Raw genomic sequence first — 70,215 nt, 5'->3', positions numbered from 1 at the left:
ATGTGTTTTGGGGGGGTGGTAGAGGGACGCCCAGACATGAGGGAACCATGAGCCCTCCTCTCGCACGGCCCCGGAGGCAGAGGCTGGAGGCGGAGAGTAGCCGAGAACCACAGAAAGCAGGGACCAGCCAGGGAGGGGACGGGGGGGGACACGGCTGGGACGCTCCTTCCGGGGTGTCCCGGCCCTGGGCTGGGCCCCGGCCCCTGGAACCCTGGAGAATTCCTCCCGATTCTCCGTGTCACTCTGTGCTGCTCACTGAACACGCCTCGCTCACCAGAAAGACGGGTCCGTAGGTGCCCAGTGCCCACCCCACGAGCAGGCTTTCATCCGTCTGAAAAGTCCCAGCTGTCCTCTGTCCCCAGCGGTGTCAGTGTGGCCACAGCGCCGTGCTGGGGACGAGGTGCTGGGTGTGCTCGGCCTCGCCGCGAAGGTCACCGTGAAGGTCGCCGCGTCGCTCCCCCGGTGCCTGGCAGGCCCCTTTCCTGTCCTGCAAAGAGCCGGTGACAGGGGGAGGTGGCACACGCCAGCGAGCAGGGGCACCCGGCCCTGGTGGGGCGGCTCCGCTGGCTGGCATCGTCTCTTACACAGAGGGTGGCGGGTTCGACTCCCGGTCAGGACACATGCCTGGGTTTTGGGTTTGATCCCTGGTCTGGGCGGGAGCAACTGATGATGTTTCTCTCTCACACCTCTCTCTTCCTCTCTCTTTAAAATCAATAAAAACCTATCCTCAGGTGAGGATTCAAAAAATAAAAATGAAGAAATCATGTCCCCTGGGCAGGGCAGCGGGCCACGTGGGCGGGACGGGCTGGGGAAGACACGCCCTGTAAGGAACCCTCTGCAGGGCCAGGCCCAGGGCAGGGAGGCAGGGAGGGAGCCGGTCTCCCCAAGGCCACCCTGTGGCCAGACGCCTGGGGAGGCTCCCGCGTCTGCTCTGGGGAGCCCGAGACACCGAGCTTCCTGCTGTGACCGGTCCCAGCTGGGTCTTCCCTCCTCGGGGCCGGGTCAGCCGAGGTGGCCGGTGAGGCCCCCACTTGACGACTTCTCTTTAAACCGACCCTCACAGCCCTGCTCCTTCCCGCAAGGTCTTGTCACATAAATTTTCATTTAGTGCGACTGCACTTCATCCAGGGACCCGTCAGGCCTGTTTTGAAAACGGATTAGGAGGTCAGATGTCCTGCTTTGGTGGCGGCGTGGACAACAGCTTGGCTGGATGCCAGATGCTGGAGAGACAGACGGCCCTGACCGTGGGCCGAGTCCTGCGGGTCTCAAGGCCACCTCCCGCTGGGCCCCCGGGCCAGACGTGGCTATCGTCCTCGGTGTAGGCGAGCTGCATGGTCCTTACCGTCCCGGGATGGTGCCGGCGTGTGGAGGAGGCAGGTGGGACCCCGGAGCCCACCCTCTTCGGTGCAGGTGAAGCGTGTGGAGGAGGCAGGTGGGACCCCGGAGCCCACCCTCTTCGGTGCAGGTGAAGCGTGTGGAGGGAGGCAGGTGGGACCTCGGAGCCCACCCTCTTCGGTGCAAGTGAAGCGTGACCCTCATGTTACACACGTGCCCCATTTCCACGCTTTCTCTCTCACACGACCTCACCCGTCTCAGCCCCCCGGGAACAAAATCAAATGGGAAGAGCACCCCTTTCACAGACCGGGAGACAGGCTTCACGGAGTTGGGGGCTCCCAAGGCCCATGACGGGGCGGAGCTGCCCCCAGCCACCTGGCTCCCAGGAAATGCTCCCCTCACCAGGGACAGTTTTCCGTCCAATGTGCAGCCCAGGGGGATGGCACAGCCACAGCCTAGAGCCCAGGCCCCGGGCGGTGCTCTTAGCCCAGGACACAATTACCAGAGAGGGTGCTGAGGCTGCTGGGGTGCTGGCTCCCCCACCGGCTCTGTGCCCTCGGGGGTTTGCCTCGGGGTGGGGCCTGGCCGCTGCTGGGGCGCTGGCTCCCCCACCGCCCCTGTGCCCTCGGGGGTTTGCCTCGGGGTGGGGCCTGGACGCTGCTGGGGCGCTGGCTCCCCCACCGGCTCTGTGCCCTCGGGGGTTTGCCTCGGGGTTGGCCTGGATGCTGCCGGGGCGCTGGCTCCCCCCACAGGCTCTGTGCCCTCGGGGGTTTGCCTCGGGGTGGGGCCTGGCCGCTGCTGGGGCGCTGGCTCCCCCACCGGCTCTGTGCCCTCGGGGGTTTGCCTCGGGGTTGGCCTGGACGCTGCCGGGGCGCTGGCAGGCCCAGAACCTCCAGTGGGGAGCAGGAAGCAAAGGGCAGTGTGGCCGGTCCTCCGTGCTCCCCCTGCCGCGAGCTCACGCCCACGCCCACGCCCTTCCACGAGGGAGCACAAGGCCACGTGTGGAGAGGACCCACCCTGAGACCCTGCAGTGGGAAAACGGAGGCCGCAGGAGGCGCCTGCCCCGAGGAAGCCAGGAGGGCCTCTCGGAGGAGGTGTCCCGAGCCCGCGGGGAGGCGAGCGGCCGGGCTGTGCCGGGGGCCCTGTTTGTGGGCAGAACTGCCCCGAAAGCCATTTCAGCCTGGACGCCGCGGGGCGGGAGGACGTGGGTCCCCGGACTCGGCCGACGTGAGCACGAAGAGAAGTCTGGTCGGCGTGTCTCAGGGTCCACGGGGGTCGCGTCCCCTCTGGTCGAGGCTGAGCCTCTAGTCACTCAGGTTCTGGGCGGAGACGGGGCACACACAAGTGAAACTCGGGACTAGCCGCCTTCCTCGGAAAGTCACAGCTCAGGCCGACCTCGGACATGCGCGTGGCCCCGGGGTCCTTCCAGGGGACGGTGCCGAGTGGCGAGAAGGTCGCGGAGCGAGCGGGTCCTGGGCGTGCGGCTGGGCGAAGCTGGGGCGGGGTGGAGGCAGAGGCCGCGGCCCAGGACGGTCAGCAAGCGAACCCCGTTCCCCTGCGGCCGAAGCGCCCGGAGAACCCAGCGCACCCCTCAGCGGCGCCCAGGAGCAGACACGCCTGAGGTGTCAGAGGGCGTCTGAGCAAGACCGTGATCACGGTCTACACGGGGAGCAGGGTGTTCGGATGGGGCTGCACTTCCAACCCTCCGCCCCTGCGGTCACAGCCCCAGGGTGAGGGCGGAAGCCTCCTGGGTGGCCCCGAAAGCGTCACTACACGGAGCCAGGCTCCGATCGCCAGTCACCGAGGACCCGTGACCACCCCCGCCAGTGCCAGGACTCAGGACCCAGACGCAGGCGGGGTCACGTCCTTCCCTGCGGGAGCCCCAGAAGACCCTGGGGGCCAAAATCAAGTGACAGGTGCTGGTGGCTGATGGGGGCTGGGCCCTCCAGGAGCGTCCCTTGGCAGAGGCAGGGCCCTAACGGTCACCCCAGGAACTTCAGGACACGCCCCGCTGGTCACCCATCCATCAGTCAGGCTCTGCTGGCCTCTGGGTCCTCACTTTACATGGGGGCTGTTTCAGTCCCCTCCCCCGGGTCCCTGGGAAGGGTCAGCTACCAGCAGGGCGCTTGGCACCACCCCAGGCTCAGAGGGCCGGACTGGGGCTCCCAGGCGCTCCCCGAGCCGACGCTTCGCCCCCCACCGCCTCCCCTTCCCAGGAATTTCCTGGCTTCGATGGCAGATGCCGGGGATAAGAAAACGAGCCCTTGGACTAACCTGCAGCTGAGTCACCTCGGCGGGGGGCTTGAGCGGCTCCCAGCTGAAGTAATTGATGGGGGGAGAGAGGAGCCCGAAGCCAGACCCCCAAGTGCAGCAGCACCAACGATTTACAACACATTATTCTGGCCGTAAAGAGCCCTCAGGGCCTTCCACGGGCAGGTCAGCTGGCACGGGCGCCCGGCCCGGCCCCCTCCGTGTTTGCTGAGAAAATAGCTCAGCCTCCATCTGCTCTGACACTTAGTACCTGAAACCACGCAGAAGGGGTGAGGAGTGGGCGGCGGCTCCTCCCCGGCCCCAGACTGAGTCTGGCTCCCTCTCCTCGGGGGCAGGACCCGTGACAGCTCGTGGGGGCCTGAGAGGCCTCCCCCACCGCCAGCCCCCCCTTCCCCTCTCTCGGCGCCTCCCACAGCCTGCTCTCTGCCCCCAAGGTACTCACTCCACTACTGACGGTGCACCTCCTGCGAACCTACCTTGTCCCGTGCTTGGGACCCGCCCGAGCGGAGGCCGGCGGACCGAGATGCCGGCCTGGGAATTCACTCTGGGGGCCCAGGGCGGCGGGTACGGAGGGAGCATCAGTGAGCCCCGGGGTGTTTCCAGGTGGTGAGTGCGAGGGACGGAGGCGAGTAGAGTGGGGGCCTCGCGGGAAGGTGACATCTGGGGGCAGACCCGAGGCCGGAGGAGTCATGAGCATGGACGACAGGGCTGGACTCCCGGGGCTGTTCGCGCCCACGCGCTGGGGGAGGCAGTGCTGGCTCGGGGAGAGTTGGGCTTGGCAGGCGGGACCACGAGAGGCCTGTGTGTGTGAGCCGCTCCGGCACTAATGGCCGCAAACCGGCGGCGTCAGCACCAGGCACTTACTACCTCCCGGCTCTGCAGGCCAGAGGGTCCCAGTCAGGGTGTCGGCAGGGCGGTGACCCCGCGGGGCCTGGGGGCACAGCAGTCCCGCTCCACAGCCCCTGCTCGGCAGCGGGTCCACGGCCGCCTTCACAGCCTCGTCTCCACGCGGCCGCTCTCGGGCCTGCCCTGCCTCTGCCCTCCCTACCAGACCCTTCCAGTGGACTCAGGGCCCGCCAGTTAGCTGAGCACGATCTCATCTCGGGATTCTTCACGGTCACACCTGCAAGGCCCTCTGCCCCAGGTGGCCGCCTCCACGCGGACCAGGGTTCACGCAAGGACACCGCTCTGGGTGAACGGGGCTGGGCAGCTGGGTGTCCTGGTGCGGGGACGGGGCAGGACGTGGGCCTGGATTCTCAGAGGGAGCGGGCCGAGAGGGAGTCCAAACTACGCCAAGGCCCTTTGGGGTCACCCTAACTGAGCCGGGGCGGGGGTGGGGGGGGTCCCGGTGTCATAGAAATGCAGGACGGTTTTATATTAGAAAGTCTGTCTAGTTCATTCCATTTAGTCAAAGAAGAAAAGATGTAATAAAGGTTTTGTTCACAGTGTATAGAAAAAGCCAAGAAGAAAAACAAGCAGAAATGGGCGAAACCTCTGCGGATAGAGTCTCAGTACTTTGCCGGGAGCTACAGGGACCCAGAAAGGACAGGCGGCACGGCGTGCCCCGAAGTGGAAAGACTCCATGTGGAACACATAAGCATTCCCCCGAATTAACCGTAGGGTTTCTCCTGTTTGAACCTAGGTCCCTGTGGGCTTGGGGAGAAAGAGAGAAGACATCTGATAACAGCTCAAAGAAGGGCTCAGGTCATATCAAGCAGGGGTGTTATTTAAGGAATGTGTGGGAGCAGGCACGTCAGATCTCTGGGGATCCCTCTGGCCACGCAGGCAGGATGCAGAGCCGGCCAGGAGGCGCCCACGGTCCTCCCCCTTCGGACGAGCCTGCTCTTGCCTGTGCCTCCACCTCTAGGCCGAGTGTCCAGTCCCCCCACAGCCTGTGCGGACTCTGCTGTTGTCTTACTCTTGGTGGGGGGGACAGGCGTTAGGGACAATCGTGCACAGCGGGAGGACCTTGTTGTCCGAGCTGAGGAGGGCATCTCCATCAGGGGGCAAGGGAAACCGGGTCATCAGATGTGATGCCGGTGAGGATGAGGGTTTGTGGAGACCTGTGGCGGGGCCATCGCTGGACGCCGAGGACTCCTCTGGGCGCCCCTGGTCCCCTCCGCACAGGACTGGACGTGACTCTGGGCTGAGAAGTTGGCTCACTTGGTCCTTTCCTTCCACCATGGCCAGGCTTTGGGTCTGAGGTCCTCACACTTTCCACCTCCTGAATTTGGAAAAACTATGTACTTCTCTGAAATTTACGATTTACATCTAAAAACTTCAATCATGTGTTAAAAAGTGGCAAAGCCTTTCTATATTATAAAAATAGATTTAAAAGCTACACTGTTGCCTCTTTCTTTTTAAATGCATCCATTAGAATGTACATAGAGTCTGAATGCCTCCTGCTAATACCAACTCCAAACACACACTGGCCCTGCCTGAAGGGTACTCTGCCAGATCCCTTTTCGTCTTTCAGTCATCCCCGTACCCCCACCGTGTCTGAATGCAGGCCATCCCCATGCATGGAAGTCTCACCCTATCATGGTTTTGTTTCCTATTATTCCTACCAAAAACAATGATAGTCACATATATTGAACTTAAAATTTTTATTCCAATGACTATGAAGCTCTAAGTAGTAAAGCTTTTTCTTCTGGATTAAAATAACCTTGCAGGTAGTATTAGTTCCTAATAATCACAATTATATACATGTCACCAAGATTGATAATTATTAAGCATAACGAGCAATATTTTATGAAGACTCTGCTCTTTTTTTCTGTGTAAAATAAAGGAGGTTCTATGTTGCCCAAATTAGTTGGTCTAACAGCTGAAATAATCTTTTATCTTGTTTTTGTGTTTTTAATCCTCACCCAAGGATGTTTGTTGATTTTAGAGAGAGGAGAAAGAGGAAAGAGAGGGAGAGAGAAAAGCGTCGATGTGAGACAGAAACATCGCTCGGTTGCCTGCTGTATGCGTCCCCACTGGGGATCAAATCCCCAACCTAGGTATGTGCCCTGACCAGCAATCGAACCCGAAACCTTTTAGTGTACAGGACGACGCTCCAATCCATGAGCCTTTTATCTTTTTTTAACATGAGATAGAAATGTTTATTTTCTAACATGGATAAAATGAAGATGAAGTGAAGTCAGAATCAATATTTAATTATATGCTGTGAAAAGTATGTTTTAACTATCTGGTTAAGGAATGAACACCCCTCTAAACGTCATATGGAGTGTTTATCCGTGGGCATTCCCAACCTGTATTAGTCAGCTCTGCTAAGAGAGGCCCTACATAACCCCGCGCCCAGGATTCCCAAGGCCACGGTGCTCTCACCTCTCGATCACGTGCCGTGTGTGTCCCCATAGCCCGGGACCCGGCTGAAGGAGTCTCTTTTCTTGACAGCCCATCCTCTCGGCGGAGGACGTAGAACTGGGGGGCCTCATATCCCATTGGCCAAAGCAAGTCACCAGGTCTGCCTGCCAGCAAGGAGGGTGGGCGGTTACCACGGTAAGTAACCTGCAACAATGTATCTCCACAGCCTGTAACCTGCAACAATGTATCTCCACAGCCTGCATCCTGGGAAAGCGCAGTTCTGTGCAAAGAATCCCTGTGTCTCATCCACACCCCACCAGCTGTTCAGAGCGATTTTTCTTCACCAGCTCGTGACACATCCTAGATGTTTTTGCCTAAATACAGCTACTTTAGTATCCAGTAGTCTTAGTGGGGTTCCTTGGCTTTGACCAGCTTCTTCCTCAGGAAGAATGTAGTATCTGATGCTGACGGAGGGATGAAAAGCAAGGTTGGTAGTAAACAAAAGTCATGCCTGCCACCCCGTTCGGGGGACTGAGCACATCCTGTTCATGGTCACCCTCCACAGAAGCGTGTGTCCCGCTGGGAGATGCCTGGTGCCCGAGGGGCTGATGGTTCCTCAGGGAGTGATTAAAGCTCTGGTTTGCAGGGAGGGAGCTCAGGCCCTTTCCAGGCAAAGCTTTTCTGTCCGGTGGTCGCTGCTCTGGGTGGCTCTGCCCCTACTGTTGTGCAGGGTCTTAGTCTCGGCTTCGAGCTGGGCTCTTGGAAGATGCACCAAACCTTCAGCCGCTGCTGGTGGAGGGGCCCCTTCTCCAGGCAGCTTCCTGCCCCCGCCCTGGCCAGCCCTGCCCTTTGCCACCCAGCCCTGTGCTCTGGCCCTAGAATAGGACCCATCTGCTCTGGAGTTTCCCTGGCAGGTGCCTGCCCACTGGGAAATCCAGGCCCTTTCCCAGGTCCGGTTTCAATAGGTCAGACCCTGCCCCCAGGTCACCCAGACCACACCCACCAAGTCCGGGTGGGAGAAGGTGTCAGTGAGGGGAGGGGAGCTGATCCCTGGAGAGTGACGGGAGAGAGGAGAGTCTCAGCTCAGAAGATGCGAGACAGCATTTGGCAAAACCCAGCGCCTGTTTATGATGATAAATAAAACTCCCAGAAAATGAGGAACAGCAGAGACCTTTTCAACTCAATAAATTACATCCACTAAAAATCTACGGCTAACATAACGTACAGTTAGAATGAAATGCTTTCTCTCTGCCACCAGGAACAAGGCAGGGACGGGGGCTCAGGCTCCACTCAACGCTGGGCAACAATGTAGCAGAAGCAATGGATCTCCTGCAGACTAGGGAAGAAGAACCACTGAAGGTGACCAGATGGTCTGTACAGAAAACCCTGAAACATCTACAAAACCTGCCACACTCTCGGGCGGCTTGTCGAGATGGCAGAGTAGCAAATCCATGGTCCCAAGTCGGTAGTGTTTCTGTACATGAACAGGAATGGAGTGAACATTGAAATTTAAAAAGTATTATTTGTAACAGCTTAAAAATAGGAAACACTGCCCTGGCCTGTTTTGTTCAGCGGTTAGAGCGTTGGCCTGCGGTCCAGAGAGACCCGGGTTCAGTTCCCGCTAAGGGCACGTAGCTCGGTTGCAGTTTGTCCCCGGCCCTGGTTGGTTGTGCGGGTGGCAGCCACTCGATGTGTCCCTTTCACGTCGATGTTTCTCTCTGTTCCTCTCTCTCCCTCCCACTCTATCTGAACAAAAAATGGAAAAATGTCCTCAGGTGAGGATGATAAAAAAAAAAATAGGAAACACTGAAATCAGTTTAACAAAAAAGTACAAGACTGGTGCACTGAAAACACGAAACGTAGAGAAATTAAAGAAGATTCGTCGTAATGGAATGTTCCATCATGCTCGTCCATCAGAAGATTCAATTCTGTTGAGGTGTTAGTTCTCTCAATGAACATTCGGGCAGCTTTCGTGGTGGGTACACTTAAAGGCTGACTTTATATTTCTATAAAAAGTACAAAGGAACCCAGCTGGTGTGGCTCAGTGGGATGAGCACCGTCCCATGGACTGGGAGGTCCTGGTTCAATTCCTGGTCAGGGCACATGCCCGGGTTGTGGGTTCAGTTCCCAGGAGGGGGCGTGCAGGAGGCACTAATCGATGTTTCTATCTCTCTCTCTCTTCCTCTCTCTCAAAAAATCAATGAAAATATACTAAAAAAAAAAAAAAAGTACAAAGGACCCACAATAGCCCAAGAAAAAAGGAAAAAGAAGTGAAGAGGACGAGGCTGAAGGACGGACACCACCTGATTCCCACGGAGATCCAGTCTGTGCCACTGAGCTGGCAGCCCCGGGTCTAGGGGACAGCCCCCGGGTCTAGAGGACAGCCCCCGGGTCTAGAGGACAGTCCCCGGGTCTAGAGGACAGTCCCCGGGTCTAGGGGACAGCCCCCGGGTCTAGGGGACAGTCCCCGGGCCTAGGGGACAGTCCCCGGGTCTAGGGGACAGTCCCCGGGCCTAGGGGACAGCCCCCGGGTCTAGGGGACAGCCCCCGGGTCTAGAGGACAGTCCCCGGGTCTAGGGGACAGCCCCCGGGTCTAGAGGGCAGTCCCCGGGTCTAGGGGACAGTCCCCGGGTCTAGGGGACAGGCTAGAGAATCCAGAGAGGCTCAGCAGATGTGGCCACTGGATTTTCAACAAGGAGCCGGACGCACTCGTTGGAAGAAAGGCCCGTCACCGGGATGGTGGTGGAACAACCGGACACTGTGTGACACCAGGAGCCCCACGCTACCTCGCACCATAGGCAGTTTCCAGTGCGGACAGCTGGTTTGTGTGTTTGTGGATTTTCATCCTTTTTTTCATGGGAAGCAGGGAAAGTCCCTCTTGCAGGTAACCCTGGGTTTTACCCCCTGTCCCAGATAAACAGCGGAGGGCCAGAGAGGCCCATGAGCTTGTCCAGAGTGGGGGCTCCTCCGTGAAGGAAGCACACACGTGCCCCAGGGGAGGGTCTGCTCTCCGAGTCAGGCAGGTGGGCTCAGGGCCAGGGGAGGCAGGACGGAGGTGGGCAGATCTGGAACTTTGGCCTCGGGCACCTGCAGCTTGGGGCCATTTCATCGGGTCCCTCTGACCCAGCACCCTCAGACCATGCTCCCCAGTAACTCCAGTAAAGAGCTCTTGAGAACCAGGTGGTGGGCCTGCACCCCCACCCGCATGGAGCCCTCGAGCCCACCCCCACCTGCAGACCTGGGGCCCCCAGAAACCGGATCAGGGGAAGCTGTGCCCCTCGGAGGAGACATCTGTCCAACCTGAGAGGAGATGAGGGAGAGAATGTTCTAGAAAGAGCTCAGTGCCTTCCTCCTCGTGGGAATGTAGGGCCAGTTCTGGATTTTGATGTTTTAAAGAAGGTACTTTTTTATTGCGTTCGTTGAACATCACAGTCAGCTGCCACAAAAGAAACAAAGTTTGTACTAAACAGGAATGTCTTTTATGACAGGACAAGGGCCCAGAGACGTGGCCGCTGGGGTTTCAGCTGCTGGGCTGACCTGAGAGGAAAGAAAAACAGTGAGTCGGGCGGCGCGGGTGCGGGTGCGGGTGCAGGGCGGAGGACGGGGCGGCGTGGGTGCAGGGCGGGCGCGGGTGCGGGCGCGAGTGTGGGCGCGGAGGGTGGGGCCCTTACGCTGAGATGGGTCTGCGGGGGGCCTCTATCTGGTCGGATGCCCCGTGGGCGGTCAGCCCTGCCATTGCCCTCTGCAGGGGCCCCAAAGGGGATGATGCACCTCGATCGCCACGGAAATCACCCTGAGCCCCACGCAGACACAGAAGGACGTGGCTTCCCTCAAACCTGGCTGCAGGCTGCCACGTAGTGGGAGGAGGGAGGGGCAGGGGCATGGAGGAGGTTGGCTCACGTGGCCCAGGAAGTGGCTGCTGAGTGGCCGATGCTGAGTCATCTGCCAGGTCTTCCGGGCAGCATGGCCTGGAAGGTGCTCTGCCCCTGCCTCCGGCCAGAGGGTCTTTCCAGCTTCTGGGCACCGACCCTTCCCGGGTGGCGGCTCTGCAGAGCGCTCCTGCTGGGCATGGCCTGGGCGGTGGTCCAGGGACTCGGAGTTAAACCTGTGCATGTTTAGTTGACAGTGAAGGGCAGGCTCAGAACGTCACCGTCATGGAGCCCCTCCCCTGTCCTGTCTCCGTGTGGACATAAATCGTCGCTCCACTGGGAAGCAGTTCTGCGACTGTCACCGAATGCAGGGCGTAGGCCGGGGCCAGTCAGTGCGTCTCGCCACCGGGGAGGGCCGGTGTCTGCACCGTCGCCATTCTGCTGGCTCGAGGTGTGGGCACCGATAGGTGCCAGTGTCCTGGGGCCGCCCGGCGACGGATAGAAACGTGTTCTCTCGTAGTTCTGGAAGTCCAGAGTCGGACACCAGGCGTTTCAGGGGCACACTCTCTGAAGCCTCAGGGGACGGTTCCCCCTGGTCTCTCCCAGCATCTGGTGGCCCCAGGAGCCCCTGTTCTGTGGCCATCCCTCCCATCTGTCTCTGTCTTCACACGACCTCGCCCTGGTCGCCGGGTCTCTCCTCTTAGACTGAAGCCACTCATTGGGTCTGGGGCTCAGCCCACATCCAGGACCATCTCCTCTCAAGCTTCTTCCCTTAACTACATCCACAACACCTGCTTCCAAATGAGGGCGTGTTCCGGCTGCGGGGTGTGCTCGCAGCAGAGAGGGGGCATCCTTACCGGTACCCCAGTGTTCTGACGAGGAAACTGAGGCTCGGTGTTGGCCCGGGAGAGCCGGCCAGGAGGTGGCGGGGCCAGGCTTCAACGCCAGGCCCTGTGGGACCCGCGCCCTCTCGTGCTTCTGACCTTCAACCTGAGGCATTTCCTCCCGGCGCAGCGGGGCCCTCTCCGCGTCGCACGCGCCGGGTGAGGGGAGCACGTGTGGGCGGCCCAGCTCGTGCCCGGTCGCCACGCTGCCCCACCATCTGCACAGCTCTCAGAGGGCCGCCCCCACGCCCCCGCCCTGCCACTCTCCACACACTTGCACCACTGACCCTCAGGGGCACACTCACGTTCTAACGCCCAGCATCTGTCCCCCGTTGCTGTCTGGAGCCCAGTTCTGTGGCACGGTCTCCGCCACCACCCCGGCCCACGGAGGACAGCCACCCCGAGCTCCCAGCGATGCCGGCACCTCGCCAGGTGCACGAGGCTGTGGTCAGGGCAGCGTGCGGGCCCCACCCACGCAGCACGCCCTGTGGGGTTGCCGGCCACCTGCTTCCTCCAGCCTTTTGATCGGCCTCCCAGCAGCTGGCAGTGCGGTTCTGGCCGCCCTGCTTCACGCGTGGACCAGGTCTCTGCGCCTGCTGAGCGCGTCCCGCCACCGCGCTGACCCGCAGAGCTGCCCCTGCCGCCGCTGCCTCCGGGCTCAGGTCCTGTGCACCTGCGGGTGGGTCCCTGGCCCCAGTGCAGAGACAGTGTGACCCACTTCACTTCTCGTCCTGGTGACCCGGGTGGGGGCACTGCTGTCCAGGAGGAGAGGCCTCTGTGTCCCCTCAGGCAGAGGAGGGGCCCGCCGGCAGGAACAGTGTCCTCCTCTTGCACCTGGACTTGGCTCTGGGCCCACACTGCACTGTCAGGGCGCAGACCTGGGTGACAGTGGAGGGGTGGCCCAGGTCCAGGCCCGCAGTGTGTCCCGGGAGGAGAGTGGCAGGACAGGATGGCACTCAGGCACAGTGGTGCCTTGGTGGGCGTAGCTGTGTGAACGGGGGCGGGTTTGGGGACAGGAGAGGATCCAGAGCCCTGTCTCTGCCCTGTGGACAGTCCCACGGACTCTAAAGGCAGACGACTGACAATTGCTGGATGTTTGGGGAGAATGGACCAGGAGAAAACGGCTCCCCACGCTGAGTGCACACAGCTCACACACATCGGCAAGCAGAGCCCCGGGCTCCCCGCCCCCCTCTGGCCACAGCAGAAGAACGTGCACTGGGGACAAAGTAACCCAGGCCCCCCGCTTCCTGGTGACCGATTGACGGGGGGATGAAGAATACAGTAAGACACTCAAGTTGGAATGTGACGAAAAACTACTCATAAAAATAGGAGGGTCCTGACCAGGTTGGCTCAGCAGTTAGAGCGTCAGCCCGCAGACCAAAGGGTCTCGGGTTCGATTCTGGTCCAGGGCACGTGCCTGGGTTGTGGGTTTGGTCCCTGGCCCCTGTTTGGGGTCATGCAGGAGACAACGCATCGATGTGTCTTTCTCACCGATGTTTCTGTCTCTCTCTCCCCTGCCTCCTCTCTGTCTAAAAGTCAATGGAAAAATATCTTCGAGTAGGATTAGCAACAAAAATAGCAGCGTGGCCGCAGAGCACTGGGGGGGGGAGGGGGTCTCGGGGTTCAAAGTGCCTCCTTATCAAAAAGAAGAAGAACAGGACGAACATGGCCGATCTGAGTGTACAGTCTGGGAGGCCGGAGGACACTGGAGAGGAAAGTAACAGAAGTGCAGCCAGATCGCACCAGCAGAACACCCGCCCCGCGTGGCCAGCAGCGAAGAGGCAGGTGCCTGTGAACAGGGCTGACGGTCACCGAAGCCAGGTCACCAGAACGAAAGGAATCACACGCTGCTTGGGGTGAACTGTGCCCTGTCCCAGCCTCGGCACTGTTGGCTCCTGAGCCAGGTCATTCTTTGTTGGGGTCTGTCCTGTGCACTGTACCCCCTGGCTTCTACTACTGGTAACGCCCCCACGGGATGTGATGGCCAAAAACGTCTCCAGGTGTTGCCAAGTGTGCCCGGGGGAAGGCCCTGACGCAGAACCACAGCTCTAGGAAGAAACCAGATCAGAAGCCCACAGAGTCTCGTACGGGCCGCGCCATCTGATGGAGCCGATCCCACCGAGGAACAAATCATTTTTATAGCACACTGCTTGTTTCTGGCCATCCTCGGAGATGCGGATCGTGTGATAAGGAAGACTGGACAAGATGTGAGGCTCAGGATGATTATTTCCGGGGCATGGCAGTTAGCCGGGATGCAGAGAGAGCAGGGATGGGCTGCTAAATGACCGTTTCTTGTTCAAGCCAAGTTGGAAGAGACTCCAGGCTTGGAGAGCCAGTAACGGGAAGGGATGGTTTCTGGTTAAGTAACGAGAACAGACTCTCTGGTGGCACAGCACCCTCTAACTGGGTTACCTTTTGGAGAAAAGGTTAAAGCATGTCGTCCACATGTGGCCGGAGTGAGCGGCTCCCCTATTTCTCAGGTGAGCGCACGGGGGTGCCCGTGGCGGGAGTCTGCCCTTGCACCGGCACAGTGACCCGCTGTGTCAACCTCAGTGCTCAGCCCGGCAGTCGAGCGGACACGTGGGGGGCTGGCTGCAGAAGCCCTTCTCAAGACAGCTGGCAAACCGGACCCTTCTAAGCACCAGCCCTTGGCGACAGGTAGGCCGTTTTGGATAGAAATCCAAGGTCACGTGGAGTCTTTCTCAGAGAGACCCCACAGAGGGGGCAGGTCCTTAGTGACGCCTGCCTGGCCCCTGTGGCCCGCTGGGTCACTGTAAGACTCTTGCCTTCCAGTATTCCAACCTCTTCATCTCCTGCGCTGGCCGCAGGACACGGAGTGACACTTGTGTGTAAACGCTGCCTCCGCCCTGGTGGGGGACCCGCGCGCCCGGTGTACCAGGGCAGGCCTGGCCCTGAGGACGCGGTGGTCCTCCCCGTGAGGGCTCCAGCGCGGGGGTAGGACTTCAGCACCGGTCCATGCCTACACGTGGGCGTGCGGGCAGCTGTGGGCAAATACGAGCGTGGAGCCCGAGCTCAGACAGGCTTCCTGGCGGGGGGGCACCATGCTAGTCGCGGAGGTAGAGAGAGTGGCCAGGTAGGCTGAGGGCAGCCAGGCGAGACTGGGTGTGCTGAGCACATGCAGCCGGGAGGGGCCAGGCTGAGACTGGAGGCTGGACCCTGTGGTCACACGTGCCAAACTGGGGCCATGGGAGGCCAAGGTGGCCCGAGCACCCCCAGCCAGGACGGCCTGACTCCCCGCTTTTTGACCTCATGCCATCAAGTGAGGTCACAGATTACCTTCCAGATGCCACACAGCTGGGTTAGAGGGACCACAGTACGTAGGGGCGTCCCAGCTTGGGACACCGAGTGGCTCGTGGGAGGGGATCCCGGCTATGGATGAGCACCTGGGAGAGACAACAGGTCCCGAGGAACCCCTGGCACAGCACATGCGTCTGAAGAACAGACTCGTTCAGGGGCCGAAGGAGTGGAGATGGCGGAAGCCGAAAACCACCTGACGCGAAGACAGAGGCCACGCTCTCCGCCGCCGTAGGGGTTGGCGCTGTCACTGGGCAGACTCCAGGCGCGCAGAGGAGGAGGGTGACAGTGGACCAGGGTTGTTCCCTGGGCTGGCGACCATGGACAAGGGGTTGTTTCCTGGGCTGGTGGCTGTGACAAGGGTGTGCTCTGGGCTGGTGGCTGTGACAAGTGGTTGTGTTGTGGGCTGGTGGCTGTGACAAGGGTGTGCTCTGGGCTGGTGGCTGTGACAAGGGGTGTGCTCTGGGCTGGTGGCTGTGACAAGGGGTGTGCTCTGGGCTGGTGGCTGTGACAAGTGGTTGTGTTGTGGGCTGGTGGCTGTGACAAGGGTGTGCTCTGGGCTGGTGACTGTGACAAGTGGTTGTGTTGTGGGCTGGTGGCTGTGACAAGGGTGTGCTCTGGGCTGGTGGCTGTGACAAGTGGTTGTGTTGTGGGCTGGTGGCTGTGACAAGCGGTTGTGTTGTGGGCTGGTGGCTGTGACAAGCGGTTGTGTTGTGGGCTGGTGGCTGTGACAAGGGTGTGCTCTGGGCTGGTGGCTGTGACAAGTGGTTGTGTTGTGGGCTGGTGTCTGTGACAAGGGAGTGCTCTGGGCTGGTGGCTGTGACAAGTGGTTGTGTTGTGGGCTGGTGGCTGTGACAAGGGTGTGCTCTGGGCTGGTGGCTGTGACAAGGGTGTGCTCTGGGCCGGTGGCTGTGACAAGTGGTTGTGTTGTGGGCTGGTGGCTATGACAAGGGTGTGCTCTGGGCTGGTGGCTGTGACAAGTGGTTGTGTTGTGGGCTGGTGGCTGTGACAAGCGGTTGTGTTGTGGGCTGGTGGCTGTGACAAGCGGTTGTGTTGTGGGCTGGTGGCTGTGACAAGCGGTTGTGTTGTGGGCTGGTGGCTGTGACAAGGGTGTGCTCTGGGCTGGTGGCTGTGACAAGGGTGTGCTCTGGGCTGGTGACTGTGACAAGGGTGTGCTCTGGGCTGGTGACTGTGACAAGTGGTTGTGTTGTGGGCTGGTGGCTGTGACAAGGGTGTGCTCTGGGCTGGTGGCTGTGACAAGGGTGTGCTCTGGGCTGGTGACTGTGACAAGGGTGTGCTCTGGGCTGGTGGCTGTGACAAGGGTGTGCTCTGGGCTGGTGGCTGTGACAAGGGTGTGCTCTGGGCTGGTGGCTGTGACAAGGGTGTGCTCTGGGCTGGTGGCTGTGACAAGGGTGTGTTCCGGGCTGGTGACTGTGACAAGCGGTTGTGTTGTGGGCTGGTGACTGTGACAAGCGGTTGTGTTGTGGGCTGGTGACTGTGACAAGCGGTTGTGTTGTGGGCTGGTGGCTGTGACAAGGGTGTGTTCCGGGCTGGCTCCTGCATGCTGTGGGTCAGAGACCCTGGACGGCACAGGAGTGTGTGGATTCGCAGGCTGCGTCCAGGGGAGGCGTGTGCCCGGGTCCTCTGGGGCCCTCATTCCGTGAGAACCGTTTTATTGAGACGAATGGTATGCAGGGGGTTGAGAAATCACACTGGTTGGGAAACATGAAAACCTCCCAGAACAGAATGCCGAGGAGGAAGGCGAAGGCTGAGCACGTGGGAAACTGCAACCCAGCTTCAAACAAGCCAGGAGGAGGCCGGCGACTGTCCGAGTGCCAGTGCGCGGGCCTCGGCCAGATGGTGGCCTCGCTTCAAGTGCGAGAGGCTCTGATTAATTTCTCTCGGCTTCACCAGAGTTACACCAGCAACTCCCAGAGCACCGGTTACGGAGGAGAGGCGGACAGTGACTCATGCTGGCCAGAGCCCAGCTGACAAGGCCTCCCAGCCCCGAGCGCATCTGCAGCCCTGCCTGGGCTCACCCGACCACGGCAGCTCCGGCTGAGGTCAGGCAGACAGCACAGACAGGCTGATTCACGGGTGCGTGTGTGTGCGTGCGTGTGCACACACGTGCGCCGGCTCTGGGTGTGTGTTCCCCAGAAACGCTGGCAGGGACATCTGGCAGGCGCGCTTCCTGGTGGGGTCACGCCGTGGGAGATGGGCGGACCACTGGACGCTCTGGGCTTTCGGTTCCCAGGAAAACAGCGGAAGCCTGTGCCGGGGGATCTGCTGGGCTCCCGACTCGGCCACCGCCACGGCGGGAGGGCTCCTCGTCCAGCTGGACCGGTCCTGCGAGGCCTTGCTGGCTGACCGGACGTTTGCTTGAAAGCTTGGGTGGTGGAGGACAGTCATTCAGTCCCGAACTGTGGTGGGGATGTGGACACCCTGATGCAGAGATGGGGAGTAAGAGAACAGGACACCGACCTGTATTTTCTCCCCAGGTGGCTTCAGGTCTTCAGGTCCTGCCGGGCCTGGACACTGGCTACGGAGCTGATGGCCCCTGGGCTGGGCCACTGAAGACCTGCAGCTTGAGGTTCCTTTGAGGGTGCACACCTCCACGGTCCCGTTCAGAGCTGGGCGGACACACATCATATTGTGTCATAAAGCTCAGAGCGTGCAGTTTGCTGGTGAGCACAGAGCTCAGGGCCCTCCACGTGGGTGACGGGAAACGGATCGTACTCACACGAGGCCCCTTGTCTCCATCTGAGGATGTGCGGGGCACCTGCAGGGCAGAGAAGGCCCCGCTCGTCCAGGCAGGAGTCTCCTCCGCTCCACATCTGTGATCTGTGAATGACGAAAGGGTGGCCAGCCCTCGGAGCTGGGGTGTGTGTGTGTGTGTGTGTGTGTGTGTGTTGATAATTGAGGCAGGGCCTGGCCGGTGTGGCTCAGTGGTTGGAACATGGGCTCACAGACTGAAGAAGGGTCATGGGCTCGCTTCCCAGTCAAGGGCATGTACCCGAGTTGCAGGTTCCGTCCCCAGCCTTGGTCAGGGCACGTGGGAGGCAACCAGTCGATGTGTCTCTTTCACGTCGATGGTTTTCTCTCTCCACCACCACCCCCCCTTCATTCTCTCTAAAAATCAATGGAAAAAATATCCTCAGCTGAGGATTAACAACAACAAAAACAAAAATCGAGGCAGGAAAGCAAGGGGGTCAAGATCAAGGAGTTTCTGAGTCTCACTCGTCTGTCATGCAACTCTGGGCTCGTAACGTCACCTGTGTGGACTCAGCTTCTCTACCCGTGGACGGGGTCCGCCCAAGGGCCAATGCGGAGACCGGCGGAGACGGAGTCACCCAAGGGCCAATGCGGAGACCGGCGGAGACGGAGTCACCCAAGGGCCAATGCGGAGACCGGCGGAGACGGAGTCACCCAAGGGCCAATGCGGAGACCGGCGGAGACGGGGTCACCCAAGGGCCAATGCGGAGACCGGCGGAGACGGGGTCACCCAAGGGCCAATGCGGAGACCGGCGGAGACGGAGTCACCCAAGGGCCAATGCGGAGACCGGCGGAGACGGAGTCACCCAAGGGCCAATGCGGAGACCGGCGGAGACGGGGTCACCCAAGGGCCAATGCGGAGACCGGCGGGAGTGGCACAGCCCGTGCACGGGGCGCACTCGGTCACGACAGCAGCTTGTGAGAAGGTGTGAGAAGGGCCGAGGCCGCCTGATACTGGGGACAAGGACCAAGACGGAGCACACACAGGGATCCCCACCGAGGCAGCGCCGGTGCACACGGGGCCCGGGGGGACGCGGGGGACAGGCGCGACCTGCACGCTGTGTTCCTCCGGGACCCGCTGAGCCCCCTGTGCCGTGCCTCTGCGCTCTGCTGAGCTGGGAGGAATCAGACAGGCACCCGGGGGACTCGGCAACGGGACCACATCGTTCCTGTTTACGAGGGTGCGCCCACAGCGGCGCAGGACGCTGTGTGTGGGAAAGTGCACAGGAACCGGGAGGCCCGCAGGCTGTCTCGAGCCCTTGGTGGTAGAGCCGTCCACGTGGGTCAGCAGTGCGGCTGGCACAGCGAGCCCTCATGCACTGGCCACGCGTCCGCCAGTCTCACACTGTGCTGAGTAGCCCACCGTGCTGGGGCCTGAGAGCCCGGAGGGATCAAGGCAGACGTGGTAGGACCATGCGGTGTAGCTGCAGTGGGTGGACAGACAAGTAAGACGGAAGAGCAACGTCAGGCTCCAACACCTGGTCCTTCCAGGCCACTGAAAGGGGCAGAGTGAGCCCTGGCCGGTTTGGCTCAGCGGTTGGAGCATTGGTCTGCGGACCAGAGAGTCCAGGGTTCGGTGCCCACTAGGGCACGTACCAAAAAAAAAAGGAACATAGTGATAAGCATTGCTACAACAACATAATCACAGGCCCTGAGGCAGACACTCTATGACATCATAATCACAGTCCCTGACACAGGCTCTCTGACATCATAATCACAGACCCCCTCACAGGACACTCTATGACATCATAATCACAGTCCCTGACATGAATACTCTATGACATCATAATCACAGTCCCGACGGACATTCTATGACATAATCACAGTCCCTGACACGGACACTCTATGACATCATAATCACACTCTATGACATCATAATCACAGTCCCGACACAGACACTCTATGACATCATAATCACAGTCCCTGACACGGACACTCTATGACATAATAACCACAGTCTCTGATACGAACACTCTATGACATCATAATCACAGTCCCTGACACGGACACTCTATGACATCATAATCACAGTCCCTGACATGAACACTCTATGACATCATAACCACAGTCCCTGACACGGACACTATGACATCATAACCACAGTCCCTGACACGGACACCACTATGACTTCAATAGGCTGTGCTTTCAACATAGAAAGAACCCGTTTGGAAAGTTTTTAAATTTTGAAGTCTCATCTCTCACTTAGGAAGGGGACATTCAGAGGAGGTCAGTGACCAGCGAAGGTCATGCCCCCTTAAAGGTGCAGCTGCAACCATACTCGAGGGCCCCGAGCTTGTCGGTGTTGGTACCGCTCTTCCCACAAGAGCGCACCACACACGGGCACCTCTTCACGTGGGAGAGTGTCCTCTTCATACCTTTGTGTACTTTTAGTTACACTTTTTATTTGGAGTTCATCATTGGTTCATCTGCGGTTGTAGGAAGCAGACACACACAACCCAAAAAGAGTCTCAAGAACATGCCAAGTGGAGGAAGCCAGACGGGACGAGGTGCGGCCACGGGAGTCCGCTCCGTGAAGTTCTAGGGCAGGAAACACTCCGGCTGTGTCCCCTCACAGCCACGACCGCCTCCTCGGTGGGGGTGGGGGCTCATCTGACCAGGAAAGAATTTTCAATGTCTGCATCTTGACTGGGTGTTTGCACAGTGTAAGCACTTGCTAAAACTCATCAGCTCGATACAAGGCAACATTTGTGCACTTCACTGCATATAAAGTATACTTCAATAAATAAAGCAATAACTTTAAAAAAATTACTGCAGTGATAGAACGGTCCGATGTGTCCTTTACTCAGTTTCCACCGAAGGTAACATTTTGCAAAACTGTAGTACAGCCTCAGCCAGGAATGGAGGCTGATACAGTTGAAAAACACGACAGGTTCTTATCCCGTCGCCAAGAGAGTCCCGCTTATGGTCTCTTTACAGCCACTGTCATTCCCCACTGTCTCCTCTTCCCAGTCCCCTGCAACTGCTTATTCTGTTCTGCACTTTTAGAGTGTCGCCATCTCCAGACGTGATGTAAACAGAATGTACAGCACGTAAGCCTTGGGGACTGGCCCCTTGGGTCGCCGGAGCTTGGGAGAGTGGCCAGGCTGCTGCGTGTCCGGGCTCATTCCTTCCACGGCGGAGACCTGTTCCACAGCGTGGACGTGCCACCGCGGGCTCGCGCACCTTCGGAGGACATCTGCGCTGTTCCGGGGGGGCTGTAGCAAACAGCTGCCGTCCACGTCTGTGCGCGGGTCTGGCGTGTGCACCTGGGTTTTCATTTTCTGGGTAAAAGCCGGGCGTGGACTTGCCGGGTCACACCGGAGTTGTATGCTTAGTGTTTCAAGGAGCCTTCAAACTGTTTTCCCGAGTGGCTGCACCACGTCCGTTCCCACCGGCAACATACAAACGAGCCACCTCCACGTCCTCACGAGCGCTTAGTGTGTCAGAGCCTTATTTTAGCTTTCCGCAGAGGCGCGGGGCTCGCTCATTTCGGTTTTAATGTGCATTTCTCTAGGGGCCGATGAAGCTGAACATTTCCCCACGTGCTTCTTTGTGACCTGCACCTCCTCTCGGACGAAATGTCTGTGATGTGTTCTGCCCATTTTCTAATTGAATTGATGGACAGATTTCCTGTTGGGTTCTGAGAGCTCTGTATATATTCCAGGCCCCACCCCTCTGTCATACGTGAGATTTGCATATGTCTTCTGCCAGGATGTAATTCGTTTTTCTACCTCTTAGTCTCTCACAGCAAAAGTCATTAAGTGTTGATGAAGGTCAAGTTTTCCTCTTACGGTTTGTGTTTTTTGGAGTCTAGTCTAAGACATTTTTGCCAGGCTCTCGATCTGAAAATTTCTCTCTTCCCCTAAAAGCTTATAGTTGTAGGTTTTATGTTCAAGCCTGGGATCCATTTTGAGTTACTATTTTATAAGGAAGGTCACTTAGGGTGAGGTTCGCTGTTTGCCTTTCGACGTCCAGCGGTTCCAGCGCTGTTCGGCCAGGAAGCCCATCTTTCCTCCTTTGAATTGCTTTTGCATTTTTATCTAAAATTAGTTGGGCCTGTTTGTGTGCATCAATTTCTGCTCCATGGATCTGTGTCTATCCCTTTGCCAACGTCACCCAATCTAGAGTACTGTAGCTACAGGTTTTGAAATTGGGTGGATGGCTTCCTTCCACTTTATTCTTTTGCAAATTGTTTTAGCTATTGGTTACTTTGCCTTTCCATATACGTTTTGGAATACTTTTGTCTGTATCTACAAAAAACCTTTCTGGGGTTTTCACAGCAGGTGCGTGTAATCTGTGTATCAATTTGGGGAGAACTGATATCTCTACCATGTCGACTCTTCCAATCCATGAACATGGTATGTCGCTCTATTTACATAATGACATTTTGGTCAAGGACAGGCAGTATATACAATAGTGGTCCCATCTGATAATCACGAAGCTGAAAAATTCCTATTGCCTAGGGTTGTAGCTGTCATAATGGTACAGCACAACACGTTACACAAATACTTATCATTCTGTTACAATTGCCCACAGTGTTCAGTACAGTAGCATGTTGTTCCTATTTATAGCCCAGGGGCTGTAGGAGAAAGAATTTGTCACCCCAAAATGTGTATGTTTGGCATAAGGCTCATTTTAGGCTGGTTATTTTTAAGAAACAGCAGACACAATAGAAGCTCTGGAAACCAAGTAGAACTTACTCTTTGTAAAAGATACTTACATTTGTAACAGAAACCCTCTGTCAGGGTGTCTCCCTCCTGGTACCAGGAAGAGGGGGGTGACCTTATCCCAAGAAACTCTTATCCGTGCAGAAGACAAGGGTATAAATATGCACAACATATTTACTGTTTACTGCGCTCCTCCTGGTCACCTCCCATACACGACTCCCCACCCCCAACATCTTCTTTTGTCTTCAGCTGAAGATGATATTTAAGGTGGTGGCTTCAGCCATTTGGGAGAGTTACTCAGTTTTCCTGGGTCTCTCCCATGTATACAGACGGTACATGCTGTTAACTTCTGCTTGTATTTCTTCTGTAAATGTCTTTTATTACAGGGATGCCTCAGCCACAAACCCGGAAGGGTAGAGGGAAAATTATTTTCTCCCCCTACAGAGCATAGGCTGTACCACACAACCGGGGAGCGGCATGGCTGTGCCATCTAGGTTTGTGTGAGTGCCCTCCGGTGTTCGCACAATGACGGAGCCACCGAGGGTGCGTCCTCCGACGGCGGCTCTGCCACTGCGCAGCGCACGGCTGCAGTAGATACCCTTCCGTGCGGGTCACCGGCTCTGAGTAGTTTCAGCATACACGTCCGATGCGTGTCTGTTAGATTTACACCTAATGATTTCATTTTTTTGAAGTAATGATAGATGGTATTGCACTTTTAATTTTGGTGCTTACGTGCTCATTACTAGTATGTGTGAGTACAGCTGCTGTATGGTCATCTCCGCGCCTCTGCGGGGCTCCTTGGCCACCCACCCACGCTGAGTCCTGGACATTCTGCTCCGTATCTCCCCTGGTTCAGGGCCCAGATGTCACCCCACCCCACCCCTGCATCTCCCACGCCAATCAGATCAGTCTCGATGCTTCCCAGCCCCCTTGGAGACTCTGCTTGGCTCAACTTGTCTTCAGACCCAGGCCACCCAGGCCATGGGCCCTTGGCAGCCTAGTTGGCTGCGGCTGGCTCAGCCTCCACCCAGTGCAGCCGCGGTGGAGGGACGGGGCAGCTATGCAGAAGGACCGCTGTTTACAGGAGGAGCTGCGGACAGGAAGACACTGTCAACACGAAGGATGAAAATGAAGGCAGGGAGTTCTCATTTTTATTAATTCTTACAACTCCCCGAATGGGCAGTGGGAGGAACCGGCTCTGCTGGGTCAGCGGGACCATCAACGAACAGAATGTGAAACTTTTTCCGATTTGATCAGCTTCGCCTTCTTAACATCTGAATTGTTGAGTCGGTTCCCAGCGTCGTAAAGGGCCAGGTTTTGTTCGTCTTGGCACCAAAAGGCCGTGCTTTCAAGATCTGAACAACGCCGGAGAAGCCACAAGTTAAAGAGGTAAGACTGAAAGTAACATGCTGCTTGGTGGGAAGCCTGTTAAAAACAAACAGACCGTCAACGGGAATAAACACTCGGCTGTGTGCTGAGCGAGTACTTGACTCCGCTTCCGATCAGAACACACGAGGCTGTGCGTCCACACGGACACGTGACCGAGGCTTGGCTCACGGTGCCCAGCGCGTCCGGAGCCAGCTGTCCCCGCCCTCCTGAGAGAGGCTGTGTCAGCGGCAATGTCACATTGGGCTTTGGGGCCGCCTCCCCGAGGGGTGTTTATCCTACTTGTCAGAGCACATCCCGGCCGTATGATGTGCACGGGACACTCGAATTCAGGGACCTGGAGGCCGGCTTAGCTCCCGACACTGAGATTTCCTCCAGTCTCCAGGCATCGAGAAGCATCGCCCCAGGCCCAGCAGCGACAGCCAACATCCAGGAGCCCTTCGCAGCCTTCGCGGTGACCTGCTCCGTGTTGTCCACCTGTGTCCTCCGAGAGCTCTGCGCCTTACCGTCGGGGTCCGTGCTCCCTTCTCCGCAGCCAGGGACACGGAGAAACAAGTTGCTTGTGGGTATCATTTGTTGCGCTGTGTTTTGTCAAATCAGAAAGTTGGCTCTTTCTTCTTCCAACAACGGGGACAAGAAGGCCCACAGGCCGTTCAGCCCGAGCAGGTGCGAGGTGACCCTCATGCTCGCCTGGATCCCCAGCGCCTTGCACCTGGCAATAGCTTCTGTTTTCCTGGGGGTCCTGGTTTCTGTTACGATGGGGGTTATTACGAAGCCAATATAGCAAAAAGGTCTCTTCCCCCCTCATAAAATTCTGCAAGCAGGGCAATTCTTAGCGAACAATCTAGTTCTAGCTTGGCGGGGGTTCTTCGGGGTGCTGGGCTGTTCCCGAAGGCAGGGGGAGGGACCTGGGAAGGGGAGAAGCAGAGAGGGAGGGGGCAGAGGTGTCTCTGTGTCTCTGCTGGCCCTACCTCTCCCCAGCTGACACCTCACTCTGAGCCCCTTGGGGACCTAGGACACTGGCGTAGCTTCTGCTAACAGCTGCCTGTCTTCACACAGAAACCGATGAACCCCTCGGGGGTGGGGTGTGTGCAGAGAAGTCTTTTCCATGAATCTCTTTACCGAATGGGTGGGCATAGGCTCGTGTGAGGGCAACGGGCCCGGGGTCCCTCCTGCTTGGTCCCTATGCCCTTAAATCAGCCACATGGCTAAAAGCCAACCAACCAACCCAGCCGATGAGCAAACCAAGCCCTCGGCACCATGGGGTCACACCGGGAGGTCCCCTGCAGGCTGGGAGGTGCCGTCAGGAGGGAGTTGGGTCATGTCGCATGTGCAGGGAACCATCACACAGCCCGGTCATGGGACTCTGTATGTAATGCTTTTACATCGATTATCTGGTCCATTGTCACGAAGCCCACGAGGAAGGTAGAGCTGGTTTATCCCCATTTTATAGCTGAGGAAACTGAGACTAAGTTGCCAATAGTGACTCTGCCCTGGGCGCCCAGGGTCCGGGCCGGCACGTGAAATACAGCCATGGGACAACCAGAGCGGAGAAGGAAAGCCCCGTGCTCCCAGACCCAAGGCCACCACGCCCTGCAGGCCACGCCGTGTGTGGCACTCAGAGGGGAGGCCGTGGGGAGGTGGTCCCCGCCCCGCATCCCTCCGTGACCAGCACTGGGTGAGTCAGAGTCTCGGCTCCGAAGCGAAGGGGCTCGGACACCCTGGCCCCGGCCGCTGGGCCCTGATGGAAGCGTCGCGAGGTCCTTCTCTCCTGGGTCAGCAAGTCCACTGCCCCAAGGCTGGGGAGCTCCTGCTGCCTCCCCAGAGGGGCTGCTCCGGGCTCCGTCTGCCTCTTCACCTGTGCCACCTGCATGTCCCCAGCAGGTTACCGGCTGCACGGTGGCGCTGGGCAAAGACCCAGACACTGGGCGGAGCAGGCAGACCAAGGCCAGGACTCGGGAGCCAGGCGAAGGGCGCAGCTGGGCGCCGGCTCGGCCGGGGGTCGCGGAGCTCCGGGCACTCGGAGCCCAGCGAGAGGCTGCGGAACGGGTCCCTGTCCCCCCACGGTGGACGCCGTCACCGAGGCCCTGCCAAGCATCTCTCTGGGCATCGGCGCGGCCGGGGAGGTGCGCCTGGAGCCAGTCTGCTTTCTCTGGGTGACAGCGCCGCAGCCAAACCCGGAGAGCTTCCCGCCCAGGCCCGTCCTGAGTCCCAGTCTGTCTTCTCCGTGAATTGCGTCTGGCGCCCCCCTCGCCTAGGAGGTTCCGTGAGCAGACTAGACCCCAGGACGGGTGGCTACGCGGTCCCAGCCTGGCCGGGGCTCCCGTTCCCCCACGCAAAGGAACAGTGTGACCCCGAGGAAAGGGCACACCTTGCACAATAAAACCTAGAATGGTGGCATTTGGGCCCTTAAAATCTCCGCCTCCTTCTTCCTGCTCCGAAATGGGGTTGGGGAGTTTCCACAGACCAATCTCAGAGCCCCCTCCTCCTGTTCCCCGCAGGTGCCTCCACCCCTGCGCCCCCCATCCGGGGCCCTCTGCCCCCGTCCCCCACCGTCACGGTGCCTTTTCTATGACTCGGTCCACCTCCTGGACTGTGATCTTGACCTTGTTCGTCCCAGAGACCCAGGTTGAAACGGCCATGCTTCTGGAAAGTTCTCCCAGCTGCGTGTGTGCTGCTCCTCCCAGGTGCACTCGCTGGCCCACAGCTCCCGTGTCCAGTGAGGAAACCGCGGCCGTCGAGGGAGGAGCCTGCAGCCGGGACGCCAGGGAGCACAGAGCCGACACCACACGCACAGCAGGACAGCTCCCCTCGCGAGCGGGGCCCTGCGGGAGCGGGCTCCCCGCGTGTGTTTGTGTCTCGGGGGGCACAGGGTCCAGGGCAAGGAGTGTCCCAGGCTGTTCTCTCCACAGGCTTCGGCTTTGGGGCCCCCTGCCCGAGGCCTCCCTGAACTCCACCCGACTCTCCCACATGGGGCGGGGTGTCCTCACCCGCCTGGGTCCCCTTGCCTCTTGTCCCCACGTGGTTGGCCTCGGCCAAGCCGTCTGCCGTGGGCGTGAGCGTGGGCAGCTCACGGGGCCTGGTCCTTGCAGTGAGGACACAGGCCCAGCTCGGGGACGAGGAGCATGCATTTTGCAGTTTGGAAATCAGGGAACAGTGCTTTCTGGCCGCCCCATCTGTAAGTTTCACAGGGGGCGCCGGTTTTCTGTGACCTGGTTTTGTTATTCTCTGTGTCTCTGCAGCCAGAGGCAGCGTGAGCGCCGGGCTCTGCGAGGCCCCGCAGGACAGCACAGGGCAGGGCCGACCTCTCCCTCCAGGACCGCAGCGGCCCAGCCGGTCTCCCCGAGGCCCGCAGTGGTTCCCGTGTGTGCACGGGGGCTGGGCTTGTGCTGCAGGGACCGGCCCCCGCAGGTGCAGAGGAGCCGTCCAGGGGGCGCCAGCCCTGGGGAAGCCGTGCTGCTCATCGGGGTCCCTCCTGGGAGCAGCCAGGCGAGGGGGGCTGTGGCAGCCTTTCTGCAGTGTTGGCACTTCGTTGGGCCAGGCAGGAGGAGGACCAGGGTTGAGGGGGTCACAGGTCCAGAGTCCCGGACCCTGTCTGGGAGCTGGTGGGGTCTGTGTGGCCCTAGCCCTTCACGGCTCCGTCCTGCAGGCCCTGGTGAGAGGCGGCCCCCCACACCTGTGCTTCAGGTGACTGGGTGGTGACCTGGTGACCTAACTCCCCAGCCGGAAGTCCTCAACCTGGGGCCAGCACAACCCTACTGGTGCCCACGGATGCAGTCAGGAGGCCAGCTGGTGGACTCCCTCCCCAGCCCCGGACCGCCGGAGCGACCCAGCCATGGGCTCCTTCTTGGCCCTTGGCAGACGGTGGCCCTGCTGGGTTTCTGGGCCAGGGCTCCGTCCTGGACACACCTGGACATACAGGTGCGCCCCGACCTCATGCAGCTGTGTGTGCTGGCGCTGAGGGCTGGACACAGAGCAGGCAGAGCACCCGGAGAGGTGGGAGGCAGTCACATCGGGGAGGCAGGAGTCCCGCCTGGGCTGAAGGCAGTGGGGAGCTGGCACTGGCCAGCGCTGACCCCTGGCTGCAGGACGGGACACGGGGCGAGTGTGATCTGAGGAACAGGAATGTCCTGGGAGCATAATCTCTAGTGGCTGAGGCAGGGGGATGCAGCGGGGGGCGGGGGAGCAGAGAAGGTGGGGGCGGGGGAGGGGCTGAGGCCACCCTCACCTGGAGGGTGAACACTCTCAGCCACACTAGAGAGGAAGTTTCTAGAAAGCTCTCATTATGGGCGGCATAAAAGATCTCACGTCATTTCTTGTCCCCCTTACAGTGACACGGCAGTCACTTCCCGAGCTGTGAGGCCGAGGAGAGAAGAGACAGTAGACCAGGGCTGCGGGCGTCTTTATTGTCCTGGGGTGGGGCAGGTACACAGCCGTGTTGCAGTCACTGAGCTTGTTAAAAATATCTCAATAAATAAGACAAATAAGCAACATATACACTGAAACGGAAAATATAAAAACTGGCTGCTGAGTGGGTGGTGGAGAGAGGAGGAGCAGGGGGACCCCAGGCTCACTGGGAGCAGTCATGCGGGGGGCGGGGGCGCAGGTTCTTTTCTGTGAGAGCCGCGGTCCAGTTTAGACAGAAGGGTACAGGGACGCGTTTCTGTTTTATTAAAAAAATATACACAAAGGCACTTAGAGGGAAACCCAAACCCAAATCCGAATCCTCGTAAATGTGTTCCTGAATCCAGAGGTTTTCAGAAAAAATACCCCCTCCCCCCAAAGGAAACCCAGAAGAAAACTCCAAATGGTGGCGGAGATGACAATGAATGTGTCACTGGCCAAAGGACGCGAGTGCCACTCCTCAGTGGGACCGTCTCTGGGAGGAGGGTGCGGAGCGGTGTCCGTCCGACGCGCCGCCGACCCCTTGTCCGGGGGCCTTGCTGGGAGGAGCGGAGGCTCCTTGAGATGGTTCAGGTTTCAGACGTTAGAACCCGGGTGCATCTCCGTTCCTCGTGCACCTCGGTCCCCGGAGAGTCTGGAAGACAAGGAGGAAGGGGCATGAGACAGCTCCGCCTCCCTCGGCATCCTGGGGGCTCCTGGTCTCTCACTGAGGGGCCCGAGGCGGACAGGACAGGTGCCTCCTCCCGTCCTCCCCAGCAGCAACTGGACAGGTGGCCTCTAGTTGGAGCCACCAAGCATCTGCAAACCACTGCCCTGCGCCCAGGGGCCCAAGCACGGTCCCTCCGCTCGGACCTCACCTCCGGCACCCACCGAAGCTTTCTCCCCTGGGGGCTCTGCAGGACCCCGATGTTAACTGTGCGGCTGTGAGGTGAGCCCGGAGGTGGGGGGTGAGGGGCGGGAGAAACGGGAGGACAGTGGCCCATGGCCTGTTGCTGCTGTTGACGGCTGCAGGCTGACCGCCCAGTCCAGCCAGCTTGCATCCAGCCCCGATGTGTGGTATCATCGTTCCCAGGAGATGTGAGCTAATTGGGGATCCTGTGAGCATGGCCTGCAAGCCCTCAGGTCCTGCTGCCCTCAGGGGTGTTGCCGCCCCAGGGCCTGGTGCATGCGGCAGTCACTTCCACAGCTGGGGACACACGTATGAGTGACCACGTGACCATCAGACCCCAAAGGAGGCAAGTCGTCATGAGATCCCTAGAGACCTTGCACTGGGCCACACTGGCACTCAGGTGACCCTATGTAGTGTGCACATGTCCTCAACCCAGAGGTGCCTGTGGGGGTTGGCTGTGGCCCTAAATGATGACAGGTGGACCTGGCCTGCAGCAGTGTCTGGGCAGGGGCGTGGGGACAGGTGGGAGTCAGGAATGGCTTCGCCAAGGAGGAGGCAGGAAACGGGTCACCATGAGGAGTCTGCCGAGGGGGTGGGGGGAGGGGGAAGACGTAAGGAGAGACGCCCCAGGTTCTGGAACGAGATGTGTAAAAGCACAGAAATGCCAAAGAATATCTGATACAGTGATGGGCAACCTCCTCACAGTGTGTGTGTCAGTGCGAGTGTGTCAGTGTCCGTGTGTGTCGGTGTCCGTGTTGGTCCGTGTGGGTGTCATGTGAGCGTGGGACTCGGATGCTGCTCAGCAGGGACAGCCGGTGAGGCGCGCTTCCTCCCACAGAACCCGAGCCCCACACCGACGCCCCACTCCCCAGGGCGGTCTAGAACCTCTGCTGGACTGAGACAGGCCTGCAGAGGCCCAGACGCATTCTCTCTGGAACGCGTGAGCACAGAAACACACACGCACACACACTCTCTCCCTCCCCCCTTCCCAGGCAGAGTTCTGCAAATGCGAAGCCTTTGTAAGTGGCCCTGGGCAGAGAGTCAAGGCTGCTCCCCCCGAGGATATGGTTGTAATTAGATAATTAATGGGGGGCTGGAGAAGGCTAACTGGAACCTTCCTCAGAGGGAGGGCGTTACCACGGCGTGTGCTGTGAGCTGCCCCAGCCCTCCACGGGACAGGCAGGCTCATCCACGAAGAGCCAGCGATGACAGGGCGTCCCCAAGCGGAGGCGGGTTTCAGGGTTTGCTCCCCATGCCCTCGGGGCCCAGGGTCTGGGCAGAGAAGCGCGGCAGGTTCATTAGTCTCCTTGACCGAGGGCCTCAGGGGCCGGCCCCCGCGATGTCGCCCTGACCCTCGCCTGTCTGCGGACGCGGACGGGGCTCTCGGCAACAAATGTGAACCATCTGGGGCCCCGGCCGCGTCCCGCTGTGAGAGCCACCTGAGCCGAGCAGGGGCGGTGGATGGAGCTGGAGCCTGCGCTCCACCCTCCCCCACGCCAGACTGTCAGGTCTTGTTCGACTCTACACCCCCAGGACCTAAGGCAGGGAGTGACCATCACTGAAAAGTCTCCAGAAAGTGAGACAGGACTGGGCTTGCAGGGAGAGGGTTTAATAGGGGGCTTTCCATCCACCCGCCCGTTCGCCATCTGCCATCCGACCACCACCGGCTTTCTATCCGTCTCCCAATGCCCCTCTCTTCCTCCCTTTCTCCCCACTCCCTCTCTCTCCCACTCATCCATCCGTCCACCCACCCAGCTGTCCACTCGCCCACCCATCCGTCCACTCGACCACCCGTCCGTCCTCTCGCCCACCCGTATGTTCACTCTCCCACCATCCATCCACTCTCCCACCCGTCCGTCCACTCGCCCACCCGTCCGTCCACTCGCCCACCATCCATCCACTCGCCCACCCGTCCGTCCACTCGCCCACACGTCCATCCACTCGCCCACCATCCATCCACTCGCCCACCCGTCCGTCCACTCTCCCACCCGTCCGTCCACTCGCCCACCCGTCCGTCCACTCGCCCACCCGTCCATCCACTCGCCCACCCGTCCGTCCACTCGCCCACCCGTCCGTCCACTCGCCCACCCGTCCATCCACTCGCCCACCCGTCCATCCACTCACCCACCCTCCATCCACTCGCCCACCCGTCCGTCCACTCGCCCACCCGTCCATCCACTCGCCCACCCGTCCGTCCACTCGCCCACACGTCCGTCCACTCGCCCACCCTCCATCCACTCGTCCACCCGTCCGTCCACTCTCCCACCCGTCCGTCCACTCGCCCACCCGTCCGTCCACTCGCCCACCCGTCCATCCACTCGCCCACACGTCCATCCACTCGCCCACCATCCATCCACTCGTCCACCCGTCCGTCCACTCTCCCACCCGTCCGTCCACTCTCCCACCCGTCCGTCCACTCGCCCACCCGTCCATCCACTCGCCCACCCGTCCATCCACTCGCCCACCCGTCCATCCACTCGCCCACCCGTCCATCCACTCGCCCACCCGTCCGTCCACTCGCCCACCGTCCATCTTCCCAATGTGTACCGAGCCCCGAGCTGTGCAAAGCCCAGGACGCAGGGGGACCCCAGCGAGGGAGAAGGAGCGCGGGGAGTCGCTGGAACACGGGCGGACGGTGAGAACTGAACAGAAGGGGCAGGGGTAGCCGCAGGCAGGACGAAGCACCGCGGACTTTGCTGGGCTCCCGAGGAAAGCAGGGTGGGGACCGAGGGCCGAGGGGCGAGCACGACGTGACGTCCCCTCCGGTCAGGCCCAGTGAGTGTGCGCACACGCACACCCGAGACTAGGCCCGTGGAGACGGGAAGGGTGGGAGGCAGGGGTCGGAAGGCCAGGAAGTGCCCACAGGGGTGTGGCCATCGTCCACAGCACAGAGCAGGCGTCCAGGGCAGTGCCCACTCACGGCCCTGGGTGTGGAAGGCGGAGGGGTCTGTGCCTCCACGAGACCCTGGAGTGGCCCAGTTCACGCAAAGGGGCTACCACCTGCCAGCTGCTCTTGTCGCCACCTGTGGCTTCTTGCCCACCTCTCAGCCCACCTGAAACAGGGACTCCTCAACTCCTGGGCTCCCGGGTACCCTCCTGGGGGCAGAGGAAGGTGCCAAGTAGAGGTGAACAGCATTGGGCCCAGTGGTGAAGCTGAGAGCTGCCACCTGCACTGGGGGTGCCCATCCCCCAAGGGCAGCCCCTTCCCCTTCGGCATTTGTGAGCACGGGCCTCCACTGGGCCCTCGGGCCGGCCGCGCCTGGAGGCCGCACCGGAACACGGCTCCCGGAGCCGCGGCATCTCGTCCATACACAGCACTCGTGCCCGGGACGGCGCGCCACGGAGGGGACCCGCCACCGAGCAGCTCACAGACAGCCCAGGGTGGGACGCACTTCCGGGCAGCAGGGCTCACGGGGCGGGGGGGGGGCAGGGCAGCCGGTGCCCACAGAGAGGAGTCTGCTTTGAAAGCAACAAGCAGGGAGCGAGAAAATGCTTCTAGAAAGAGCCTCACTGTGGAGGTAGAGACGCAACAATAATGGAAGCAAAACAGTGAGACACACCTAGGAAGACAGGTAACAGCCCTGGAGGTCCCAGCATCTGGGCGAAAATACAAAGGAAGGGGACGGGAGGGAGCAGACGTGGTCGTGAACGAGGGAAAGGTCCCCTCTCGGGAGAGGTCCACAGCTTCCGAGAAGAGGGACCCCGAGTTCCGGGAGGGACAGCCAACCAGAGGGGCCGCCGAGCCGCATCACCGAGAGAGCTCTGGATTCTGAGTGGAGCAAGCCTCCTACCGCCTGCCAGACAGGAGGGAGCAGAGGAGACCCAGCCTGGCGGCCCGTGTGCTGGCGCACCTGCCAGCGACAGTCCCCGGACGCCCGGTCTCCGCCGGAGAACCGCGGCCTCGACGACAAAACCCCGTGAGCACAACAGAAGTGCTGAGCCGTGAGCGGCCTCAGAGGGCTCGCACCTCGGGTGCACTGGAAGTCTCCCATCCAGACGGGGAGGAATTAGTTCCGACTCGGCGAGAATGGCAGCCAAGAGCGAGAACACCCCTCCCACTGCCAAGCACACACACGCATGCATGTGCACACACACACAACACATACGTGTGCACAGTGCACAAATACATGGGCACATACGCAACATGCATGTGCGCACGCACACCCGTGCATGGGTCCAGCTTTCCTGGGAGCGGTTGCGTGGGTGGTATTTCCTCGTTACACCCACAGAGCCCCCAGCACACCCAGCGGGTTGATCAGTGTCTTCCTGCTGACCCTGCAGAGAAATGCCCTGCATGCTGCCCACTCTGCACAGCCCAGAGGTGGCCTGCGGGTCCCCAGGACCGGTGGCCGCAGTGCATTCAGGTCCGGAGAGACGGTCAGGGAGGCTGCTCTGACTCCAGCCCCGGCCGCGTGTTCCGGAGAGACCGTGCCCATCTGTGCCCTGTGTTCCCGGTGCGCCTGCCTTCTCTGCACCACAGCCAGCCCTGTGCTTGCCGACGCCACCTGCACGGGCCCCTGCACTCGGGGTCTGGGGCCTGGGTGGGGGCAGGGGACGGCAGGCAAGGACAGGCTGTCCCCCTCCATGACTCAGGCGTGACCCCACTCCTGCCGTCCCTGCGTGAGAGAGAGGAGCCCCGGGAGGAATGGACATGTTCCCGATGCCAAGGCTGCTTTCCCAAGGCTCCCTGGGGCGGAGTCCTGGCCTGGCCCCTCCGGGTAGGGCGCTTCCCGCCCACTCGCGAGCGGCGCTCGTCTCTCCTCGGGCTCGGCTTCGGTGAGTCAGGCTGAGTGTGTCTGAAACGGCCTGTCTGCCAAGGAGGAGTCAGCCTGGGAGCAGCCTGGAGAGACAGGCTTGCAGAGCTGGGTGACTAGCAGGCCTCCCCCCTCGGTGCCCCCAGCGTCCCTGCCTTGGCGAGACCCGCCCCACAGACCCCCCCGCGGCGTCCCCAGCCGGCTGCGGGCTCCCGGGGCTGCGGCAGGAAGGCCCGTGTTCCCGCCGACGCTCCTCGGACCGACCCTGTCGCCCTCTCCCGGAGGCCTTCCCACTTCCCCCCACGAGTCACGGGACACGCAGAGGTTCCAGGACAGCGAGGCTCCTGCCCCGAGCTAGCAGATAGTGGCCGCCCAGTCTGTGCTCCGCCCACCGGTGAGCGATGACTCCTCCAGCCGCCCCCACACTCTGCTCCCAAGTCCAGGGCAGCGGAGGGAGCGGAGGGAGCGGGTGCAGTGAGGTCAGGAAGTGCCTCGAGACGGGGCGACGATGGCGTTTCAGAGCCGGGCTTGGGGGCTCAGCCCAGCCCCAAGGCCAGGCCGTCGCCTGGAACGCAGGTCAGCCAGCCCGGGGCCGACGCCTCCTCGGCGGCCACCGACCCCACTCCCACGGGACCCTGACTGACGAATGTCTTCATGACACCGACACGTGAGAGCCTGGGACACGAGGTGACCGCGCATCAGCTCAGGGCCATACTGACCAGAGGTCGGCTGAGTCGGAGGCTATGCTAAGTGCGACTCGGACCCTGTCCTCACCCAGGTCACAGTTGTGTCCGGAGAGGCGACAAAGTATCATCACAAAAACGGAATGTGTTCTAATGAGTGTAATAAAAGTACGTAATAGCTTCAGCTGTTGCAAATGCAAATAGGTATCAATATAAGTGACTACAGCAATGTCCTGTGTTGTCACAAAGGTAGGAAAAGGTACATCATAAAAAATATGCTGCCTCCTCTGAGTTTTGGGGTTTGGGGGAGCTCCCCACAGACTCAGGGGTTGGAGGTGAGTCTCCAAAGACACCTGGTCTGGGCTGTGGGGTGAAGGGCCCGTGGGCAGAAGCAAGGGCACAGGGGTACGTTCAAGGTGGGTTGGAGGAAGGTGAGAATTTGGGGGTTACGGGGCCTTGGCAGAACCCCACAAGGCAACATAAACTGTGAAAAGTGTGAGGGGCTGTGGCCTAATCAGATCTGCTCTGCAGACACAGCTGTGGGCGGTCCCTGTCATGGTCCAGGAGGACATGCTGAGGACCACAGGCACCAACAACCAGGGGTGACCCAGGTGTCCAGCAGGGGCAACGGAGGGGTCGTGACCCCAGGAACTAAAGAGGGACATGAGAGAAGGTGCTTTGGGAGAGGTAACAAGACCGGTGCTGGTGGGCGGGACTGTAGGTGTTTTCAGGACACACTGAGGGTATGTTCACTCGGCCGGACGTACAGCGTGGGCCCCAGAAGAGGTGCGAGGCTTCAGACGCAGCTTGCGAGGGAGATGGATGCTCCCCGGGGGTGACAGAACTGGGGATAGAGACATTCAAGGGCACCGGAGGGAGACGATACTGGGGAGGCTGCACACAGTCTGTAAAGGGCACATGGGGAGCTGGCTGGCAGTGCCCCCTGCTGGAGGGAGGATCACCCTCAGAGGGGACAGCCAGGACCTGGACTTGTAATGAGGAGTCACCAGGCCACCTTGGGAGGGCAGGTCCAGTCCCGCGTGGCCTGGGCCCCTTAGGAACGGTCTTCCGAACAGGTAGAGACAGCGACTGTGCCAGGGATTGGGACTGATGGTGGGCGAAGCTGGTGCCCCGTGTGCCAGGCCCTGTGCGCTTTGTCTGGAATTCACCGACGGCTCACAAGCCTCCTGAAGGAGGCACCCTCACCTCCCACGTGTTCAACATAAACACACCGAGCTCGCAGGCGGCAGTCTTCTCAGGCCACCCAGAGGGGGGGGGACAGCGAGATGGGAATCAACCCCAGACCCCGCTATCTGCAGGCGGCCACCCCATCTCTCACGGGGGCACAGAGTCTGCAAAGTGCGGAAGGACATCTGAGACTACGTCCCACGAAGGATGGAAAAGGGTGAACAACACTGTTCCCCGCAGTGAGTCAGCTTTGAGGACGAGGGCCCGATAGCTGCTGCCAGCTTCAGTTCCCAAAATTAACCTCAGAAAAGTAGACACTTTTTAAAATTCAAAACGGGTCACAGAAAAAAAATGATACCTAAATATATTTTATCAGGCACTCTGTTTTTTCGAATGACTGAGATAAAATATGCTCCTTTGGAAATATTTCTGTATATCCATGCATAATCAGAAGAATGCAGAAACCTTACAAAGCTTTGGAAAGAGTCCTGCCATGATCCAATTCCCAGTCCCAGAGCACTCTGGGACTGCTGGTTGCAGCAGATGCTAGAGTTATGTGGTTGCTTTAGAAAAGCCAGCGGCGCCCAGGGGCCCTGGCGTGGAGGGTCCGATTCTAAACACTGCAATATCCCAGCTCTTGGATGGCTGGGGGCTTGGCCAACTCAACCCTCCAGCAACAGAGACAAGGCCCCTCCTTCCCAAGCTCTGGATTCAGTTACTTTTAGCCCATTTCCTACTCTCAAACTCCAGCCCCATGTGAATACGACTGACCTCTGGTGGGAAACATGCCATATTTATTTGGAAATCAACCATCAGCACTCAAGTGTTGAAGACTTTGCCCAGTTCAGGTAAAATCTGTTCAGAGAAGCAGTCAGGGTGAGAGAGTGACCCCAGCCCAGCAGATGGTGTGGCTGTGGTTAGTCAGTGTCCAGGTCAGGAAAGGATTGACTATCCTGGTGGTGGCTGCCAAGTGCTCACTGGGAGCCAAGGTTCTGGGATCCCAAGGAAAGTGTGCAAGTCTTCTGCAGGGTGGGTTCCAGGGGCACCAGACAGCACCTTACCACATGAGAAAATAAGACAGAATGTGCGTGGTTTAATGACAAAGCTGAAGAAGAATGGAGAAATGGTCAACTTGACAGACCAACGGAAGAATGGAGAAATGGTGAACTTGATGGATCAGTGGGAGAACAATGGAGAAATGGTCAACTTGATGGATCAATGGGAGAACAATGGAGAAATGGTCAACTTGATGGACCAATGGGAGAACAATGGAGAAGTGATCAACTTGATGGATCAATGGGAGAACAATGGAGAAATGGTCAACTTGATGGACCAATGGGAGAACAATGGAGAAGTGATCAATTTGATGGATCAATGGGAGAACAATGGAGAAATGGTCAACTTGATGGACCAATGGGAGAACAATGGAGAAATGGTCAATTTGATGGACCAATAGGAGAACAATGGAGAAGTGATCAACTTGATGGACCAATGGAAGAATGGAGAAATGGTGAACTTGATGGATCAGTGGGTGAACAATGGAGAAATGGTCAACTTGATGGACCAATGGGAGAACAATGGAGAAATGGTCAACTTGATGGACCAATGGGAGAACAATGGAGAAATGGTCAACTTGATGGACAATGGGAGAACAATGGAGAAATGGTCAACTTGATGGACCAATGGGAGAACAATGGAGAAGTGATCAATTTGTTGGATCAGTGGGAGAACAATGGAGAAATGGTCAACTTGATGGATCAGTGGGTGAACAATGGAGAAATGGTCAACTTGATGGACCAATGGGAGAACAATGGAGAAGTGATCAACTTGATGGACCAATGGGAGAACAATGGAGAAATGGTCAACTTGATGGACCAATGGGAGAACAATGGAGAAGTGATCAACTTGATGGACCAATGGGAGAACAATGGAGAAATGGTCAACTTGATGGACCAATGGGAGAACAATGGAGAAGTGATCAATTTGTTGGATCAGTGGGAGAACAATGGAGAAATGGTCAACTTGATGGATCAGTGGGTGAACAATGGAGAAATGGTCAACTTGATGGACAATGGGAGAACAATGGAGAAATGGTCAACTTGATGGACCAATGGGAGAACAATGGAGAAATGGTCAACTTGATGGACCAATGGGAGAACAATGGAGAAGTGATCAACTTGATGGACCAATGGGAGAACAATGGAGAAGTGATCAACTTGATGGACCAATGGGAGAACAATGGAGAAGTGATCAACTTGATGGACCAATGGGAGAACAATGGAGAAATGGTCAACTTGATGGACCAATGGGAGAACAATGGAGAAGTGATCAACTTGATGGACCAATGGGAGAACAATGGAGAAGTGATCAATTTGTTGGATCAGTGGGAGAACAATGGAGAAATGGTCAACTTGATGGACCAATGGAAGAGGACCATGCAAATGGCCCGTGAACAAACCTTGCTGTTAAATTTCAATGGTCCCACCTCCCACTCTTGCACTACGGCACTTTTCCTGCCACGTCTGATTCTCCGGCTGGTTCAGACAGAAGACACCTCCGTGAGCTCTGCAGACAAGCACTCAGATCGTAAGGGCCAACGTGGAGAGCGAGAGGCAGCACAGACCCCGAGGAGGTGGGCTCCTGGACTGGCGTTCCACCTGGAAACACGCAGACGCCTCTCCTCCAGCCCCAGCGCTCCCAGAGTGAGGACCCTCAACCTCTGAACTTCCATCTTTTCCTGTCTCTGGGCCTCCTCCTTGCAGGCAGGGTGCGGGGTCATAGATCACCAGGGGAAGGATGTCGGACAGACGGCTTCTCAGCCTCCGGCTCGTCCCACAGCTGACCTCAGAGGCCTGGGAGCGCACGAGGTCAGGGCGGTGGACACAGACAGAAATCAAGGCCAACATCCGGACCCGCGTGACGAAGAGCCTGCGTCCCCGCAATCACACCAGGGCGCCTGGAATCCTGTCCGAGGAGAATGCTGTCGGGATGCCCCCGCTGGTCACCAGGCAGGACCGCGCAGGGAGGCCCTGTCAGCTGAGGGCCTCCCAGGAGCCCAACCCTCGGAGATGGTCAGGGTGAGCCTGCCGTCCGCACAGCAGGGGGGCTGGCGCAGCCTCTGGCAAGCGTGCTAGATACTTTCTCCCCAAAGGAATGTCTGTCGGGTTCTCTCCAACAGAAACCTGTAACTCCCAGCGCTTTGGTTTTGAGGCTGGAGCGTCAAAGCCCACGAGACACAAATGTAACAAGCTGAGTGGTTTCCTTTGCGTTGAATCGAGAAGGATCTGCGGGAGGGGTCACCTTCTCGGTGGTCGTGTCCCCGGCCTGTGTGTGAGGCACTGCGGCCTCTGGGACGGACTCAGCTGTCCCGGTGGTGGTGTGACTCTGGTGGGCTGAGGGGCAGGTCTGAGAAGGGCAGGTCCCCGGGGGAGCAGGTGCCCCCGAGCCTCCTCAGCCGTGACCTCCATTCGACAGTCGGGAGAGTAATACTCTGGCACCGATAGCTCTCAACCCCAGGATCAAGTAAAGAGATACAGAATGACGTGCATGTTTGCTCAATTTTTAAAAATTCAATATTCCTGGATTGAAACCCCACATTTACAAATTACAGTTTACAGCTTTTCAAAAAAAAAAAAATCTTAATGGAATTTACTTTGTTTTAAAAAATGTTTGAATAGTAAAAAGAACCCACAAACACCCTAATGACCCTGTGTTTCCCTCGACGGTGAGCGGCATGAACGAGGCCCGAGGGCGGGAGCTCCCGTGTCCGCGGGACAGCCTGGTGGGACCGCGTCCGGGGCCGTGCGGCACCCAGACCGCGCTCGGCTGTCCACAGGCGCCCACAGCTGAGGACTGTGGGAGCAAAGGCTCTGAAAGCAAAGCCCTCCCCGGAGGTCGGGCTGGGGGTGCTGCCTCTTGCCCAGCTCTCGAGGCTGCTCTGGGAGGGGTGTGCCCCAGGCCCGACCTGTGACAGCCTGCAGAGGCCTGTGCTCCGTGTCCCAGCCAACAGCCTGGCGCTGTCTCCCTGGTGACATTTTTCTCCTCCGTGACATGGCTGGTTCTCTCTGCCCCGCGGGGCACGGAGCGGATGTCGCTGAGCGTTAAGAAATCAGCACCACGTCCCGAGCAGCGGTTAGCGATGCGGCCACGGTGTGAGCCGGCCCAAACCCACTCCGCTCCGCAGGTACCGCCGGCGCCGGTGTGGTGACTGCACCCTTCAGGTTCCGCTCACGGAGCCTGACTTTATGGTATAAATACAGAGTTTTCTTTTAAATGACCTGCTCCACAGATGTCTCTACTCTGAGGTGTGCACGGAGCCGGCTGGAGACGGGAAACACAGGGGTGGGCAGGGCAGGGCAGGTGGGCAGCGCCTCAATGTTTACATATATTTGGTATTTATGTGTCTTAAGTACATAGTGTGTATACATGAGTGTGCACAGGTAATATGTCACAGATTACATACGCGAAAGTACATACATATACACCGCATGCGCACACACACACACATTTCCCTAAGAAGGGTCACCTTTGTCCCCAGTTTGCTCCAGCGACTACCCGCTGAATTCACAGTTTGGAGTCCCTCCCACAGGACCCGGTGTGGACTCGGCACTGAAGGGCTGTTCCGAGAGCCCGGGCTGCCCCTGCAGGCAGGCCTTCTCAGTCCCCTCCACAGCCCTGCAGACCCCAGGGGCGCGGGGTGGCCGAGGACCCGCAGCAGATGGCGGCGCCTGTGCCCTGGCACCTGCGGGTGGACACGCCCAGGGAGGGCGTCGGGACCCCCTTGCTGAAAGAACAGTTCTGATCACCCTCGTGTCGAGGAACTGCCTGCTTCTCCCGCTCTGGCAGGGTCGGCCCGGACGGTCTCCCGTGGGGGTCACACAAGCGATGTGCAGGTCGTGTGTCTCCCCAAACGCTGCCGGGGATTGTTCTGTCGACCACAACAAGATGCCTGAGTTCGGAAGCCAGAAACGACTCCTTTTGTTGGAAGGGCTGCAGATCGAAGAGCCAGGGACTCGGAAGAGGACCTTGGCCTTGTCATCAAAGCCGAGTAGCTGGAGTCTGAATATTCGCAACGATGTTTCTGCTCTATCGGGGCAACAGTTTCTTTTCTTTCTTTTTAAATTTTTTTCTTTATTGACTTTAGAGAGAGAGAGAGAGAAACATTGATGAGAGAGAACATCGACTGGCCACCTCCTGCCTGCTCCCCACTGGGGATCGGGCCCACAGCCTGGGCATGTGCCCTGACCGGGAATCAAACCAGCGACCTCGGTGCAGGGCCAACGCTCAACCACTGAGCCACACCAGCCAGACTACAGCTTCTTGAATAGGAGCCCTCCTTCCCTTTTCTGGCCATTTTTAAGGCATTTAGTTGCCAATTTAACTCCCACTTAACACCCTTCGCAGACGCGTGGACGTGACAAGTGGAGCCAGCGTGGTGTTTCCAGGGAGGTCAGCCACTCGCTCTCGGTCGGTCGTAGGTACAGAAACCGCCTTCCCTTCTCGGCTGCTTTAATCAAGCTCTGTCGATGAGCAGACGTGACCCCGATGTTCTGTGTGGTCTGAGAATTCAGGTTGGAATCCACTTTATTTTATTCGTTTGTTTTCCTCTTCAGATTCAGTGGAAGGGAGGGAGGGAGAGAGACGTCGATGTGAGAGAGACACATCGATCGGCTGCCTCTCAACCTGGTGAAGGACTGAACTGCAACCGAGGTGCGTGCCCTTGACCGGAGTCGAACCCATGACTCTTTGGTCCACGGGCTGACACTCCAACCGCTGAGCCACACCAGCCAGGGCAGGAATTCACTTTAAAACAAAGCACTGCCTCATCAGCAAATGCAGTCAGAGAGGGCGGCAAACCCGGCCGGAGGCGGGGCTCCGGAAACAAGCGGAGTTAGACAGCAGGTGCCGGCAGGGAGTGCGGGGCAGGCTGACCGTCCCGCCGCCTGCTCCGAGCTGCTTGCAGGACGTCGGTGCGCAGTGACCGGCTCAGCGATGGCGCCACGCTGGCGCCCTGGACAAGTTCCATGACTCACGAAAAACTTCGGTGGAAAGTGCCTTTGGAAACTGAGCCCCTTGAAAAAGGATCTGAAATGACTCACTTTAGACAATTTCCCTAAACAAACACCCATTTCACAGAGCAAAGCACCTGTGCAAGGCCCCAGGGGGCCTGACCGAGAGCCTCCCAATCTCCTCCCACCTCCCTGCGGTCGCAGCAAGTGAGCCGCACGCCGGGCTCCGGTCCGCACAGCCACCCAGGACGTGGGCCGGCAGCGTCCCCGTGGGCTTGCAGTGGCCCCGTGTGGAACACACAGTCGTGGGAGGGTCACCCGAAACCTCCCTCCAAAGGCAGCGTCTCTGCACTGGGGTCAAGGCTGAGAACAGGCCTCTCGCTGACCAGTGTGACCCCCAGTGCCACACCCCTGCCCTCCCTCCAACCTGCATCACCCGGTCACCTGGCGCGGAAGGTGTTTCACACCACGAAGGCAGCCTGAACGGCCTCCCCCACCAGCATCTGGGGTCAGAGGACAGCCCACAGGCGCGCAGTCCCAGCTGTGAGCCAGGGTGGGTGACGGTTACCACCGCACTGTGCGTCCAGGGTGGGTGACAGTTACCACCGCACTGTGCGTCCAGGGTCAGGGGATAGACCACAGGCACGTAGTTCCCGCTGTGAGCCAGGGTGGGTGACGGTTACCACCGCATTGCGTGTCCAGGGTGGGTGACAGTTACCACCGCACTGTGCGTCTGGGGTCAGGGGACAGCCCACAGGCGCGCAGTCCCAGCTGTGAGCCAGGGGTGGGTGACAGTTACCACCGCACTGTGTGTCTGGGGTCAGAGGACAGCCCACAGGCGCGCAGTCCCAGCTGTGAGCCAGGGGTGGGTGACAGTTACCACCGCACTGTGCGTCCAGGGTCAGGGGACAGACCACAGGAGCGCAGTCCCAGCTGTGAGCCAGGGGTGGGTGACGGTTACCACCGCACTGTGCATCCAGGGTCAGGGGACAGACCACAGGCACGTAGTTCCAGCTGTGAGCCAGGGGTGGGTGACAGTTACCACCGCACTGTGTGTCCGGGGTCAGAGGACAGCCCACAGGCGCGCAGTCCCAGCTGTGAGCGGAGTGGGTGACAGTTACCACCACACTGTGTTCGTCTTTACAGCGCCTGCAACCCTGAGCATCTTCTGAGACAAAGTCTGACTTCTCCCCAGACCGGAGACCATCAGTGAACACGCGTCAGTGAAACAGCGGATGTGGAAGGGAACAGCCTCTCCCCGTACAATCTGGCTCGGTTCCAGGCATTTTAGCTGCTGGGTTGAAGACAGACTTAACACTAAGCAAGGCTGTGACCTCGACTATTCACCGAGGTGCAGGGGTTAGTGACCTTTCCCAAGCAGCCGGGGACCCGACCCCAGAGCAGGGCCTGGCGGGCAGTGGAATGGGGCTGGTCCTGCTGGGATTTGGACTAAGGGTCGCGCGCATGTTACGTCTGTGGGAAGAGCCTCGGGACTGTGACTGTGAGATCAGAGCACAAGTGCACCTTAAAGACACAGAGCGCTTTGGCTCCCCTTGGGAAATGACCCTGAAGCGTTCCAGGGACACGCCTTTTGCCCCCCAGGTTTGGGGGTTCTTGGGGCTCTCGAGGGTGACATCTTACCATCGCCTCAACACCATCGCCCAGAATCACACTGCTCTGCGGGGACCAGCCCCCCAGACCTAGGGAGGGGACAGTGCCCAGACCTAGACCCCCGCCGGGCTGCGGCTGACCTCACAGATATTAAGCCCACCAGAGAGGAGAGGCGTACATAACATTTCTCAGCTGTATTCTTCCCTGGGGCGAAAGTGCACAATACACCCCAAGGCCAGCTGTCCGAGTCCCCTTCTCTGCCTGAACGAAATGAAACAGACCTTGTCCCGGCACAGGGGGCGTTGGGGGGAGGGGCAGAGGGGCCCACGGCCTAGAGGAGAGGGTCGTGCACTCGGACAGCCCTCGGGCAGCCACTCCGCAGACCAGGGATGCGGGGCAACCCGCAGGGACACAGCTTCCCCGCCGCGCCCCCATCTGGAAAGAGCAGAGAGCTGAGAGGCTCCGGGGGCTGAGGACGGTTCTGATGGGCAGGACCAACCCCCGAGCCCTCGAGCTTCTTGGGAGACGAGTCTTCCTATGTACCTGGCACTGATGTTTCCTCCAGGAGGGAGGCCCAGATGCTGAAACCCTTGGCCCTGCTCTGCCTCCGTATCAGGCCACCCAGGGGGCTGGACTGGCCCGGGATGGTGGACGTGGGGAGAGAAACTGTGCTCAGCTCAGGCCCCCCATCTTCCCCAAGGAGCCGGCTGCAGGGAGCAGGGTCTCCAGCACCCCCAGCCCTGTGGGGACACCTGCTGGGGTTCAGCACTGGGGTGAGTCTGCTTGACCCGAGGACCCCTCCACCTCAGCCTGTATCTGATAAAGGTCGTGCGCCAGTCGGCCTCAGCCTGGCCTCAGGTCTCAGTTCCCCTCCCCCACGAGCCCTGCCTGGGGTGTGTGCGGGCCTGTCCAGGGTCACGCCACCGCCTGGGGTTTCTGTCTGGACACCTAGGCCCGGCCTCGTGGAGGGGAGACACCCACACTGCGAGGGGTTTCAGGACACCCCTTTGGGAATTTGCCCTCGGGCATGAGGCTCTTTGCCAAGGAAGGTCCCCTCAGGCCACGCGGAGCCCACCTGTCCCCCCTTGGCCACCTGCTGGCTGAGTGATCTTGGTCACCTCTCACCCGCAAACTGGATCTCATTTCTCCCAGGTAGAAGTGGGGGCCCTGGCTCGGGGGTCTCAGGGGTTTTTAGAATCTCCAGATCTGAGCACTCAGTCCCACGTTCCATGGGGGCACAGCTGGCCTCTGACGTGTCTCTTCCAAGGCAGGTTAAAGGTGTGAGACCCTCCGTCCCTGGGGGAGGTTCAGCACGTGAGTCCTCCGGTCCTGGGGCCTGGCCGGGTTTAACGGAGAGTCCTGAAGGGCCCAGGAGGCTGGAAGGGATCCAGACCGGCCCAGGGAGGGCTGCTGCCTCCACGCAACGGGCGGCGAGCAGGCCTGCGGCGGCCGCCTGGCCTCACGGGGTAACCCCCACGGGGCAGCCTCTGAAGAAAGGCCACGGCCACGTGCACCACACAGCTGGGAACCCAGCCAGCAGAGCCCTCGCGGCCCGTCACCCCGAGAGCCGCTCCCTCCCCACCAGGTGCAGATCCTCCAGTGCCCGGGAGCGGGGTGCACCTCATCCCACCCCCTCCGTGTGCTCAGCTGCCTCCTGGCCAGGCTTCTGGAAGGTTCTTCTGCGCAGATGCTGGAAGCTTCTGCTGATCCGTCTTCCACCCCCACTCCTTTCCCTCCCGTCGGAACCCGCGGCTCGTGAGGGGTGAAGGACGTCTGGCCGCTTCTGCCTCCCTCGCTGCTGCTGTGCCCTGTCCCCTCCCCCCTTGCGCGCTGTTTCTCTCTCTTTGATTTGTCCTGTTTAATGTCCAGAAAGCCAGCCCCGCCCCTCGGAGACCAGCAGCTGCAGACGTGAGCTCAAGCGGAGCTTATGCCCGCAGAGGACTTGAAAATGGGCGATGTGGTCAAGACACCGGTCCCCTCTGCAGCTGCGCCCAGGCACCGGGCTTCATAAGGGCGACTCTGGAGGAAACAGTGTCCAGCCGTCCTCATAACAACAGGACCCTCACCGCTGCCACGCTCCCCCCGCTCCCGGGCGCCCCCGGACGGCAGCAGGAAGCGGCGGAGAAGACACAGGTGCAGGGCGCACATGGCTCGCTCGGGTCCCCAGGAGCATCAGCAGAACAGAAGCTGGAGGGACAGCACCAGCGCCAACCGTCCCCGGAAACCTTTCTGCCCCAGCCCCCTGGGGCCACGCTGACCAGCGGCTGTCCAGCCCTGTCTGAACACCCTCAGGGTTCAAGGTCTCGGATGGGATGACGTTGGCACTGGGCGGGGGGAGGGCAGCCCTGACCCATGGACGTTCCGCTCACACTGTCTCGGACTCTGCTCCTTGGCCGCACTGGCCGGGTCTCCCCAGTGCACTTGGCCAGCCGGACAGGAGGCAAAGGTGTCCGGTGCCTACACCCTGCAGGGCTCAGGCCTTCACTGCCCGGAGCCTGGCTCTCACCCGAGCCCGGCCCACCCCGGCACACAGCTGGACGGGGTCCGCCTGCCCCCCGCTGCCCTCGCCGCTGCCCTGGCTCCGCACGGCCAGGTGTCTGGGGCTCCTCGGAAGGGTCCCTCTGTTTTATAAGACGCTCAGGTCTCGGAGAAGCCGTTCCATGAGTGTCCCCGCGCAGGACCCGGACGCATGCGCTCCAGCCCGTCCCCTCGCCCCGGGCCACCACCGACGTGTGAGTGACAAACTAATTTGCTCCTTTCAAGGCGTTTTCCTCATGAACTGAAGTGTTTTCACAGATCATTAGCTCCATGGCCAGAGGCCCGAGCGAGGAGGGAGCTGATGTGGTGTCGGGCTTCGTCTCGGAAGACGGAGGGAGTCTGGGCGGCGGGCCCTGCAATGGCGACAGGAGCTGGCGCGGCCCGGATGGAGCTGCACACGCTTCTGGGGCGCCAGCCGCCCGGGGCGGGCACGCGGCGTCCTCGGCGGCTCCGAGGGGCTCTCCAGCTGCATCCTGGTCCCCGCCCGGGGCGCGACGGCACTGAGCTGCCCAGTTCTCAGGGCAGTGTCCGTGGGCTGGGGACCTGGCGCTGCTGGGACCCAAAGGGAAGCGTGGAGGCTTGGTGGGCGAACGCTGACTCGAGGGGCCGGGGCTTCGATCCTGACTTGCTGTGTGCCCCCTAAGCAAGCCTGTGAGAGTGTGTGTGTGTGTGTGTGTGTGTGAGAGAGAGAGAGAGAGAGAGAGAGAGAGGGGCCAACACCTGAGGTGGGCAGGCGTGCGAGGCCCAGGGCCCCTGTGGGTGGAAAGCACAGGCAGACAATGGTGGGCCCCTCCCCGTCCCCCAGCCCCGACAGTGCCCGTGTTCCCACCCGAGAGCCGAGAGTCTCCCCAGCAGCATCCCCGTACATAACCCTGACACACAGAACCCCACTGCAGGCTGCTCCGGGCTCAGCTGCGGAGGCCCCCGGAGGAGATGGGGGGAGCTCACCCCCAGGGAGGCGAGCCCACCCAGCTCAGGGCAGAGACCCAGCCCAGGCCGGAGCCCGCCAGGAGTTCTCCCTGCTGCTGGGGACACGGTCTCTGTGCCGGCCGGGAAGGCAGGAATGAATGAATGAATCAATGAGCTGGGGGCCCGAGGGGCACCTACACGGGCACCGAACGCTGTCCCCCCCCTTGGATGACATAAACACTCGGCCGAGCTCACTGGAAAGAAGAGACAATGGTGCCCACTGCTCATTTGATTAATAATAATTAATTATATTCCCATGCTCTATCGTGCTGGTGGCCCCAGGGCTCTGTCCAAGGTCCGTCTCTGCCCCCGGGGCAGACACCCTTCCTGGGGACTCCCCTCCCTCCCCGGGGCCTTGAGTCGCCCAGTCTGTCTCCCGCGTGGACACCTCTGTGGCCACCGGCAGGCCCTCCACAAACAATAGCACATAACAGACATCGCCGCCCCTCCGTCTGCGGGGCACGTTCTCACCTCCAGCGCGGCCGAGTGTCAGCTGCCCGAGCAGACCTTCCTGACCTGCGGCCCCTCTCCTGGTCCAGCATGCTTCCCACAGGCAGCCGCCGCTGGGGCCGAGGCCGGCAGGGCTGTGAGGTCCACAGCCCAGGGGCTGGTGCTGGGCCCAGGGTGGCCAGCGAGCCCTGCTCCCCCACAGCAGGACAGCACGTCAGATTCCCAGCAGGCCTCTCTGGGCATGTGGACGGGGGGCTGGGCAGAGAGAGGAAGACTCGGGGTGTTTCTAGTGCACCCCTTCGAGGGCCCGAGGAGGGGGTGTGCGTGTGCTTGGCCACACCTGGGCAGGCTGGACAGGATGACCACCTGACTCAGCGTCTGAAGCGAGACTCAGTCGAGACAGAAGGGGGTTGCCCACAATGAGCCTCGAGCACAGGAATACACCTGGACAGTCCTGGGCACCTGCAGGGACGGTCACCTGGTCCCCTAGCTGTCCACTCTGACACTGCGCCCTCCACCCCCACTCAGTCCAACAGAGCCTTGACTGTTGGTCTCCGGGGGGCCTGAACCCCACGCTCCGCAGGGACGACAAGGCAGACCAGGCCCAGGTGGCGGCACATGAGCTCAGCGGGAGGGAGCTGGGAGCATGTGTCCACCCAGGATGGCGCCCTCCGGCCTCTGTGCCCACTGGGCTCTGCGCCAAACACCCTCGGCCGCTCAGTGCCACACAGTGAGAATTCCATTCTAACGGCCTCACTCTTCACGAAGTGGGTGTCTCAGCCCTTGTACGCGATGCCGTGGCCTCGCTTGGTGTTTAGTACACGACTTCTCACCACAGCCTCCAACGTGACCCTTTAAATTATTTAAACCTGGGCGTCGCGACTCCTTTGGGGGGTCGAACGACCCTTTCATAGGGGTCGCCTAAGACATAACAGTAGCAAAATTACAGTTATGAAGTAGCAACGAAAATAGTTTTATGGTTGGGGGTCACCACAACATGAGGACCTGTATTAAAGGGTCGTGCCATCAGGAAGGTGGAGAACCACTGGTAAATGAAACGTTGAAAAGCAAATCGGCTCCTAAAGGCGGTCAGTAGCTGTGAGGCCAGAGGGGCTGAGTTTCCAGCTAAGAGCACAGCCCCGCACTGGGGGCCTAGCGCCCACCTGCCTCAGCCCCGGCCCAGCCCCTGCCCAGCCCAGCCCAACCCCTGCCTAGTCCCTGCCCAGTCCCTGCCCAGCCCCAGCCCAGCCCCAGCCCCAGCTCCTGCCCCAGCCCAGCCCCAGCCCCAGCCCCAACCTGAGCCTCACCCCCAGGCCCCCCGAAAACAGGCCAAGCTACCACTGGCAGTCAGCATGGAGGCAGTGACCACTGCACCCCTTCAGGCCAGGACCCCCGAGGGTGCTGGGCAGAGGGGCTACAAGGTCCCATGACCTGAGCCAGTCCTAAGGCCCCGCCCCTCTCCCCCATGATGCTCTAGGTGAGTTTATAGTCTCGGTGCCATTTAACTCCAGATCAGAACATTGGGGGACATCTGAGTGTCACTGTTCATTCTGAAAGGCGAGTGTGGGCTGTTCCAGGTGCTGCAGGGGAGCTGACGTCCTGCACCCACTGCTGGCGGAGACCCAGGCGTGAGCCACAGGATGGCGGTTTGGTGGACAAGGGACAGAGCAGCCGGGGGGACAGGACTGAGACAGCCGGCCTGCGGCTGCTCCCAGAACATGGTCAGCACAGCCCCTGCGGCACAGGCCCGCCGGACCCCAGCTGTGCCTGAATGATCCTCCGAACAGTTCCCCACGCGAGGACCGTCCCCTTGGCCGGTGCCCGAGTAGGGCACGAAGCACTTGCTCCCGAGCCCTCTGGCTCTGTTCCACTCCGTCTTCGAGCCCTTGCGGCTCCTTGTAATCATGTTCCTGGATGTGTCTCTGCCTCCATCTTCCCTGTGTACCTGGCAATCATTTTGTTGACTCAAACATTATATCAGCGCTATGAAGTAATTCGGGAGAGGACGGTGGCAGGGGTACAGTAACACATTTCCAAACAGCCCCATGGCGAGTAGGGCTTCTCATTCAGACGAAGGTTCTGCTGCTTCCGGCTAAGAGGCCGTCCTTCTCTCTTTTTTTTTTTTTAATCCTCACCCGAGGACACTTTTTCGTTTTTTGCTCAGATAGAGTGGGAGGGAGAGAGAGGAGGAGAGAGAGAGAGAAACATCGACGTGAAAGGGACACATCGAGTGGCTGCCACCCGCACGACCAACCAGGGCCGGGGACAAACTGCAACCGAAGTACATGCCCTTAGCGGGAACCGAACCCGGGTCTCTCTGGACCGCAGGCCGACGCTCTAACCGCTGAGCCAAACCAGCCAGGGCGAGGCCGTCCTTCTCAAAGTCCCTGGCCTCCTCGTCACAGAGGCGGATGGCAGGTCTATGTATTTCCGTCTTTGTTACGGGCATCTTTCTGCTTCACGACCAGCGCACATGAGGGTGCTTTTAACAACTATCTTGATTTCGGGAATGGCCTCCTTTCTAAATGGTTTTATTGGTTCTGATGGTTTTGAACTATTTGGGGGGTGGTGATGGAGTAGGGGGCAAGTTTCCTGGTAAATGATTCTATCATCTCCAAATAATACTATTGTTTTGCAATATGTTTGTATTGATTTTTTTTAGAGAGAGAGGAAGGGAAAGAGATAGAAACATCGATGTGAGAGAGACACACGGATCAGCTGCCTCCTGCACGCCCCCTACTGGGGATCGAGCCCACAAGCTGGGCCTGTGCCCTGACCGGGAGCCAAACTGGGACCTCTCAGTCCATGGGACAACACTCAATCCACTGAGCCACACCGGCCAGGCAACATGATGCTATCTTTATCTTTCTGCTTTCTGTCATCCTATCTTGATTTCTCTTTCTTGTTTTACAGATCATTTAAGAAGTTCAGGTCAATGTTGCAACGCCGTGTCGGTGAGAACTGTCCTGACCGTCATGTCAATGGCTGGCCAAGGCTCCAGCCTTCGAAAGGGGTGCTCTCTGTGGAGGTGGCCAAGGACCTTCATTGCAGTGTTTGGAGGTTTAGACGCCGAGACAAGAGATTTTGATATCGGAAATATGTTCAACGTTCTCAAAGGTATTTTCAGCATCTGCCGAGAGACGCTTGTATTTATTTTCTGTTTTGATGGTGGATGAGCTGAATTGCATAATTCAGGAGGACACTGAATAAATTTAACACTTTGGACATGTTGCCAGAGTGTCAAACCCTGGCAGAGATGCCTGAATGTTACATTCCTCTTCGTTCGTAAATAAAACCTCCTTGGCCGGGGCCTCCGGCTTCTGAAACATCGCTGAGTTTATTTTTCTTATCCTTCACCTAGAATTCGATCTCGGTTCCTCAGGAAATGGGTCTGTTTGTGTGTTTTTGTTTTTGTTTTAACTTCAACAGGTTGGGGGATCATAATTACGACAAGTGCTCTGAGAGGTTTTCTTTTCTCTGAAAACATTGTGTTGGGCTGTCCCCAAAGGGAAAGGGATTTTCCTCAGGCCTGGGGTGGGGGGCACAGCAGGGCTCTCATTACTGCTCATATGGTCCTTGAAAGTCGAGGGGAGGCAGCCACAGGGCACCCTGAGCCCCCATCTTTCCAGGAGGCGGTTCTGAAACATTCCATCACTTCATCCCAGGCTTTGTGCTTCCTGGTTTCAAAATTCTTAGGAAAAGGAAAGTTCTGCGCCACCAAGACCCCCTGGTCCCCCTGTAGAGCTGCCCGGGTGCCCAGCCGCTGCTGCACCTCCAGAGTGCCCAACCGCACCCCAGGGGCAGGGCGGGGGCAGGCTGCCAGCCCCATGCCCACAGGCAGCACATGGGCGAGGACTTGACCCTGGCTTGCCTGTGGGCCTCAGGCTCCACCCCTGCCCCCTGCTGCCCCCGGTGCCCCTCCAGCCCTGCCAGATGGGGAAACCCTACAAGAAATGGGTTCCCTGGCCTCTTATTTATTTTCCTCTATTGCATCAGAACCTTCAGAATAAACACTCAGGACTGAGCCGTGCGATCCCAGGGGTCCCTGCCAAAGCTGTGAGCTAACCTTTCCATCTATTTATTTATTTTCTTGGTGCCTGGGGACAGGAGAGAAATCTGTGACCCCCAGAAACCGGGCCGAGTGACGAACCCCAGGCGAACTGGTCTGGCCTTCCGGTGACCCGGTCAGGGGGCCGAAGTTCAGGGCATCCTCCCGCGCGTCCCTGGACGTCCGCTCGCTGCCGGCCAGCCCTGCTTCTCGGGCGTGTGGTTCTGCAGGTTCCGGACGGACGAGCACCCACCACGCGGCACGCAGAGCCACCGGAGGCGCCTCCGTGAGAATGCGCGGTCGGATCACAGACTTAACTGTCTCCTCTTTGCTCTGTGGGTGAAGGAGCCTCCCCTGCAAGGAGGCTGAGGAGGGCGGGGCATCTGCTGCCGTGGGTGGTGTGTCGGGGAGCCTCGGAAGCGGCTTCCTATCTGTGTGGCTCACACTTGCAGCTGGTCCCCCCTCTCCTCCATCATCAGGGCTCTGCAAGCGGCCACATGTCCACCGTGTCCCACCCCAGAGCAGAGACAGAGCCCGGCCCCCTGCCGCCTGACGGCCTCAAGATGTCCCATCTCCCAGCCGGGGCTGGACCAGGGAGAGGGGGGGAAGCCCATGACGTAGTTCACATTTTATGCCGTTTCGAGTCTTTAAGTCTTCTGGTCATCGGAGAAAATAAATCCCCCCGAGCTGCGTCCACTCTGCTGCCCCGCCTTCGCTCCAGTCCCTCCGCACACCCTAGACAAAGCTGTCCCCGGATGAGGACAGGTGTCCGGCAGGGAGGGACCCGCATGTGTGGGACGGGCTCAGGGAGAGACAGAGGGGAGCCCAGGGCAGACGGCTCGCCTGCCTGAGGGCACGTCAAGCTCGCTCAGGGGGAGTTCAAGGATGCTCGCCTGACCCCGTTGGGAGGAGCCTGTGTGGGCTCTCCCGGACAGGATTGAAGGTCCAAGGTTCAGACCTCAGAAAATACCGCTGGCCGCTGGAAATGGACTGGGGTGGGGTTGGGGCGGACGGCACCCGCCACACACATCACGGCAGAAGCTCAGCCTCCTCTTGCGAAGCCCGCCGGCCAGCGTCCCTACGTGTCCCTCATGCTTTAGCAGAAGAACACCGGAGGACTAAATTGCACATTCTAAGCCCCAATAACAGGAGACCCAAGAGGACCCCTGCATGGGCAATTAAGGTAACCACAGCGACAGCAGACTTGTAAGCAAATCAGCCTTCCATTTTCTGGGCTCGGTAACCCAGATTTTAATGAGAGTCTGGGCAGCTGTGTCCCCCACGTGGCTGCGTTTTCCTGGAAAAGTGGTAGCTGCTAACCCCCTGGGCAGCCAGCCTCAGGACCTCCTCATCTGGGACGATGTCCCCCACCCATCGCCATCCTGCCTCAGGGCCCGAGTCTCCCAGGTGAGTCCGTAAGTTCTCCATGACCTGGACGCGTCTCAGCTCGAACGTAAGTGAATCGTTACTTTTCCTTGAAGAAACACGAATCAGCCAGTTTCCAGGCATGTTGGGCCAAAGCACACGGAGTCCCTGTTCCCAAGAAGGGTTTGGGGACAGAGCGCTGACTGGGACACACCCAGGCTTCCAGCACACACAGAATGCCAGCAACTCCGACGGCCCCACGGCGTGTGGGCCTCGGGCCGTCGGTCCAGCACCACGGCACCGTCCACCTGCAGAGCAGGAACACGGGCCATCTGTCTGGCAGGCTGCCCAGGTGCCCAGAGGGACTGGCTCTCTCCTGGGCCGGTGTGCCCACCTCCCCGCGAGGCCACCCCGGGCCCAGGCACATCCCATTTCATAATTCAGCTCCAAAAACAAAATTCTCAGCTCTGAAGCCTTTTGTTTGAATGGCCATAAAGATACATATCTGTCTCGAATCAATGGACACTTAACCCAGTTCTTAGGGAAGAAAGAGCGTTCCCCTTCCCTCCACTGGACTGACCAAAAGTCACTAAACTAAATACAGGCAGGACAGAGACCCGATGGGCTCCAGTTCCTGCCAGGGCACGGCCTCAACTTCCTCTTTGAAAGGGTGAGCCTCACTTCCCCTCAGCAGGGGTGGGAGCCCCGACATACTCGGGCTGGGCACCCACGGCCACTTCTCAGGCCCCCAGATGAGCCGGGCCGGAGCCCTGGCCCCACAGCTCAAACCACCACCCTGTCCCGGCAGCCGGAACTCCTGCCCTCGGGGTCAGGGTCAAATGACAGCCCAACATGGCCTTGCCTGGGCCGGCCTCAAAGTCTGAGGGCTGAAAGTTAGCCCTGAACTGTCAGAACTGACCCAGCACCCCGCCGAGAGACCCCCAGGGGGCTGCGATACCAGCGTGTGCAGGGTCCGGGACAGGCAGGACCGTGATGGGGACCCCTGCCCAAGACTTGTTCCTCTTCCAGCTACTAGAAACCTCCGGTTCGAGAAGCTTCAGAAACCCCTCTAAAGTGTTTGAGTTGTAAGAAGCACACAGCACACAATGGACCGTCCTCACGGCTGGTCGGTGCAGGTTCCGGAGTCACATGGAGGGGCTCCTTCACCTTGCCAGACGGATCATCTGTGCCCATCGGGTCCCCCTAGCCTCTCTCTGGGAACCTGACCTCTCAGGAACTGCATACAAGGAGTCATGCAGTGTCCGCCCTCCTGTGCCTGGCTTACTTCACTCAGCGTCACGTCCTCCAGGTTTGTCCACGGTGTTGCGGGCATCAAATCTCTGCTGTTCGGGCGGAGGACTGTCCCACCGTGTGGACGGACCTCATTTCCTGCGCCCATGCCGCCCTCGATGGCCAGGACCTGCGTCCGCCTGCGGGCTGCTGAAACTGCCGCTACGACGTGGTGCCCAAATGTATCTCAGAAGACTGATTTCAGTCCTTTCTGGCTTACCCCCAGAAGTGGGATGGCTCGATCCCATGGAAATCCCACCGTCACGTTTCTGAGGGACACCATCGTCTCCCCGCCAGCAGCACCCGGCCCCCATCCTGACAGGTTGAGGCGACGTCTCCTGTGGCTTTGGCTTGCATTTCTCTGAGGATCCGTGATGCTGAGCGCCTTTTCCTGCCCGTGGGCCACCCGGACGTCATCTTGGGAGAAATGTCTATTCGAGTCCTTTGCCCATTTTTGCATCAGATTATTTGTTGTGTTTTGTGTGAAGTGCAGATGTTCTTTCCCCAGGCTGCATATTAACCCCACCTCGGCCACACGGTTTGCAAAGGTCCCCGCCACCCGCAGGCTGCCGGTCCGCTCCGCTCGCCGGGCTCGGATGTCCTCCGTGTGCCGTGCCCACCCGGGTGTCTGCTTCCGCTGCCTGTGAGCACCCACCCGCACGGCTGCTGTCTGGGTGGGAAGCCATCTCCACGGGGAGCAGAGTGGCCGGTGCCAGGGCTTCTTGTGAACTCCCTCTCTAAGAGCGGCCCTCGACTGCCCTGAAATCGTCCCCGATCTCCGTCAACGAGGCCACGCGGCCCCCTCTCTGAGTGAGCTTTGCACACACCCACGTCCTTCCGTGGATCTCCCCTGGCCTCGCCCTGCGGGGAGCACCCTGGCTTGTCAGGTATGAGCACCCACCCTTCTCCACGGCCAGGAACACCGTCCATCATGGCTGCGCCCCCACACTCCCCCCATCAGCGCCCAGTCCCGGCCGGCGGGCCCGGGGGCAGAGCGTGCAGCTGCGGCCACGCCGGGCCACTGAACGTGGTCCTTCTTTGTCCCCTGCATCTCCAAACCAACCAGCGCCCTGCAAACATCACTCTCCCGGGGAGGACCGGGTTCTCTCCTCAAGATCATGGGACCCCGGGGGCTGGGTGGAGGCCCCACCACGGGGCCAAGGGGGGTAGGTGGGTCCCAGTCAGCCCAGCCACCAACCAGCACCCCGGCCGGGCCTGACGCGTGACGCGTGACGCGCCTTCTGAGACCACACCTGCCTCTAGAAAATGCCGTGAATAGCCCACCCCCGTCACTGGACTGTCTTGGGGATTTGATAAACGTAAGTCCCTGCACTGTGCTTGGAGTGAGGGGGTCCCCCAGTACTTGCAGAGCCATTAGAATGTGTCCCGCACAGAGCAGGACGACCATTCGGCCCATGACTACTGTGAGGCCCGGGTAGCCACCGGGCCAACAAAGGCCAGCGTGGGGCTGGTCCTGCAGAATCCGCAAGCTCAGAACATGGCTGCCCCACGGACACTCAGCCAGGCTGACCCTCGACCACATAGACATAGTTCCTTTTGTCTCCTGAGGGCCACCTAGGGTCCCTGTGGTCCAGCCGAGGGCTGGTGTGATGGAGTGAGGGTGACCGAGGAGTCTGGGGCTCAGGCTGGCCACGCCCCCAAGTGCCCCACACCCCTCCCAAAGCCACTGCACACAGCCTGGTGAGAAATGGGTGTTTGAGGAGTGCGTGTGTGTGTGCACATGTGCATGCGCGTGTAGAGGGGATAACATCTCACAGTGCATAGCATTTCACTCCCCAAACTCACAACACCCCCACGCCCAGGTCGGTATGTCTCTGCCCTGATGTCCCCTGTGGCCCCCTCTCTGTCTCACTGAATAATCGAACGGGACCTGCGCACCCGTCAGAACAGCCAGACTCCGGCGGTCCAAGCCTCACGCTGCCCGGGCATGAGCCTAGGAGCCTCTCTCGCTCCGCGGGCAGGCGGGTGGTGCCAGCTTCCAGGAACCGTCCCCGCTCCTGCAAGCCAACAGTCCAATGAACACCACTCGGTACCGGCCCAGAGGAATTGAAAACAGTTCTAAGACCTGCACGCGGAGTTTACAGAGGCGTTTCTTAATCCCCAAACTCGGAAGCAGCCGAGAGATGTCCCTCAGCAGGTAAAAAGGCCGCGGTGCACCTGCCGACAGAAGTATTCAGCGTTAACAAGAGGCGAGCTGTCGGCGGGGAAAAGACGGAGGAAACGTAAACGCACGTTGCTGAGGGAAGGGGGCCAACCTGAGAGGCTACACAGTGTGAGTCCAACTGTATGACATTCTGGAAGGGGCACAGCGGTGCAGACTGAACAGGTGAGGGGCTGGTGGTGTGAAGGGTGAACAGGTGGGGCTGGTGGTGTGAAGGGTGAACAGGTGGGGCTGGTGGTGTGAAGGGTGAACAGGTGAGGGGCTGGTGGTGTGAAGGGTGAACAGGTGGGGCTGGCGGTGTGAAGGGTGAACAGGTGAGGGGCTGGCGGTGTGAAGGGTGAACAGGTGAGGGGCTGGTGGTGTGAAGGGTGAACAGGTGGGGCTGGCGGTGTGAAGGGTGAACAGGTGAGGGGCTGGCGGTGTGAAGGGTGAACAGGTCAGGTGCTGGCGGTGTGAAGGGTGAACAGGTGAGGGGCTGGCGGTGTGAAGGGTGAACAGGTCAGGTGCTGGCGGTGTGAAGGGTGAACAGGTCAGGTGCTGGCGGTGTGAAGGATGAACAGGTGAGGGGCTGGTGGTGTGAAGGATGAACAGGTGGGGCTGGTGGTGTGAAGGGTGAACAGGTGGGGCTGGTGGTGTGAAGGGTGAACAGGTGAGGGGCTGGTGGTGTGAAGGGTGAACAGGTGGGGCTGGCGGTGTGAAGTGTGAACAGGTGAGGGGCTGGCGGTGTGAAGGGTGAACAGGTGAGGGGCTGGTGGTGTGAAGGGTGAACAGGTGGGGCTGGCGGTGTGAAGGGTGAACAGGTGAGGGGCTGGCGGTGTGAAGGGTGACAGGTCAGGTGCTGGCGGTGTGAAGGGGTGAACAGGTGAGGGGCTGGCGGTGTGAAGGGTGAACAGGTCAGGTGCTGGCGGTGTGAAGGGTGAACAGGTGAGGGGCTGGCGGTGTGAAGGGTGAACAGGTGGGGCTGGCGGTGTGAAGGGTCAGCAGGTGAGGGGCTGGCGGTGTGAAGGGTGAACAGGTGAGGGGCTGGCGGTGTGAAGGGTGAACAGGTGAGGGGCTGGCGGTGTGAAGGATGAACAGGTGAGGGGCTGGTGGTGTGAAGGGTGAACAGGTGAGGGGCTGGCGGTGTGAAGGGTGAACAGGTCAGGTGCTGGCGGTGTGAAGGATGAACAGGTGAGGGGCTGGTGGTGTGAAGGATGAACAGGTGGGGCTGGTGGTGTGAAGGGTGAACAGGTGAGGGGCTGGGCGGTGTGAAGGGTGAACAGGTGAGGGGCTGGCGGTGTGAAGAGTGAACAGGTGAGGGGCTGGCGGTGTGAAGGGTGAACAGGTGAGGGGCTGGCGGTGTGAAGGGTCAACAGGTGAGGGGCTGGCGGTGTGAAGGGTGAACAGGTGGGGCTGGCGGTGTGAAGGGTCAGCAGGTGAGGGGCTGGCGGTGTGAAGGGTGAACAGGTCAGGTGCTGGCGGTGTGAAGGGTGAACAGGTGAGGGGCTGGCGGTGTGAAGGGTGAACAGGTCAGGTGCTGGCGGTGTGAAGGGTGAACAGGTGAGGGGCTGGGCGGTGTGAAGGGTGAACAGGTGAGGGGCTGGCGGTGTGAAGGGTGAACAGGTGGGGCTGGCGGTGTGAAGGGTCAGCAGGGAGGGGCTGGCGGTTGTGAAGGGTCAACAGGTGAGGGGCTGGCGGTGTGAAGGGTGAACAGGTGAGGGGCTGGCGGTGTGAAGGATGAACAGGTGAGGGGCTGGTGGTGTGAAGGGTGAACAGGTGAGGGGCTGGCGGTGTGAAGGGTGAACAGGTCAGGTGCTGGCGGTGTGAAGGATGAACAGGTGAGGGGCTGGTGGTGTGAAGGATGAACAGGTGGGGCTGGTGGTGTGAAGGGTGAACAGGTGAGGGGCTGGCGGTGTGAAGGGTGAACAGGTCAGGTGCTGGCGGTGTGAAGGGTGAACAGGTGAGGGGCTGGCGGTGTGAAGGGTGAACAGGTCAGGTGCTGGCGGTGTGAAGGGTGAACAGGTGAGGGGCTGGCGGTGTGAAGGGTGAACAGGTGGGGCTGGCGGTGTGAAGGGTCAGCAGGTGAGGGGCTGGCGGTGTGAAGGGTGAACAGGTGAGGGGCTGGCGGTGTGAAGGGTGAACAGGTGAGGGGCTGGCGGTGTGAAGGATGAACAGGTGAGGGGCTGGTGGTGTGAAGGGTGAACAGGTGAGGGGCTGGCGGTGTGAAGGGTGAACAGGTCAGGTGCTGGCGGTGTGAAGGATGAACAGGTGAGGGGCTGGTGGTGTGAAGGATGAACAGGTGGGGCTGGTGGTGTGAAGGGTGAACAGGTGAGGGGCTGGCGGTGTGAAGGGTGAACAGGTGAGGGGCTGGCGGTGTGAAGAGTGAACAGGTGAGGGGCTGGCGGTGTGAAGGGTGAACAGGTGAGGGGCTGGCGGTGTGAAGGGTCAACAGGTGAGGGGCTGGCGGTGTGAAGGGTGAACAGGTGGGGCTGGCGGTGTGAAGGGTCACAGGTGAGGGGCTGGCGGTGTGAAGGGTGAACAGGTCAGGTGCTGGCGGTGTGAAGGGTGAACAGGTGAGGGGCTGGCGGTGTGAAGGGTGAACAGGTCAGGTGCTGGCGGTGTGAAGGGTGAACAGGTGAGGGGCTGGCGGTGTGAAGGGTGAACAGGTGAGGGGCTGGCGGTGTGAAGGGTGAACAGGTGGGGCTGGCGGTGTGAAGGGTCAGCAGGTGAGGGGCTGGCGGTGTGAAGGGTGAACAGGTGAGGGGCTGGCGGTGTGAAGGGTGAACAGGTGAGGGGCTGGCGGTGTGAAGGATGAACAGGTGAGGGGCTGGTGGTGTGAAGGGTGAACAGGTGAGGGGCTGGCGGTGTGAGGTCAGGTGCTGGCGGTGTGAAGGATGAACAGGTGAGGGGCTGGTGGTGTGAAGGATGAACAGGTGGGGCTGGTGGTGTGAAGGGTGAACAGGTGAGGGGCTGGCGGTGTGAAGGGTGAACAGGTGAGGGGCTGGCGGTGTGAAGGGTGAACAGGTGAGGGGCTGGCGGTGTGAAGGGTGAACAGGTGAGGGGCTGGTGGTGTGAAGGGTGAACAGGTGGGGCTGGCGGTGTGAAGGGTGAACAGGTGAGGGGCTGGCGGTGTGAAGGGTGAACAGGTCAGGTGCTGGCGGTGTGAAGGGTGAACAGGTGAGGGGCTGGCGGTGTGAAGGGTGAACAGGTCAGGTGCTGGCGGTGTGAAGGGTGAACAGGTCAGGTGCTGGCGGTGTGAAGGATGAACAGGTGAGGGGCTGGTGGTGTGAAGGATGAACAGGTGGGGCTGGTGGTGTGAAGGGTCAGCAGGTGAGGGGCTGGCGGTGTGAAGGGTGAACAGGTGGGGCTGGCGGTGTGAAGGGTCAGCAGGTGAGGGGCTGGCGGTGTGAAGGGTGAACAGGTCAGGTGCTGGCGGTGTGAAGGGTGAACAGGTGAGGGGCTGGCGGTGTGAAGGGTGAACAGGTCAGGTGCTGGCGGTGTGAAGGGTGAACAGGTGAGGGGCTGGCGGTGTGAAGGGTGAACAGGTCAGGTGCTGGCGGTGTGAAGGGTGAACAGGTGAGGGGCTGGTGGTGTGAAGGGTGAACAGGTGAGGGGCTGGTGGTGTGAAGGATGAACAGGTGGGGCTGGTGGTGTGAAGGGTCAGCAGGTGAGGGGCTGGCGGTGTGAAGGGTGAACAGGTGAGGGGCTGGTGGTGTGAAGGATGAACAGGTGGGGCTGGTGGTGTGAAGGGTGAACAGGTCAGGTGCTGGCGGTGTGAAGGGTGAACAGGTCAGGTGCTGGCGGTGTGAAGGGTGAACAGGTGAGGGGCTGGCGGTGTGAAGGGTGAACAGGTCAGGTGCTGGCGGTGTGAAGGGTGGAACAGGTCAGGTGCTGGCGGTGTGAAGGATGAACAGGTGAGGGGCTGGTGGTGTGAAGGATGAACAGGTGGGGCTGGTGGTGTGAAGGGTCAGCAGGTGAGGGGCTGGCGGTGTGAAGGGTGAACAGGTTGGGGCTGGCGGTGTGAAGGGTCAGCAGGTGAGGGGCTGGCGGTGTGAAGGGTGAACAGGTCAGGTGCTGGCGGTGTGAAGGGTGAACAGGTGGGGCTGGCGGTGTGAAGGGTGAACAGGTCAGGTGCTGGCGGTGTGAAGGGTGAACAGGTGAGGGGCTGGCGGTGTGAAGGGTGAACAGGTGAGGGGCTGGCGGTGTGAAGGGTGAACAGGTCAGGTGCTGGCGGTGTGAAGGGTGAACAGGTCAGGTGCTGGCGGTGTGAAGGGTGAACAGGTGAGGGGCTGGCGGTGTGAAGGGTGAACAGGTGAGGGGCTGGCGGTGTGAAGGGTGAACAGGTCAGGTGCTGGCGGTGTGAAGGGTGAACAGGTCAGGTGCTGGCGGTGTGAAGGGTGAACAGGTGAGGGGCTGGCGGTGTGAAGGGTGAACAGGTGGGGCTGGCGGTGTGAAGGGTCAGCAGGTGAGGGGCTGGCGGTGTGAAGGGTGAACAGGTGAGGGGCTGGCGGTGTGAAGGGTGAACAGGTGAGGGGCTGGCGGTGTGAAGGGTGAACAGGTGAGGGGCTGGTGGTGTGAAGGATGAACAGGTGGGGCTGGTGGTGTGAAGGGTCAGCAGGTGAGGGGCTGGCGGTGTGAAGGGTGAACAGGTGGGGCTGGCGGTGTGAAGGGTCAGCAGGTGAGGGGCTGGCGGTGTGAAGGGTGAACAGGTCAGGTGCTGGCGGTGTGAAGGGTGAACAGGTGAGGGGCTGGCGGTGTGAAGGGTGAACAGGTCAGGTGCTGGCGGTGTGAAGGGTGAACAGGTGAGGGGCTGGCGGTGTGAAGGGTGAACAGGTGAGGGGCTGGCGGTGTGAAGGGTGAACAGGTGGGGCTGGCGGTGTGAAGGGTCAGCAGGTGAGGGGCTGGCGGTGTGAAGGGTGAACAGGTGAGGGGCTGGCGGTGTGAAGGGTGAACAGGTGAGGGGCTGGCGGTGTGAAGTATGAACAGGTGAGGGGCTGGTGGTGTGAAGGGTGAACAGGTGAGGGGCTGGCGGTGTGAAGGGTGAACAGGTCAGGTGCTGGCGGTGTGAAGGATGAACAGGTGAGGGGCTGGTGGTGTGAAGGATGAACAGGTGGGGCTGGTGGTGTGAAGGGTGAACAGGTGAGGGGCTGGCGGTGTGAAGGGTGAACAGGTGAGGGGCTGGCGGTGTGAAGAGTGAACAGGTGAGGGGCTGGCGGTGTGAAGGGTGAACAGGTGAGGGGCTGGCGGTGTGAAGGGTCAACAGGTGAGGGGCTGGCGGTGTGAAGGGTGAACAGGTCAGGGGCTGGCGGTGTGAAGGATGAACAGGTGAGGGGCTGGCGGTGTGAAGGGTGAACAGGTCAGGGGCTGGCGGTGTGAAGGATGAACAGGTGAGGGGCTGGCGGTGTGAAGGGTGAACAGGTGGGGCTGGCGGTGTGAAAGGTCAACAGGCAGAGTGCAGAGGGTTCTCCGAGCACTTCAACCCCGCAGTACAAGACTGAAGGATCCGCATCTTTGTGTGTTTATCTGATCCACAGAAGGGACAGCACCAAAGAGCGAGCCCTCATGTCAGCAGTGCCTGTGGGGCGATGGTGACGTGTTCATGTCGGTTCATGGGCTGCACGGACAGCGGGGAGGCTGTGGGTCAGGGGGCACATGGAAAATTGCTGTACCCGCTCCTCAATTTTACTGTGAACCTTGAACAGTTCCAACAAAACAGTTTTAATTTTAAAAACAAAAGAAATTTAAACAGAACAAACTGGAGAGAGGGTACAGGTCCCCCCACCTGTCCCACTGGGCACCATGTGGTGACCGAAAATGTTCCATTGTTGGGCATCTCATCTGCTCACACGGTGGCGTTGTCTGGGTGTGTTTCTGCGTGTGTATGCATGTGCGTACGTGTGTGCATGTGTGTGTATGCATGTGTGTGCATGTGCGCGTGTGTGCATGTGCGTGTGTGCGTGCGTATGTGCGTGCATGTGTGCATGCGGGTGTGTGTGCATGTGTGTGCGTGTGTGTGTGTGTGTGCACACACACGCAGGGGGTACTCCCTACGGATCGAGACCATTACATCTGCTTGCTCTTTCCAGCACACACGTAAAAGGTGGCGAGGGTCTGTGGGTGAGGAGGCAGGCATCCCTGATGCCACAGCACAAAGACAGTTTCCGAACCAGCAGACTGAATGCTACGCAGCCCAAGGCTCGTCATGCCCCTCGGGCCCTCTAAACCCATGGCTTAATCTGTGGGTGTGTGGGTGGTCAAGAGATGCCCAGGCCGTTTCTGGGCCCGGGGCTCCTGGGTCCCGGCCGCTGCCAGGCCTGCCGTGCTGAACCCCGACAACACGGAGATGCAAGGTGGGGCGCGAACGGGCCGGGCCGCCGGCCAGCAGGGGGCAGGGCCCAGCCCAGCTGCGCTCTCAGGGAGAAGCCCGGGATGTGGGGTCACTGACTCACCTCAAACAGCTCCGCAGAGCAGTGGCACGACCCACGGCGGGAGTGGGCCACGTCTGACAGAGAGGCAGCCTTACTTTCAGACGGTCTGCGTGGGACACATACAGACTGGGTTCGACCCCTGGCTCTGCCCTGCTGGCGGGACCCCTCCGTTTCCCCACCCGGGAAATGGGACCAAGAGCAACCTCGTGGGGCCCTTTTTAGGATGAAAATGACGCTGCTGGGCCGGGGGGTCGGCACCCCGCTCAGCCGTCCGCACGGGCATCGGCCCTCCCCATGCTCCTCGGGCTCCCTGGGCAGGGAGGCTCTGCCACCTTCTCTGCCCGTCACGGTTTGGAGGGGAGAAGGAGCTCCCCAAACCACTCTGCAGCCAGCCTGGCGGTGGGGGCCACTCTCCAAGCCACCCGGTCCCTGCTCTCACTTGGCTTCCCCTGAGGGCCAGGGACCCTGAGCCCTGACCCTGCCACACACCTCCCATGCTGGGCCAAGAGTCCACACAGGTACATCCCGAGTACCTGACAGGTACATGCTGAGGGGTGGCTTGCATGACGTGGAACGGTGCTCCCGTGTGCCAATGAAAGGCAAGGCAGGTGGACCTGGGCAGGTGGACCCAGGCAGGTGAACCCAGGGCAGGTGGACCAGGGCAGGTGGACCTGGGCAAGTGGACCCAGGGCAGGTGGATCAGGGCAGGTGGACCCAGGGCAGGTGGACCAGGGCAGGTGGATCAGGGCAGGTGGACCCAGGGCAGGTGGACCCAGGGTAGGTGGACCTGGGCAAGTGGACCCAGGGCAGGTGGACCAGGGTAGGTGGACCTGGGCAAGTGGACCCAGGGCAGGTGGATCAGGGCAGGTGGACCCAGGGCAGGTGGACCAGGGCAGGTGGACCCGGGCAGGTGGACCCGGGCAGGTGGATCAGGGCAGGTGGATCGGGGCAGGTGGACCCCAGGGCAGGTAGACCCAGGCAGGTGGATCAGGGCAGGTGGATCAGGGCAGGTGGACCAGGGCAGGTGGATCAGGGCAGGTGGATCAGGGCAGGTGGACCCGGGCAGGTGGATCAGGGCAGGTGGATCAGGGCAGGTGGACCAGGGCAGGTGGATCAGGGCAGGTGGATCAGGGCAGGTGGACCTCAGGGCAGGTGGACCAGGGCAGGTGGACCCCAGGGCAGGTGGACCCGGGCAGGTGGACCCCAGGGCAGGTGGACCCGGGCAGGTGGACCCAGGCAGGTGAACCCCAGGTCAGGTGGACTCGGGCGGGTGGACCAGGGTGGGTGGACCCAGGCAGGTGGACCCGGCAGGTGGACCCAGGGCAGGTGGGCCAGGGCAGGTGGACCCAGGCAGGTGGACCCGGGCAGGTGGACCATGGTTGAGTGTCCCTGTAGAGCAGTTCAGGCTGCACCCCCCCCCAACCTTCTCGGCCCTGCGCTGCCCAGCGGGCACCAGCCTCTCTTCCCTGGTCCCACTTGGTCTCGGACCCGGCCGGGCCTGACTGCCTGCTCCCAGGCCGACCCTTGGGAGCGGGAGCTGCCTCCACCCAGCAGCCCTGGCGCCCCATTAACCTCCTGCTGTTTGTCTGCAGCCAGAAGACAAGAATCCATGGCTGAGTCACCGCGCTCCCCGGGCTGAATCATGCGGGAGGCCCATTCGGGGACTGACAGGCCTTAACCTCTTGGTTTCTCTGTCTCCGCAGCGGAAGGTGGCTGCGGCCAGGCCAGGATGAGGCACGGCTCTCGCCTGTGCGCTTAGGGCTGTGCGGAGGCGGCAGAGCGGAAAAGGTGCGGCCCCGGGACTCCCCTCGGGAGACCCAGCCACTCCCCTGGCAGCGATGGGACCGAGATATCTGCCGTCTCCCTGAAAAGGATTCGGTCATCGGGCTGGCGTGGTCCCGGCATGCGCCAGAATAACGCTGCGTGCAGCCTGCGTTGTGAGAGAAGCTGGCCCGGTGCCTGAGGTCCCATCGCGCGGGCCAGGGCCGGACTCTGCCTGGGGCTGCAGGAGGGGCCGGTTCTGCGGACCCTGACTGAGGGGTGGAGGGGTGGAGGCGGGCAACCCCTGACATCCCCACCTTCTCCTTCATCCTGAAGCCTGGAGCCCTTGGGCTGGGAGGCCAGAGCCAGGAAGGAGGGACGTCATGTGTTCCTGGTGCTGGTGAGCACCGCTCTGAAGCCGGAGGGCTCCCCCTGCCCTCCCGTGGGGATGGGGTGGAGGAGCCGATAAAGACGGAGGAGGATCTGGGGCAGGAGCAGAGGGCGGGCGAGAGCCCAGGGAAGGAGATGTGCTAAGTCCAGGAATGGAGCGCGCGGCGGGGCGGGGCGGAGGCCAGCCGGCCTTGGAGACCCAGGTGGGCCGGGGCGACATGTTTTGGAAGAACACATGGAATCATGCTGACGTCCATGGCGCTGCATGTACATCACAGACACGGTGTGCATTTTGCAAGGCCTCGTTCCTGTATGACTTCAGTCCGCTCGAGGGCGGTTCTCGGGGAGGGGGGCAGGGGCACTCCCTGCTTCCCAGGGAGGGCCCCAGGGCGGGGGCACGGAGGGGCAGGGGAGAACCACCCCGAGGAGGAATGGCCCCGATGGGCCCGACTCTCCCTTTGAAAAGCACTGGTTACTTTCTCAAGTTGCAAACGTCACACCCGGCATTTGCAGAGAATTTGGAAGAGAGAGAGAAGCAAGGAGAGGAAGCTCTCCTTCACGGTTCGGTCCGGAGCAGCGGTTTCGAACATCACGCCGCAAGGATGCTTAAAACGTGCGCCACCTGACTCTCCGGTCGGAGCGCTGGCCTCCTCCCCTTGGCTGGCAAATAAAAACACAACAGCCAACAGGACAACAGCCGTCCGGCATGAGTGAATCAGAATCATTCTATTTGTTTTGTCAGATCGTCAGACAATGTATGTTTGGGTTTGCCGTAGAATGTTAGCCATTAGTGAATGTGTCATAAGGATGAAAATCGCTGGCCTGGAGTTTCCCTCTGGTCTCTGAGACACACACCTGCGCACACTTGGAGTTTTCAACCTGGGGCCACGTGGTCTGCCCCCTGCGCAACCTTTCCCTTCACCTTATTAAATATTCGTTTATGACACAAATTTCCAGTATCTGGATAAATCATAATTTAATTGAGCAACTTCCCAGGACACTTCAGATGTTCCAGTAACATCAGCCATCATTCACTCCGGGCGGATCCTAAAACGTGGAAGAGCTCGCTCCAAGGGCGTTTCCCGGTCTTCGATCTTTTCTCCGCCATCAGAATCGGTAGAAAGATGTTACAACCCACCTGCTCACAGGTCCCAGGTGGGCTGGCCCGGCCCTCACACCTTCCTCAGCACCGGGCTCGTCTGTACGCTCTTCCCAACTATATAAAACTTACTATTGTCCCATTTTATTTCCAATTTCTTGGTTGTTGTCGAAGGTCAGCCCTTTTCATATATTTATTGGCCAACTGAATTTTTTCTGTAAGTTCGTCTTTTGCCTTATTTCCGACTGTGTCTTACTCCTTTGGCATTTTGAAGGGCCCCCTGTCTCGGGAGAGTGTCACCCACTGTGAGACAGACTGGGAGGAATTCCTTCCCAGTTCGTGTGAAACTGACGACCACACTGTCGCACCCAGAAGTTTACATCTTCACGTTTTCAGAATTATCCCTTCTCTCTGACTCCGGCTTGCTGTTCTTTGTAAGACCAACTCCAGGAATCACAGGCTGTGAAGTCACAGTAGTAACGGTCTCAGCTCCCTGATGTTCATGGGCTTCTGGGGGGCAGCGTCCTAGGCGGCCGGGGGGGGGGGGTCACACACTACCAGCGGGTCCCCGTCCGCCGGGGCCCCGGGACACGATGGGGCAGAGCCAAGGGGTGGCCCGGATGCACCAGGAAGCCTGGTGTGCTCCTGGCGGAGGGTGTTTGAGAGAGAAGGGGGGTGGGTGAGCATGGTGACACCCATGCCCAACCAGCCTCAGGGACCCCGAGAAGGATGGGGTAAGCGGGTGAGGCACGCTGTGCTCTAAAGGGTGCCCACTTCATGCCACCTCGAGGGCACTTGTGAAGACCAGCCGGACAGCTAAGGACGGACCTCCCTTCTGTTCACCCTGCCGTGGGGGGTGCCGGCCGCGGGGCCCGGGCACCGGCGGTGGCCATGCGTGAGCCCCAGCTCAGTTACTGAGAAGCAGAGAGAATGGGAGGAGAGACGTGTCCCTGGAAAACACGTGCGCTGAGCGACACCAGTGAGTCCAAGTGCAGCGGCTGGCGTGGGGACACGGGGGCCCCGACACAGTGTGTTCCGGCTTGTGGGGTGACCCGGGCTCTGGTCAGGCGGACCGCACACCTTAATGAGGGGAGCGAGGCCCCCAGACTCTGTCTCCACTGGGAGGCCTCTCAGCAGCTCTGGGGAGTCTGTTCCCGCCTCCCTCCCTCCCCGGTGCGTGTCCTTGCAGGGACCAGAGGACCAGGAGGGGAACAGCCACTGGCCTCCTGGTCAGCTCTGTGGGCTTCCGTCAGGTCCTCCGGACACTCTGTCTGGGTCCTATGGGCCCAGCGCACTCTCGGCTGCTGCAGTTCCCACGGTGCTGACCCCACACCACCAGGGGCCGTGGGCCAGGCCCCGCCATGGAAACACACCTGGGAGGCAGCGTCCCGCCCATTCCCGGGGGGGGGGGGTCCCAGGGCTCAGAAGGCTCAGGAAGCAGGGCGGGGGGGGGAAGAAAAAGAGCAACGGAGAGAACCCCATGGGCCCTGACGGCTCTGTCACCCCGGGTCTCCCTGTCTGCCCCCCCCACACTCACTCCCAGCCCTTAGAAAGCAAGGCAGAGGGTTTTTCTGGGGACGCCCAGGGGTCCTCCCTGATGGCGCGGCCCTCCGAGGTCTCTGCGCCTGGGAAGCAGCCTCCAGGGTCTGGGGAACCCACCGCGGGGCCACCCTCACCGCAGACGCGGAAACGCGGAACCTTGGGGCCGCTCCCTCCCCCGACCCCGACCCCGAAGTGAGAACCCAGCCCCAGGGAGGCTCCCGGGGCACCGTGGGGTCCGAGGGGAGCAGAAGCAGCGTGTGTGGCAGGGTGGTCCGGGCCCTTGTTTTAGTGACACCTCGGGAAACAGATTTGGAGAGGAGACGCCTTCACTGGCCGGGCTGCCGGTGGGAGCGGCCAGAGCGCTGCGTCACGTGGCGGACGGGTGGCTGGAAAGTGGGGAAAAGTTGAAGGCTCGTGACACCTCCTCCGCTACCAGAGAGGCCCACGGCTGAGTCATAGAAACCTTCTTCTTTTTGGCGGTAAAATACCCGTGATATAAAAGCTATCATTTAGTCACACTCGTGTGCAGACGTCACCCCTATCTAGTCGCAGTGCCTTGAAGTCCCACACCCTGAGCACGCCGGTCCCGCGGCCCCCACCCCACCCCCGCCCGGGACCCACGGTCCATTCCCTTTGGCCTGTTCCAGGTGTTCCATTTAAATCACAGCCTCCGAGGCTCGGTCCTTTGTGTCTGATCTCCTGAACTCGGCGCAACGGTCTGGGGGCCTCCTGCCGCGGGAGGGAGCCCGTCACCCCTCCTTCTGGCCGAGTCACAGTCCACCGTGCGGCTCACGGGCCGTTCCTCAGCTGTCAGACGGGACACTGTCCTCCCTGTCGGCAGCTGTCGGTACCGCCGCCACGGAGGGAACGTCCACATGTGGGAGCAGCCGCCTAGGAGGCGTGGGGGCCACGGCGCCGAGAATCGTTCTGCCTGGGGGGCTGTCAGGAATCACATGTCATTTTAGGATGGTCGGGAAGTGAGGCCCGGGAGGCTTTGACTCACCGAGGGGCACAGACTTCCAGGACTGAGCGGACCGGGGTCTGCAGCCCGACCCGCGTCCGCGGAGCCCGCTCCGGAGAGCGGATGCCAGCCCCTCGCTCACTGGGGCGTCTGGCCCCTCCTTCACAGGCCTCAGCCTTGGGTTTCAGTCTAATTAAAACTTCCCCAAATAGGACAATGCCCCATCAAAGACGCTTATTACTAAGGAAAGAATGACATGTGGTCCCTCTGGAAACAATGACTTCAGTCAGTTGCAAAACCCACTGTGGGTTGCGGAGCATCAGGGCGCCGGCCCATCCTCGCAACGTGTCAAGCGCTCAGAATCCCCGAACGACTTTCCCGCTGTGGCAGGCGGCGGGCATGGGGGCCCGCGCCAGTGTCCAATTTGGTCCTCATTTTCCCTCTACTTCTTTCTGGTTAGAAAAAGTGAAATGATGTAATTAGCATCAGACAATAGCTGCTGTAACTTTCAAAAGCGGACAACTCAAGAGGACGGTCGGAGCTGGGTTCACAGCCTCCCCTGGTGGACACGCCTCCCGGGCCCGGGTGACTTCTGTGACCCGCGGAAGCCACGTGCGATCGCGTCGAGCAGGCGGTGGCCTGGCAGGGTGGACCACGTGGCTGGGGGTCCTCTCCGCAAAGCCGGCCGTTTCCCCCGCAGGCTGCAGGGTGGGCGGCACGATCTCCTGGAAGCCGCTGCCTTCAAGGAGCCGCAGCTTCCGAAGGGGAATCTGACGCAGGCTGATGTCTGCAGCTACGACGTCCAGGAGGAGGGAATAAACGCTGAGTTATCACTTCCTCTCATTAACCTTGGCAAACGCTGCGCGGCCTGGGCCCCGGCTCAGACATTCCGCCGTGCGACCTGACGGCCGATCCGTGAGCGGCTCCCAGGCCGTCCGCTCGGAGGTCCGAGAAGTAGGAGGGCGGTAGAGCCCATAGGAGCCTTCCTCCTGTTCCCCTTCACTGCTATGGGAGGGTCCCTCCAAGTCACTCAGGGGTGCTGAGCCCCCCGGGCCAGCTGAGCGCCCTTCTGCCATTGTCCCCACCCCCTGACCACCTGCCCTCAGGGACCTCTGCTTTCCCTGTGCCTGAAGCACCTGGTGACTGGGGCAGCCTCCCCCCACCCCAGCAGGGGCATCTCTGGGGTCCCTGATGCCCCTCAAAGGGCAACAAGAATGCCTGGGAACAAATAAGAGGAGAGGGCACTGTGGGGCCTTGTTAATCCACCAGAGGCCAGGTGACCTCCTCCGGGGCATCGCTGTGGCAGCACCGAGGTGGCCCTGTTGGAATTTTTACAAAGTATCATTTTTCTGGGAAGGCAGGCAGGGGACCGGTCCTGATAAGCCTCTGTCTGCCAGGTTTCTGAGGGACCCGAGGGAGAGGCAGTCTCTCTGTGACACGCAGCAGAGGGAGGGACGGGCCACCCTCAAGCCTGGGTCCCTCAACTGCCCCAGCTCTTGTGAACTTCTCACGCATCCCTTTTCCCGCCCAAACCCTCGTTTTCTCCTGTACTTAGCCGTTCCTGAGAATAGTACCTTTTCCGTCTCGTAAATCGTAAGTGATGGGTTAATATTTAGGGCCGCTGGAGACACACAAGGAGATTAAACTGCATGACAATGAAATTATATGGAACTGTTCATTTTGGGGGTGTAATAAAACAGAGATGGATGCAGCATAGCAGCGCTAGTCGAAACGAGCAGACAAATGCATCTGAGAGCAGCGGTTCTCCACCTTCCTGACGCCGCGACCCTTCAATGCAGGTCCTCATGTTGTGGTGACCCCCAACCATACAACTATTTTCACTGCTACTTCAGAACTGTAATTTTGCT

The sequence above is a fragment of the Molossus molossus genome, unplaced genomic scaffold, assembly GCF_014108415.1.
Source record: "Molossus molossus isolate mMolMol1 unplaced genomic scaffold, mMolMol1.p scaffold_m16_p_11, whole genome shotgun sequence".
Taxonomy (NCBI): domain Eukaryota; kingdom Metazoa; phylum Chordata; class Mammalia; order Chiroptera; family Molossidae; genus Molossus; species Molossus molossus.
This window is presented reverse-complemented; position numbering follows the sequence as displayed.